Genomic DNA, 72,089 nt, shown 5'->3' with positions numbered 1-72,089 from the left:
CCTGGATATCCATGACACAGCACCTCCTGTGAATGTAAACACATAACCGGTAGTAGACTTCCGGTTATCTGGATGACCGGCATAATCCGAATCCGTGTAACCATGCACTAATGCATCCTGTTTGCCAAAACATATGCACATATCCTGTGTGCCCTTCAGGTATCTCATGACACCTTTCACTACTTCTCAATGCTTCTTGCCAGGGTTGGCCATGTATCTAGAAACCACTCCCACTGCAAATGCAATGTCCGGCCTAGTAGCAACCATGGGATACATGAGACTGCCACAAGCTGAAGCATACGGAATCTTGGCCATATCAGCCTTGCCACTATCTGACTGTGGGCTGTCCATAGCACTGAGTTTCACATATGGAGGCAAAGGAGTACTAGTCTTCTTCCCCCCGTCCATATTGAACCTCTGCAAAACTTTGCCAATGTATTCCTTCTGAGACAAATACAACACATGCTGATTTCTGTCCCGAAGTATCCGCATACCCAAAATGTGATTTGCATCACCCAAATCCTTCATATCAAAGGTTTGATGCAGCCTCTGCTTCAAGGTATCCATCTCCTTACGAGACTTCCCGGCAATCAACATATCATCAACATACAAGATGAGGATCAATAGACTGCCATCCAAAGCTTTCTTGGTGTACAAGCAGTGATCTATGTCACTTCTCCTGAATTTCTGAGATTTCATGAATGTATCAAACTTATGTTTGAGCCCATAAAGACTCTTTTTCAGCTTGCATACAAGCTTCTCCTTTCCACTTACTGCATAACCCTCTGGCTGTTGCATATATATCTCCTCATGGAGATCACCGTGAAGAAAAGCAGTCTTCACATCCATCTGAATCAAATCCAGATCATCATGTGCAACCAAAGCTAATACAGCTCTAAGTGTGGTCATTTTGACCACTGGAGAGAGATCTCCTCAAAGTCCACACCATATTCCTGCTTGAAGCCCTTAGCCACTAACCTGGCTTTGTATCTTGGCTTTGCATCTAGTGCAACTTTGAGCCTGTAAACCCACTTGCATGGCAAAACCTTCTTGCGTGTAGGCAAATGCACCAACTTCCATGTTCCATTTTTGTGCAAAGAATCCATCTCTGACTTCATGGCACGCTCCCATAGAGCCTTGTCTGCCCTCTGTAAAGCCTCCTTATAACATGAGGGCTCCCCACAGTCAGTAAGCATCAAGTAGTCAACCCTTGGAACAAACCTGTCAGGGGCTCTGGAGGGTCTAGTGGACCTTCGTACCCAATGACCATCATTTGCAGGTTGCTGTCCAGCCTGCATATCACCCATTGGTGGCTCCTGTTCCATGCCATAAGGCTCAAATATCGTGCCCGGTATCTCCTCTAACTGTGGTATATCCATAGGGATATCTTCTGCCATCTCTGGCTGTCCATTTGGACCATTTTCAGCACCATTTAAGGGCTGGTTTTCCTGCTGTAATGGCTGATTTACAGCCCTTTGTTGTTGTCCATGATGTCCATCATCATCAAAGATGACTCTGCCAGGCTCCTGTTGCCTTGCAGGCTCCTTATACATGCATGTTTCATCAAAAATGACATCATTGCTGCGTATAATCTTTCTATTCATGGGATCCCAAAGTCTATACCCCATTTCACCTCTGTCACCATATCCTAGGAATATGCATTTGTGAGACTTAGGATCAAGTTTAGTTCGCATTTCCCTGCGTATGTGCACGTACGCAACGCAACCAAACACTCTCAAGTGCTTGTATGACGGAGGCTTCCCTGTCCATACTTCCTCTGGCACTTTCCCACCAAGCCTCGTGTTAGGTGACCTATTTATAAGGTGAACGGCTGTCATAACAGCTTCAGCCCAAAAACCATGAGGTAATGGAGCATGTGACAACATAGAACGGACCTTCTCCTGAATGGTCCTGTTCATCCTCTCTGCTGTCCCGTTTTGTGGAGGATCATAAGGAGTAGAGAGCTCCCTCTTGATGCCTTTAGCATCACAAAAGTCCTGAAACTGTTTGGACATATACTCTCCACCATTGTCGGAACGCAAAGCCTTCAGTGTTTTGCCAGTTTGATTCTCAACAAGAGCAACAAACTTCTCAAACACTGAGAATGTATCACTCTTCAAACGAAGAGGATAGACCCACACCTTGCGTGTGGCATCATCAATAAAAGACACAAAATATTTTGCCCCTCCCAAAGAAAGCTGAGGCATCGCTCATACATCTGTATGCACAAGCTCTAACTAAGCATCTTTCTGTCCAAGAGCTTTCTTGTGGGGGCACTGTAGTTGCCTACCATATATACAATGCTCACAAAACTGAAAACTTGAAAACTTTAGAGAAGGCAAGTAACCCAAACGAGACAATTGCTCCATTCCCTTGACACTCATGTGTCCCAACCGGCTATGCCACATAGAAATTTCCGGCAGCTCGGTTGCATTTACATTAGCATGGTGACAAACACCTGCATGCATGATATAAAGAGTGTCCACCTTAGAGCCTCTGGCAACAACCAGTGAGCCCTTACTAATCTTCCACTTTCCACGACCAAATGTGGTAACATAATCAGCATCATCAAGCTGTCCAGTAGAAAGCAGGTTCTTCTTGATCTCAGGCACATGCCTGACATCATGGAGCATAAGCTGTGAGCCATCTGAAAACACAAGCCTCACATCACCCCTGCCAAGAATCTTGCTTGCATGGTTATCACCCAAATAAACCACTCCTTCATTGCCAGCAGTATACCTGACAAACAAGTCTCTACAACCTGTGACATAAAAGGAGGCACCTGAATCAATGATCCATGAGTGCATACCATGACCACTTGTAAGAAGTGAATGGGCATCAAGTGAAGACGTAAATAGGACCTCATCCTCAATGTCACCTGCATGTGACACATTGATTTCTTCAATCTTGACTCCACTTTTGCTCTTTGGCTTTACATCTTTGGCTTCATCTTTGTCTTTGTCTTTGCCTTTTTCCTTTTCCTTTTGATCATTTTTCCATTTGTAGCATTGCTTTTTAATGTGTCCCTTCTTGCTACAATAATGGCATTCCAAGTCCTTTTTGGAGCGAGACTTGCTCCTTCGCCGTTCTTGGCTTTTTCCCCTTTGCTGGGATCTCCCATGTGCATTCATTGCATTGGACTTTCCAACAGAGTTGTTTTTCCTGTTCATCTCTTCTTGAAGAAGAGCACCCTCAACACCTGCATATGACAGCATAGCATGCGAATTGCTAGTGGCTGTCCTGAATGTGTCCCAACTCTCTGGCAAAGTGCATAACAGAAAAGTGGCTTTGAACTCATCGTCCATTGCCAACTTTTGATTAATGACTTGGCTGACAATACCATTAAACTCATTTAAATGGGCTGTCATAGACGCCCCTTCCTTCATCTGAAGACCTATGAGTTTCTTCAACCAATACACTTTGCTTGAGGCACTTTGTTGGGCATACAAGTCCTGCAATCTCTGCCACATTCCCCAAGCTGTCTTCTCTTCACGAATGCTGAAAAGTAACTAGTCTGACACAGACAACATGATAGTAGATCTTGCCAGCTCATCCATATCTTCCCACTCTTCAGCAGTAAGAGAAGCGGGCATTACACCCCTTTCTTTGATAGGCTTGTGCTGCTTTTTTTGGAGCAACACATTGTAGCACTGGGTTTGCCAAATATCATAATTATGCGAGCCTTTAAGCTTCTTGATGTGAAGCAATGAAGAGCTCTCACCTGTGGTTGCCATAGCAAAATGCAACCTGTCAATGCCTGACTCCCTGCAAAAATGTGCAAACACTGCACCAAAAGCACACAAAGTGCTCACAGTTGTTCTCCCAAGTTTTATCTCCCACTGCGGAAGCACAAATGCAAAGGTGTGCCAAATCTGTACCAGCAGGTACAGTAGCAATAAATGCTCTCCTGGCTGTCCAAATGAGTGAAAATAAGACTTTTACAGTCCCGAACACTGCATACAACAGTCCCGAACAGAAATTGAGCAAAAGCCCCTTGATTGCAAGCTGATTTTTGAGGATTCAAGGCATAAATGTCTTGCCTGCTGCTTTGCCAAGCTCAACAAGCATACGAACTTGAAAAACCCCTTGATTTAAGATCAATTTCTGATCATACATGGTACATTGACGCACATGAAGGCATCCAAAGTCTTCGCGATGCTTCCCCCTGGCCACATATACATCCAGTACATAAAAGCCCCTTGATTTACAGGCACATTGAGTGCTTGTAAGGCATCAACACATTATCGACAGCATCAAATGCGATTGCCTGCATGCAAATCAACCAAATCGGCACAAAAGCCCCTTGATTTGCACTGCAATTTGCTGCAAATTTTGCCCAAATGTGCAATTTCTCACATCATACAGCATGTATGACTGCTTAATTGCACAAATACATCAAAATCTCCAAATTTCGACATCCAATTTCCTGCAAATTGATCCTGATTGTGACCAATTTCTTGCAAATTGATCCTGATTGTGACCAATGTCACCCAATTTTGCCAATTTTGCTCAAAAATTGAGCAATTTGGCACCTGCACCTGCTCAATTGATTATTGTACCTGCTCAATTGCAAGTCCCAAAAAAAATGAAGCAAGATACCTTGTAATTTCTGAATTTTCGTTGCAGGAAAGAGGGGTTTGCTGATGCTGCTGCAGTATTAGTGCAGCATGAAGGACTCCTTTGCAGCAGCTCGTGCGGCTATTGAAGCAGCACCACACTATTGGGAAGCACGCAGGTTGATGCTGATGCGCCTGCAGATTGCTGTGCGTGTACGGATGCTAGGCTGCATAGCTCTCCTCGTGGGCAACACAGTAGACGTCTCCTCGTTGGCCTCCTCGCTACCTCTGCCTGGCTGTTGACTACGCGGCGAAGTGATACCAGGAGAAGGTGACGTGGAGTATATCAACTATGTCACGGCGCTCACGTATTGCTGGCGGCGTTTAGCTCCTCACCTGCTGTGAGCGCTGTTGCGTTTGCCTTCGCCTACGCTCACTCACGCCCAGTTGTTGGTGCGCTGAAGTGCGCCTGCTGGGCGAAGGCAGCCTAGTTGTATTGACGCCCAGCCGACGCTTGCTCGCAAACGCCTTCGCCCAACGCTTCTTCGCTCGCCTGCCCTTGGCTTACGTGGCCTGTTATATTGACGCCTTGTAGCGCTACGAGCTCGCCTTTACCTATCCGCGTTGTGGACCAGCCGACGACTAACGCCCAGCGCTTCTACACACTCAGTCAGATAGTTGAAGGCGTTGAAGTGCGCTGAAGTGCGCCTGCTGGGCAGCGCTGCTAGCTTGGCTATGGCGAACAACAGTGAGCTCACTGCCCTCCGTCCTGAGTGGCCAGCGCTTCTACCATGTGCACCACGCCTGTTGGCTCCTGTTGGATGGGCAGAGAAAAGCGACCAAATCAGGGTATGACCATCACCTTCAGAATTCAGCACGACAGCACGAGTTAGGCTTATGGCTCTGATACCAGTTGAATGGGAGAATTAGGGTTAGAGTAATTCATGTGGGAGACATACACAGAGAGAACAAGGGGGTGAGAGAGAGAGTTGTGGGGATAAGTCAACTCATGATGATATGAGTGTGTGACTCCCCTATCACACATGTATATTGCACTAGTACACATAGTGCACTTAGTACATTAAAAGTACTAAGTGTACTATGTACTATAACTTATGGGCTTGTACACACTATAAGGGTGGGCATAACGCCTTTACCCCAACAGTTGTTTCAGTTTCAATTAGTAGTTTAGTTGTTTTTAGCTTTTCTTACACAGACATTGTATCAGATCCACCAATTGTTGTAACCTTTTTGGTCTCATAGGTCAATTTGGCCTTCTGAAGACGTTAATATATCATTTTATTTCATTTTCTCGCCTGGGCTGGCCTGTCCCTCTGCCCCTCTTGGTGTTCACCCCTGCTCGACGCCCCCCCTCTCTCCCTTTGTTCGCTTCCGCCGCCCCCCCCTCTCTCTCTCTCTCTCTCTCTCTTCACTATTTGCCCGCCTCTCTCCCGCCTGGGCTGGCCCGTCCCTCTACCCCCCCCCCCCTCTCTCTCTCTCTCTCTCTCCCTCTTCGCTGTTTGCCCGCCCCTCTCTCGCCTGGGCTGGCCCGTCCCTCTGCCCCCCTCGCTGTTCGCCCCTGCTCGACGCCCCCCTCTCTCCCTTTGTTCGCTTCCGCCGCCCCCCCCCCCTCTCTCTCTCTCTCTCTCTCTCTCTCTCTCTCTCTCTCCTAGTAATAGAGCTCCATCCCCTGCACACCCAGATTCAGCTTTTTTATTCAGTACTTTTTCATTTTGTTGGGATGACAGAGGATACCCCATACAGGTACTCCGATTTGTCTCATAGGCCGAGTTCGGTCTTTTGGAAGACGTTAATAAAATCTTTCTTTCTTTCTTTCTTTCTTTCTCTCTCTCTCTCCCTCTTCGCTATTTGCCCGCCTTTCTCCCGCCTGGGCTGGCCCGTCCCTTTGCCCCCCTCTTCCCACCCACCCTTCCTCAGGCCCCCAAGGCAGCAACATAACTCTCTTTCTGCTGAATCTCTTCTCTCTTTCTCTTTTCCCTACATGGCTTGAACACCCCCCCCCTCTCCCCGCTGCTGCTGTTTTGTGCTGCGCGCAGGTGTCATGGATTACTTTCCAAGCCATTGGCTGTGGGAAGTTCTGCAAAAAGTCATGGCCAACACCGGAGTTAAGAGGAGCTCGTGAAGGTGGAGGACAAGCTCAGCACAATTATCAAAGAAAACAAGAAGATGGTCGACTCTTCCGTTACCGCAATCATAAACCGCCTCTCCAAACTCGAGAAGGGACTTGAAAAAATCCAAGAGCTCGAAGAGAGAACATCCAAGCAAGAGGCTGAGATGTCAGCCGTAAAGGAGGAACTAGTGGAGGCCAAATTGCATGCTAAAAGTGAAGCGGCTGAAATCTCAGCCCTGAAAAAGGAGTTGGAAGCCACTTCAAAAGGCAAGCTTGAGGATGGAAAATTTCAGCCCTCCTTTATTGAAGAGCTGAATACCATCAAGGAACAAATGAGGATCATTCGAGAGGAGGAGGAGCAACATAAAGAGAAGATATCTTCATGGGTGGAGGTGATCACAAAGACACAAAAGAAGATGGACGAGGGAACCCAAGAAGTGGCTAAGCTATCTGCACCTAGTCGAATTCGCCTACAATGCCTCTTATCACCGAAGTATCGGGATGAGCCCTTTCAAAGCTCTGTATGGACAAGACTGCCTAACACCATTAACTTGGTCCGACCCATTGATTAGGGTCGAGATGTCCAGATAGATGCTTGACGACATGGAGTTGGTGATGTAGTCAATCCGCAAAGATATAAAAGCTGGCCAGGATAGACAAAAACAGTATGCAGATAAGAAGAGGTCGGACAGAAAATTCGAAGAAGTAGATATGGTCTTCATTCGAGTACGCCCCAAAAGAAGTTCTCTATCTCTTGGGAAGTACAAGAAGTTATCCCCCCCCCCCCCCCCCCCCCAGATAGTGTGGGCCATATCTGATTACAAAGAAAGTAGGTGGTTCAGCCTATGAACTTCTTCTGCGTCCTCATCTCAAAGTACATAATGTATTTCATGTTAGCCTACTTAAAAAGTATGTACCGAGCCCGAATCATGTGCTTAATGATGAACTCTTAACTTCTTCAATCCACACAGTAGCTTGGCAATGAGGCTGCAGCATTGACAGCTGGGCTGCACATAGTAGCAAGGTAGTGCTGAGGTGTATCTACGTTAGGTCGGGCAGTTGTGGCGGGCAGCATAGAGGCAACGGGCGAATAGAGAAGCAGTGCTGCACTGTTGAGAGTTTGTAGCACACGGTAGTGGGCTACAGTTGTAAGTCGATGTGTAGCAACGCACGTAGCAGATGCATACCAAGCAAGTGAAGAGAGCAGTGGCTATGGGCCAGGCAAAGGTCCCGCTAATGATACCATGTTAGTTTTCATGGTAGGTTGCAGGTTCAATGCTCAACTGTGGAGGTTGAAAGATCTTCATGAGATGGGAGTGTGAATTCAAAAAGATAGAGAAAGAATCAAGAGAGAAGACAAATGCTAGAGCGAGAGTCAAGAACCCGACTCAATGAAGTACATGCACCTTTATAGGTTACAAAGGTTGCCCCAATGCCATCACTGCTTATGTCAGGCACACAAATATCTAGGTATTATTGATACCCTTTAAGAGTGGGTTCACACAAGCAAGACACTTACACACTACCACTCTCTAGGAGGTGGTTCACATACACACACAAGCAATACCTTGATCCCAATAGTTGCTACGAGCAAGCTCAAGGCAATGAGTATTGGCGAAAAGCCATGAAGGATGAGTATAGTTCCATTCGAAATGTAATCACCTTGAAAGGGGTTGAGTACAATCTTGCATAGAACCAAACAAGATAGCAATGTTTAAATTTAAATGACACCGCAGTAGGGCTGACTCCTCTTGTAATATTATTGTATTACCAAGCATTCCTCAAGATACAAGCTTCATAGGCATCACATGCCAGATTCCAATGACATTCATGCAGTGAAACACTTTGCAAATATGATTTGTCAAACCGACCCCCCCTTGTAATATGATTGTATTACCAAGGATTCCTCGAGACAAGCTCACATGCCAGCAGCCAGAATTATTTTTTAAAATGGGAAAAAGATCCTTCAATTAGTTAAAGAAAAAACAGCCACTAAGGGCTATATACAAACTCGCCTCATTTAAGGGCGGGAATCAAATGATCATGAGGGGAAGTGACGCTTCTCCTCCTTTTTGGGGTTTTCAGCTTTTTCGGCAAGCTTCGGCCTTTTCTGGTCTTCACCCTTAGGAGGACTCCATGGCAGCCGCTCCATCATCGTGATCCAGTGGACGGCCAGCGGCAGACGGTTGGACTAGCCCAGGTCGCCAGACGACCAACAAAATCGAGCACTGTCGCCGTGTGTGCCAGGCTGGCAGATCTCAAGAGGATTCGATTGTCGAAGGAGAGACGGTATTCGCAGGTTGCGTGGCCATGATGGAGCTATTGTTTCAGATCCCCCCTAGGTTAGTGCCATTGCCACAAACTTTTTTCGATCCTTCCTCATTGGGGCCCCAACATCTCCACAGGTAGTGGAAGCATGCGAGAGGGTACGGCGGCAAACAAGGGAGGAGGTTCCCCTTTCTCTTTGGTCTTTCTTATTGACACCATTGAGTGCTGAGGAGTTGAGAAAGGAGGTTCCCCTTTCTCTTTGGTCTTTCTTATTGACACCATTCAGTGCTGAGAGGAGTTGAGGGAGGCATTGATGGCACTACCCATGGGAAAATGCGCAGGGGCGGACGGGCTTCCTGTCTCCTTTTTTCTTCACCATTGGGACCTCATGGAAGCTGGCCTTTGAGCTCACTTCAATGAGATTATGATCATAGGTGCCATGCCAAAGAGGCTCTTAGAGGGCTTGATTCACTTGATTCCCAAGGAAGGTGGTGACAGATTGGAGATCTGGTAGTGGAGACCCATCACTCCTCTAGGGATAGCCTATAAGATCTTGGCCAAGGCTATCAGGAGGAGACTTCAGCTGTTTCTCCTAGACTTGATCCATGACACTCCGACCAGCTTTGTTCTGGACAACATCTTTACCTTCTGGGAGGCGACAGCTTCAGCCAGGATGCGGTAGCAGGACCTCATTGTGCTACTCCTAGACTTTGAGAAAGCTTATGATAGGGTGGATTGGAGCTTTCTGGAGTAGCAGGACCTCATTGTGCTACTCCTAGACTTTGAGAAAGCTTATGATAGGGTGGATTGGAGCTTTCTGGAGGGTACTATGTGCTGGATGGGATTCCCCATGGAGTGCATTCGTGGAGTCTCAGGACTTTACTAGCCTCACACAGCCATGTTCTCATTCAGGGAGCCTGTGGTCGATAGATTCCCCCTCCCGTTTGGTTAGACAAGGCTGTCCTTTGGCACCTTACCTCTTCCGTTTCGTCACTGAGGCCATGAGTAGTTTTCTCTCCGCCCAGCAGACCGGGCTTCAAGGATTGCGTCTTCCCCTCCGCATGTAGGAGGAGCTTCTGGACTCAGAGTTTGCAGACGACAAAGCAGCTTTCCTAGTAGGAGATATGGGGAATCTACAGAGATTTGCGGAGGCGATTGAGGTTTTTTGCCGCGCATGAGGAGCACAAATCAAGTGGCACAAGTCGTGTGGTTTTGGGTAGGCTCAACACCCGCCCCGACTTGGCGACTAGTTGAGGATTTCCAGTGGATCGTGAGGGGCATTCCAGTTTGAGATCTCGGCTGCCAGGTTGGCATTATTCTCTCTCCCGAGCAGCAGCTCGCCCTGCTTCTTTTGAGTATTCGGAAGAAGCTTCTTTATTGGAGCTCGATGAGGCTATCCCTAGCAGGTAGGGTGGTGGTGGCGAACCAGGTACTTCTGGCCACCATGTGGTACAACACTTCGTGGTCAGCCTTTTCTCGGGCTTGTATTGGCCAGGTACAACCATTGATCCGGAATTTCTTATGTGCCAGAAGTGATGGGAGACCAGCCAGCGCTAAGGGGGCATGGAGAGTGATTATTCGGCCTCATCGTAGAGGGGGGCTAGGCCTTATTGACCCGGCTATTCAAAGCCAGATGCCCTACTGGGCAAGTTGATTGTTAGAGGCCTCCTCCTCGGTGGTGAGCCGTAGAAGGATTTTTTGTTGGCCCGGATTTCAGCCCGCACTCCGAGTCTTGGGGGCCCTTGGCCACAAAGTACCCGATGGATCTTCACAGAGATGCGAGCCCATGGTTTTAGCCTGGCCTTTGAGGACAGATTTGCAGCCAGCTTACTTCGTGCTTGGGAGCACCTTAGGCCCACCCTCAGATTGTTGTGGATCAAGTCTGGGAGAAAAGGCTGAAGTTTCCTACTGATGGCCTTGGCCAAGATCTTATAGGCTGTTCCCTAGAAGAGTGATCTGTCTCCACTGCCGGATCTCCAATCTCTCACCACCCTCCTTGGGAATCAAGTGAATCAAGCCCCTCTTAGATCCTCTTTGGCATGGCACCTGTGATCATAATCTCATTGAAGTGAGCTCAAAGGCCACCTTCCATGAGGTCCCAATGGCGAAGAAAAAAGGAGACCAGAAGCCCGTCCGCCCTTGGGCATTTTGCCCTGGGTAGTGCCATCAATGCCTCCCCCAACTCCTCAGCAGTGAATGGTGTCAATAAGAAAGACTAAAGAGAAAGGGGAACCTCCTCCCTCGGTTGCTGCCTGACCCTCTCGCGTGCTGCCACCACTTGTGGAGATGCTGGGGCCCTAGTGAGGAAGGATCGAAAAAAAGCTCGTGGCGATGGCTCTCAACTAGGAGGGATCTGAAACAATAGCTCCTTTGGCATGGCATGTGTGATCATAATCTCATTGAAGGCAGCTCGAAGGCCACCTTCCATGAGGTCCGAATGGCGAAGAAAGAAGGAGACTGGAAGCTCGGGGCATTTGCCCCTGTGAAGTGTCGTCAGTGCCTCTGCCAACTTCTCAGTAGTAAATGGTGTCAATAAGATTGAATGAAGAGAAGGGGTAACCACCTCCCTTGTATGCCACCAGACCCTCTCGTGTGCTTCCAGCACCTGTGGAGATGCTGGGGCACCAGGGAGGAGGGATCAAAAAAAGTCCGTGGCAATGGCTCTCACCTGAGGAAGATCTTAAATAATAGCTCCATCCTAGCCATGCAACCTTTGCGAATACCGTCTCTCCTCTTGTGGGGGCCAGCTATCTCAAAGAAATCCCTGTGACTCTATTGCCTGCCTGAGTCCAGAAAGACGCCCTGGCATGATACCTGTACTCCACCCTCTTCTCCTCCATGCATTTAATCTCTGTGCGAGCGGCGGCAAGCTGACTCTCGATCCACTGGCTATTCCGGAACCTCTCTTGAAGCCGTTGTGAAGAGGCAAGACTCCCCTCAAACTCCTCTTCTGCTCTCAAAAACCCTCTAGTCGGCTTTGGGCTGCCTCCTAAAAGAAAAAGCTCATCTCCCCTAAGCCCTCATCCAATGTGCGTGCAACAGAGCCTAAAACAAAATGCAATCCCACCCGTATCTGCTCTATCCTGCTGCAAATCTCGGGGTCCTGAATGAGGCTGTCCGGAATCATTGAGCTCACATGCCTTTCATGCCTCCATGGGTCCTCTTAGGACAAAATAACTGGGGCATGGTCAGAAAATGAAGTACCTACCAAAATACCAATCATACCCCCTTGGCTGCAAGCCCACTCATCAACGTAAAATTTGTCAAGTCTAGAGAGATTGGGGCTGGTGCTCCTCCTATCCTGTCTCGAGAAGCAAAGGCTCCCAGGGCTACGCCCAAACTCTGGAAGATGCCGAGGGTCTTGTCCCATGACTGCAAAGTCATATACTCCCAGGCTGAGTACCAAACGTGGCTGTGCCACCTCCAAGTTTGTCCTCTGCTACTGCTACCGCTATCATGTTAAAGTCACCGCCCAAACACCAAAAGTCAGCGTGAGGGAGGGCGTGCTGTACTGAGCACCAAACGAGGGCTCTACCTATAGTAGCGTTCGGCGTGTAAACGTTGAGGAAGCCAACGCTATCCTCTCCAATAGTAATGGTAATCCACTGTGCATGCCCCGGGACAATGACCTGTGCATGCCCCGGGACAATGACTTGTGCATGCCCCGGGACAATGACTTGTGAGCTTGTCCTTGCCGGGAGCAACTTCTCACTAATAGATATACAAACCCCTCCCTTGTCCCTGAGGGGCCAAAGGATGGGGACCAAAAAGTGTGACTCCTGCCTGGAAGAATCTTCCTGCATCTATAGGTGCACCCCTCTGAGAGTTGATGTTCCTGGAGGAAAAGAATGTCTATGGGTGCACCCACTATGGCCCTCTGCAGCTCACCACGTAGGACACCTCGTCTATAAAAGCACTAAGGCCCCCCTAAACCCTAAATGTTGCATGAAACATTCCGCATATCAATCTCGGTGTGATGCGGCACTAGTGGAATTGCCCTCCACTTGAAGAGTCTCGGGAATAATCACAATCCGTGTAGGGGTGAGGGTCTGCCAGGTGCGCCTGACCTTGAATGGTTGCTGCCACCAACTCAGGATCCCACTTTGTCCCCGGGGCAGCACTGAAGGAGAAAGAGAAGATTATCGCGCCATTTATCTGGCGTAGAGGGCCTGGAGCGGTGATAAACCACACAAACCCAAACATGGGCTACTGTCTCCTCAAAATGTCAGTCCCTTCTGTCGGAAAACACCAGATGAAACTGTAGTCCACAGACTGTCCTAGGATCCTGGAGCCCCCACCTTGGGAGCCCTCATCGGGGAGGCCGCAATGGTCATCTCTACCGGCCATGAAAATCGGTGAATCAAGCGATGGACTGACCCCACCGGTTGCCTCCCAGGTCAAGGGCTGCTGGGGGGCGACAAGAGTGCTCTGGAGAGGCAGGGGAGGGGGGAGGGGAGGGCTCGGATGAAAAAGGCGGGGCAGAGTGCGTTGCGGCAAGTATAGTCGGTGTCGAGACTGGGGGAGGAGGAGAGGGAGGAGGTGGGGGAGTCGGCGAGAGGGCAGAGGGGCGTATAGCTTGAGGAGGGGTGTTGTTGTGAGGGATCCATCGGGGAGGAAAGCTGAGGGGAGGAACCCGCCGGGGGCTCAGAGAGGTCGGCTGGCCTCTCAAAACATTGGGGGTCGGGGGGGGGCGGGGGGGGGGGGGGGGGGATCTCGATGATGGATCGGAGGGGGCCGCTTCGAGACTGGAGAAGGCGTGTCACCAACGGGAAAATGCTGATTTGGCTCTATGATAGAACCAAATCTGAGATCTGCCAGCCTAGCGCGCACGGCGGCGACGCTCGGCTCTGGTGCGTCTGGCAGCCGCTGTCCGCTTGGTAACCTGAAGTCGGGCCCGGTGCTCTGCTGCTTAAGGGCCTTCCTCTTTTTACTCCCTGGTGAGGGTCAGCACAAGAACCAAGGGGGGGGGTGTCTCTTGGACTGCCACTGCGAGTAAGCTCTATCTAAATTACCCATCTGTTTGCAAATGAAGCATTGGCCTGGAAGGCCATAATACTCCACGCGCTGTTGTATGGGGTCACCTTGGAGGCTAGGAATAGATATACAATGTGGTACAGACTCCGGTGAGGCTACACAGATGTAGAGGGATGGAATCCCGGCTGCCCTTGCAGGGGCAAAGGCAACGGTGGGGGGGGGGGGGGGGGGACCCATCACTCCCCTGATGGCACCACTAATCAGCGGGAGAAGAGCAAGGTACTCCTTCCTAAGGGCTGGGAAGCAAACTATCACTCGGAAGCCCAAAATGCCAGCCAATGGGTAAGATGCTGGATTGAAGCCGTGTTGCCACCATGCAAAGAAGGCTTGCCCGGTACGCAGTGCAAGGGGACTAAGCTGCATGATTCGATCTGACGCTGATGGCGAGTTGAACTCCACTTGGTAGTATCCGTGCCCCAGAGGGTGAATATCGGTGATCTTTGCAAGTTCACCAATGAGGCTGGCTTGAAAAAGATCCATGAGCTTTCCGCGTGCAGGGCGGCTACCAACAATTTTGTAGACCAGGGTGGAGGCCTCGTGTGAGGCAACAGTTGTGGCAAGGACCTGTAGATCCACTTCGGGGAAGGCAATGCAAGCAACGGCGGCTTCAGTCGGGGATGACAGAGTGGCTGTTATGGAGAGTGAAGACCAGAGTAGGCCGAAGCTTGCGGATAAAGCTGAAAACCCCAGAAGCCAGAAAGCACCAAGCTGCACTGGATGATGGAGTTTGTGCGACTCTCTAGCAACCAGATTCCAATGATATTCATGCAATGAAAACACTTCGCAAACATGATTTGTCAAAGTGAGGGTTGATTCCACAGCTTTTGTTGCCAAGAACCTCACTTCCCAATCCCTAGTGACTTGCCACAAGCAACTATGCTCCACTCTCATCCATACACAAGCATGTGTGTGCCTGGCCGTTGTATAGAAGACCTTAATGGTCAAGCATGCGGATGTAGAATAGGTTAAAAGAATTTGGAGAAGCTCTCACTAATGAATTTGCTGAATTTGTAAGTAGAAATCAGTTTTTGGTCAAGTTGTCAGTTATAGAAATGCTCAAAAGCATTTTCAGTAGGTACATATCCAGAAGAAAGCAGCTGGAAATGACACCCAAGGGCTGGACAGCAGTGTAGCATTGCAAGCCTATTGCCAGTCTGGTTGAGACAGGTTTTAGGTTAGTAGCTTTGATGATACTGGTGAGCCATTTGGTGCTAGGCGGTTGGATGCCTTATCTATTTGTGCAACACACAGCTAGACATATCCTACACTGTTTTTCTGTTGAGTAAGTTCATGCAGAGGCCATGTACCTTCTGCATTGGCGAGCTGTGATATCTCCAGTGCACTTTAACTCGGTGCTCCTATCACATATGGCGGACTTGATGTAGTGAGGTTATCAAAGATTCCATTACCTTGTTGGTAGAGACAATCCACTTCATCTGGACGGACGCTGGAAGCATTTGAGAAGTGACTCACTTGCACTCTTACGCCCATGCGCACTTCTCATTGGAGGGACTTTGGCTTAGTTTGACAGTATAGGATCCCAATGTGAATCTCAGCCCCCTTTCAAACAAAAGGAGCAATGAGAACCTGCTCCCCTACAAAGTGCCACAATCCTATAATTACATCTAGACTAGAAGTCAATAGGGATGTTTTATTCGATGGGTTGAGATGCATAATTTGATCAAAGTAGAAGAAATCAATGTCTGATTAAAGGCCAGTTTGTGTAGCCCACACTCATCTCCGAAAGCGGGCTTTGCTGGCACGAGGGAATTTCTCACTCTTCCTCTTTAGTGCTATTAGTCTACACTTAATGATGCTCATGAATTAGCTTCAAAAGCTGCACAAGGAAGGTGTCATGAACCTGCTGTTGAATGTGGCTTTGATTTGGGAGATTGTCCATCTGGCTTCTTAGGAAGTGAGTAGACCACCTCAGTTGCCACTTATAGAGGGGCTCCATAATAGATGGTAAGCATTGAAAGTAAGCTCTATAGAATCAAACTGTTGTCCTGGGAGATCTTGCTTTCTTTAAGTGGAACCTTTGTTAACTTCTTCTCAATATTGAGTGTGTATTGTGTGCTGCTGTGTGCAAAGTCTCCTAAATGTTTCCTATTTACATATATCAACTTCTTATTGAAGTTTTTTTAAAACATTCTTTGAAATTGTTTGCTTCTCAATGGCTTTCTTGTTTACGATTGTCCAAGTTACATTGTTTTTTACATGCTTTTGCAGGGATTTGTCTTTCAATCGACTTGAGGGAAGCCAATTGCTTTGGACTCAAAAGGCCAACAATTTAGACCTGTATGTTAGTGGGTGTTTTTTCTTTCTTGTAAGTCAAAGTTGATGGGGCTATTTCTTTTTGCTTTTTTATTATTTTTCATGCATGCTTCAACATGTACCCAAAGTTTTGGAAACCATGCAGGAATCTCATTTGGAATTCATTTAATGGAAGCTTTCAAGACAATGAAAGCGAGTAAGTGCTAGTTTGGAAACATGAGTCCAAGTTTTAGAAGTTTGATTGGTTGAAGGTTTTTTCTTCTTCTTTTTTTTTGGAGGGGGGGGGATGTAAAAGTGGTTGAATGTTTGCACCTTTTTGTAATTTCTCTGGTGTATGAATGAGCAAGATGGGCTTCTTAATTAGGTTGAGGCATGTTGCTACATTATTTAAACAAGGCAAGGGTTTACTATAAAGCAAACTTGAAGGGAGTGAGAGACAACATGGTCACTCAAGATACACCGACAAGGTTCAAGGAAATATTTTCATCGAGTTTAACTGTTGGTGGACTTCATGGACTTAACAGGTTCTTCTGGTCCCGGGTCATGTATCTAGCCTTGGCTTCAAGTCTAGTCTTTACTTACATGTGGGCAGGTATTATGGGTTTTTTAAAACTGATATGGGATTCCACTGAGTACTTACATACAGGATTCCATTGAGTACTTACATTCATACATACATACCAACATACATTGTTAGGCAAAACCGAAAGCTATCGCTATAGCCAAAGGGCCTCACCCCCACGAAGAACACCTCAGATAGAGGCGAAGCACCAATGCCTGGACCCCAAGACAACCACCAACACAGTTTCCTGTCACGCAGCTTGGGTTAACAGCGCTAACCAGGCCACGCACACCACTTGCAAGAGCACCACAATTGATCACAACGCAACACTGAAGAAAATCTTGTGCCTGCACCTTCAGATCTGGACTGAAAGCCCCTCCCAGGCTGGCCAAAAACTACTCAAACACAAGCATCTCCCCTAAAGACCAAAGCATCTATAGTATCCACCAAAATATCAAGCACCTGCAAACTATTTCAGCGCACCACATACATGCAGAAATCTGAACTCTTTCACAAGAATATCAGCATCGTCTTCATAAGAACAACACCACCTTTTCTATCGTCGTCAGGCCTCTCAGTGGACGCAGCTTGGTGATAGAGTGACTGGTGAGTTTTTTGAGATCACTGGACCCCGCCATGCTCGGGCAGGAGTCCGTCAGCTTGGTAGACCGGATGGTTCGGTAGCTACTGAGCCCGGGGAGATCAGAGCCATTGCCACTGCATTTTATAGAGACCTGCTTTCAGCGGAGCCAGCCACTGAGGACAGAGATGCTTGCAGACAGACTGTGTGGGCCCATGTGAAGAGGAGGGTCACAGATCATATGCGTTCAGTTCTTGGTGTGCCTCTTTCTGAGATTGAGCTCGCCGAGGCCTTGAGGGTCCTGCCGCGACATAGTTGCCCAGGGGAGGACGGACTGACGCCGGCCTTTTTTATGCGCTATTGGGACCTTTTGGGGCCAGGCCTCCGCAGGGGCTTTCAGCATGTTTTGGACACTGGGGTGATGCCGCAGAGCTTTTCAGAGGGCTTGATCTATCTTATCTCCAAGGGGGAGGGAGTATCAGATGATTTTTGGCATTGGAGGCCTATTACGATCCTCAATACTGTCTACAAGGTCTTAGCAAAGGCCTTGAGTTTGAGGATCCAGCCCTTCCTTGATAACATCTTTACTTTCTGGGAGGCGACGGCCAGAGCTAGATTTCTTGGCGAGGACTTGGTCGTGATGCTTCTCGATTTTGAGAAGGCATACGATAGAGTTGATTGGGGTTTCTTAGAGGGCACTATGCTTCGCCTGGGCTTTGAGCCAGGATGGATCAGAGGGGTGGCGGCTCTGTATTCCACATCTCGCAACCAGGTGTTGATTGCAGGAGGACGGGGGCCGAGTTTTGAGCTGACCAGATCAGTCCGTCAGGGGTGTCCCCTCGCCCCTTTTCTTTTTCTCTTCTTTGCGGAGGCTATGAGCATGTATTTGACGGCAGAGGAGGTTGGTTTGAGAGGACTTCAGCTCCCAGTCCGGGGGGAGGACTTGCTTGATGCTGAGTTTGCAGACGACACAGGCTTATTTTTGCATGGCCAAGAGGCCAATCTTCTTCGGGCAGAGCAGTCGCTCCAGGTTTTTAGTGCAGCTTCGGGAGCATTGATCAATTGGCGCAAGACAGTGGCCTTTTGGATCAGTAGTGCTCCCACTCCGGCATGGTCTGTGGTCTGGGCGGGATGGTCAGCCAGCTCGGGCAAAGGTTGCATGGGCAGTTATTACACTTCCGCTGGCTCAGGGAGGTTTGGGCATTATCGATCCAGTCGATCAGAGCAGAGCCTTATTGGGGAAGCTTATTGTTCGGGGGTTGCTTCCAGGCGCTGAGCCTTGGAAAGAGCTCCTCTTGCAGCGGCTGCAGGCTCGGGCGCCCCTAGCAGGGGGCACTTGGGCACCAGAGATTCGCTGGATCTTCATAGAGATGAGGAGGACAGGCCTCAGTAGAGGATGGGAGGACAGATTTGCTTTGAGTATCCTGAGAGCTTGGGAGCTGCTGAGACCGGGGCTCTCTCAGCGACCTCCTCCTTGTGTTGAGGAGCGGGCCAGACAGCCGCTCATCTAGAGCCCAGCGGTTCGCACAGAGCAAGGTCATATGCTGGGTTCTCGGCCTCGTTTGGCCTGGGGGCCTTTAGCGGCAGGCCCAGCTCATAGTTTTGGAGACTGGCAGGCCTTCTGCAGTCTCCCAGAGGAGATCCAGGTGGAGAGGCTGAGTCACTTCAGAGGGGGGTTGATTATGAGAGATGATATTCAGGAGGCACTCACAGAGGAGTAGTTCACGCCTCTCGAGCCAGTGACCCCACGGTGGATGGGAGCCTTTACACAGTTGGAGATCCTGATTGTTGTCAGAGCTTGCACTGAGGATGGCAGTTGCCTCTACTATGAGATTCAGGATGAGGGCAGACTCCAGCGAGTGGAGGTGGAGTCGCCTTTGGTTGCAGAGTGCACCTTTCAGAGGATTCGGGTAGTGGCCGCCGCTTCTCGGAAGTGGCATATAGACCCCGATCCTGCTGATGTGCTCCCGGATTGGCGCATATGGGCATATGCAGCGCGCCCCTTGGCCCGGCTACAGTGGGACCCCGGGGAGTACGAGTGGCACGATCCTTATGCATCCCTTGAGGCCACAAAGATTACCTTTTTCCAGTATACTGTTCGGCTGGGGCGGCATATTTTGACGGCGAGGAGGACGGTCTCTCCAGCGGCAGCGGGGCATTGGCGGCTACAGGGACTTTCACAGGAGTTCCTGGAGGATTTTTGGGCTCGGCTCTGGGCTAGTCGACAGGCCCGCAGGATCTTGACTTTTCAGTGTGGCTGGTCGCCCACAGGGGCTCAGCAGTTGGCACTTGGCTTGTTTACAACGGTCTTCCGGCGGCCTGCGTCCGATGCGGCCACCCTATGGAGACACAGAGACACTACCTTTAGGATTGCCCTCAGGCGCAGCAGATTTGGCTGCGGATGCTGCGTATTCTGGCTCCCCTCTCTCCAGAGGGTATGTTTACGTGGGGTGCCGCTGCTTGGTCGACTTCGTCAGGGCCTGCTATGGGCTATGAGATGGAGCAGGGCAGTCAGGCCATCAGATTTATTAGGGGCCAACCTCGCCTGGTTCCGGCACCGGATTTCTCGTCCGCCAGCTGGACACAGGAGCGGGATTTACGATGGGAGCTCCTCAGTAGCCTCACCATCTGGTGCACCTGGAGGGCCCGGTGCTTTACGGCGTTTGAGGGGAGATTGGAGCCACGAGCAGAGACTGTACGGGGGATTTGGTAGGAGTTGATCCACACCCTGCGAGGATAGTACGACCGCATCCGGGGAGACTCGGATGAGGCGATCTTGCGGCGCCAGGCCTTTCACACCACTTGGCGTTGTGGCCCCTTTTACACCTTACACACGGGATCCCCCCGTTGGCACTACAGGCCACCTGTTTGGCTCTTCCCCCCCCCTATTGTATGATTTAGCCTCTTAGTCCCCTGTACTGATGCTTGTATTTTGCAGCACCTAGGGAGAGTCTCCCGGGCTGCCATGCTGTATTCACTGCTCTGTTTCTCTTATGAGTAGGAGAGTTCTTTTGTAGCCCTACGGGCGTTCTTATATAACTAATGAAAGGATCTTTTCTCGGGAAAAAAAAAAAGAACAACACCACCTTCCATATAGCAACCATATACATGAACGATCACCTCAAGTAGTAGCTCTACGCCTCAAAAATGGCCACCACCATATATTCTGCCTCAGGGCAACTACACCATACAGTCAATCTCCTCAGCGCACCTCTTCCCTAATATCAGCCACGCACACACCCTCTTAGAAACACCATGATACAGACCAAAAGTACTCCTGAAAAAACACAACTAACCCCTTTTAGGCCTCAGCTGATGTAAGTCAACTTCCTCCTGACCCGACACAATCTAACTAGCACCTAGGCCACTAGCTATGCTCAACTTTCCAGACTGACTTTTGACTGCTTTTGTTTGTTAGCCCAAACCTCACAAGTGTTAACCAAGACCAAACTAAAACTTTAACAACCTTAGCTGACCTATGCTGACACACAACTGATCAAGCTGCCTCTTTTAGAACTTGTATACTCAAACATAAACTGACTGATGCAGAACTGATTCAACACAAGTTAGCTTTTCATTCACTGTTGTTTCTCCTCATCAAACTCCATCAAAACAACATAACTAAAACCAAAACATAAGATTTCATCAAACCAACACAATTAGTCTTCTCTATGTATATATATACGAGTGAGCATATCTCAACACCCCTGAGATTCGGGGATAAAAGTGGAAAAAGAAAACACGACAAAATCAAGAACTTCTTCACAATTATCTTAGCAAAACCTTGTATTCCCAACTTCACAAAGAACCAGAAATAACCAACATGACTCCAGTAGCACACTGCAACATACATAGCACATGATTGTTAATGAAGGCTTTGAGCTGTCCAAGTTCTAACAGAATTGCAGCCTGAGAGGTCTTAGGGAACCCACCTCTTACAAGACCCTCTCACCCTTGCAACTTTTGCTCTGGGAAAAACTCAAGTCGACTCAAACAAAGCGTGCGTCTTCTTATGCTCAAACAGTGGCAACAAACTTCTTTAGAATTGAACTCCCAAGCGTCTCTCTACCACCTTCTGCACAAAAAATTATCCCATCTGTCTCCCCTCAACTCTTTTTCCTTCTCTGCGTGCTTCGACCTTCTTCTCGATTTCTCTCCTTGGAGATGCCTTGGATTGTTTCTACTTAAGCTCAAGAGACATAGAGAGACCCTCTTGGCAGACGAGGCGGAGCCATGATGTACCTAGACAGAGGACCCTGACAGATTTCTTCAGCACCAGCACCAGCAACCCAGCCCACACACCTCCTGATACCTCCTCCATTGGGCCATCAGGGCACCGACCACGCTCCGAGGGAGTCACCATTGATAGAGCAGTTATCTTATGTCGTGCTCGTCGGCCACGCTCACCAGGATCCCGACCACACGGCATCCTCACCATCGCCAGATCAGAGCCATTATTGCTCGGCATCGGAGGCGCCTACCTCGCTTCTACCACCTCTCCATTCTAGACAGCCCCATGGCGGAGATACTTGATCTAAGGAGAGGGCAACACTTCAATTGATCAGCATACATGGATCTACCTGATATACATTTTTAGTATTTTCCAGTATTTTCTACTCAGTATCATCTCGGAGTCTTACAATTTTGTTCTCATAACTGTAGGACAATCAATTTATTGTACTTTTTAGTCTCATTTAGTTGTTCTCTTTGATGAGACGATGTACTCTCAGTTTTGGTCTCATAGGCCACTATGGCCTCTTAGAGATGTTAATATATCATTTTATTTCATTTCATTTCATTTCTCCTCTACTCTCTTCTCGACGTCCAGCTCACAGGCAATCCAATCTTCATTGTCTAGAGACTTTTTCTTCCAAGTGTCTCCCATTCCAAGCTTCTCTCCACAACTTCCCGCAATTATTGCCCTTCTTTCGCACTCTCCCCTCTCTACTACATACAAGTGTACTTTTTCCATTGTTGGCTAAGGTGGCAACGGCTATTTTCAATTTTTGGAAAGTGATCACGTAGCAATTATTTTCTCTAAGGTTTTCTACCATATATCAAAGATTTATTTTATTTTCTTGGGGTGGGATGGTCATATTATTTGGGCATTTTCACTGGATACAAAAAAAGCCTATCAACGGCATGGTGGAGGCGTATAGTGCATTGAAATCTTTTAATTTATAAATATGGCAACCTGGGCATGTTATCCTTGTTTTCTTATTATGTAGTAGTTTTAAGAGAACATAACACAGGCTGCAAATTGTTCCACTATCTCATAAAAAGCAATGAAGACATTGATAGAGCATTTGGAAGTGTGTTTAAGTGGCTTTTAAAATCCATTGTAGAAGAAACCCATCTATCCGTGTCTGTTGTGAACTGGCTCAAAGAGCAACTGTGTTACCGTTGCATGCATCCTAGGGGGTGCCTATCATTTTGGAATGTCATCACATGGCTTAGTTGTGGAGTTCCTATCATGGGGAAGAATATGGAAGGGTTAACATATGATGTTGGGAGGGATAAGAAAACGGTATTCTTTGCTCAAAGCTCTTCTTCGTACTTACTAGTTTTCTAATCGAAGTGCTCTTGAAGGCACACGAGATGAAGACTATTTCAAAATGACAATATTAAATTGGGTATGTTGTCTGTTCCTTACAGGTCAGTATTACCATTATTGGATTGTGCTCAAAATAATAAATGCACTGGTCTCGCAGATGGAAGTAAGCTCTAATCCACCAATCTTTTTTTGTCTTTTCATTCATAGTTTTGTGTAGTCTATTTGATTTTTTTTCTTTAGAAAAGAGACTTCTATTAAATCAGATAAAATCATACAAAGGAGGGGGTATTGCAGGATGTGATCCATGATATGTAGAATGGGTTTCTTCAAGGAAGAAGCATCTTTGATAATATCTTCTCTTTTTGGGAGGTGGTTGAATGGACTAAGAAGCACAACCAGCCCCTAGCCATCTTATTGGCTAGACTTTGAGTAGGCATATGATAGAGTTGATTGGGATTTCCTTGAAGGAACTCTTAGATGTATGGGATTATCTTAGAACTGGATCAGAGGTGTTTCATGCTTGTATGGGGATTCTCACAATAGTGTGCTGGAATATGGTGGTAGAGGTGATCACTTCCAGATCTCTCGTTCTGTACAACCAGAGATGCATCTTCTTAGCCCCCCTTGGTATATCTCATTGTTGCCGAGGCTATGAGCATCTTTCTTCACTCCACTGTTGGAGATTCTGGTTTGATCCTACCTTTGCGCAGTGAGGATGAGCTTTTGGACTCTAAGCTTGCTGATGATACTGCTATGTTCCTCAAGGCCTCACACATATGTTTATGATGCTTTCAGATTGCATCGGATGAGTTTTGCCTATGGGGATCTCATTAATTGGCATAAGTCGGTTGGTTTTTTGATCAGTGACTTGTAGAGAGTCAATTGGGGTGCAAAGCTCAGGTTTACTTGGATTGACAAAGGTTGTACAGCTAGATAGTTTGGGTGTCAAGTTGGGGTTGATATATTGCCGGCACAGGAGTTTGCACCCGAACTTACGAGCATTAGGAAGAAACTTCTTCATTGGAGTTCTAGGAGAATGGATCTAACTCCAGAGCCTTGGTGGTTAACCAAATACTACTTGCCTCAGCTTGGTTGATTGCCTCTTGTTGGTGCTTCTCTCATGGATGCAGTGGCCAGTTGTTGCGGAGATTAGGTTTCGATGGTACACTAGACACCTAGGCTAGAATGGCTTGGGAGACTGTTAGAAGGCCTAGACATGAGGGGGGTAAAAATATTGTAGATCCGGATATATATTAAAGAGAAGTTAAATTAAATAAAGTAGGATTAAGCAAAAATCTTGCATGGAAAATGGTCAAGCCCCAGGGGGAGTCATGGGTCCAGACCTTGGAAAACATTTGGTGTCCAACGGGTACCCCAATCACCAAAAAAGAGCTCAAAACTAGGTGTGTTTACACCTTACATTAGTTTGAGAAACTCCTAAAAGGGTTGAAAGCTAAGGTTCAAAGGTTGGAATTTTATGTGCCTTAAAAATTAAATAGGAAAAGAGGATAATGCTTGAACTCCCTCCTATTGTGGAAGGAGGTCGGTAAGTTTACCAAAAAAAAAATCTAGTAAAAATATGTGGCAGCCATGTTGTAGTTGGGAAGAGCAGTCAGATTATTATATAAAGGCCCCCTCCTCGCTATGCTTTTTTGGTTGCTCCCTTTTTGCTTCTTTTTTCATTAGTAATTACCCTTCAAAAAGTTGGGAGAAAGAAAAAAAGTTTTATTTAAGGTCTTACAAAACGGCGGATGGGCCTATGAGACAAAAGATTATTACAAGTATCCATGGAATATCATCATCATGAAAAACTAAAATTGAAACTAGAAACCTAGTAATTGAAGCTGATTCCAAGGTAAATGCAAAGAACAAACGGGGGAGCATGCTGTAAAGTACACAAGAATGATCATAATGCACTCTATCTATGGAGGAGATAGTAAACCGGTTCGGAGGAGGTGAGCAACCAAAGCAGCCATCAAATCAAGCAATAGGGAGCCCGTTCAAACCCCAAGGAGGGCAGTCCAATACTCAAGAAGCCCACGCCTAGAAGAAGCCAAGAGGTAAGCCCTCAAGCTCTCTCTCCCAAGAGGAGTTCTAAGTAACGAGGCTCCCTTCTATCCTTTATAGGAGGGAAAAGGGGCCCATTCACCTCATGTGGGGTAAATCCCTCCCCTCTCCTCAAGCCCTCATATTTCTCTTGAATGTACATTGTTTTGCGTGCCTCTTCTACATGTGATTTTCAAGAGGCTATCTTACAAATGAAATCGAGTTTTTTCATGCTTCTTTTTGAGATGAAAAATGTGTAATTAAACTTGAAAAGCCATATTTTATTTTCAGTTTTGGGTTAGAGTAAACACCTTAGAGATGGGGAAACTTGAGGTAAAAATTTGAGAAAATCCCCTACTAGTCTTCTAGTGCATGTGAATTTAGAGGCCCATAATTTAAAAGATATATAGTTTCAATTGATGGGAGACATTAGAGAACCGTTTCTTTTGGTGATGAAATGTGTATGTTTCAGCTATGATACTCAGGTTTAATCTTTGCCTTGGGGTAGTTAAAGTGTCCCAATGATTGGGTGAAATTTATCTTGAAATTCCTAGCAAATATTGTCGAACCTTACGAGTAGTGTGCACATAAAGGGTTATAACTTCCAAATGGGTTTAGGTATTGAGAAACCGATTCTTGGAGGTTGATTAGTATGATAAAGTGAAGATTTAGGACCAGAAATTTGCAGCGGCTTTAGTTCTGAAAATTCACTGTTTATGGTCTAGATTCAAGATAAGTTACAAAGAGTTATTAATAAGGCTTGTTGGTATGACATCCCTAAATAATGGGTTAAAAAAGAGACATTTTGATGACCCAAAATAGACAGTTTGACTCTTGAATCTACTTAACGACATAACCACATGGCCAGGATGTGTGTGAAATCTTCTTGGTGTGTAGCTCATCATTTTTAAGTTAGAGAATATTGTGGCATAAAAATAAGGGAAGAAGGCCAATGAGGTGATAGCTCAAGTGGTAGAGATGTTTGACTAGGACCAAGAGGTCCTGGGTTCAAAACGCCACATGGTACTTCCTTGGCGGCATCACCTATGGGCAGATAAAAAAGTGCCTATGGGCGGGCACCCATAGACAGTGAAAAATAGTAACTACGAAGGGATCTTGGGCCTAAGGCCAGTCGGGAAAAAAAAGAAAAAGAGCAAAGAAGTAGAACCGTCCTTGCTCATTTGTATGGTGTAATTAGTGCTTTACGAGTTCATTAAAGGGACGAGGTAGTGGCGGGTAGTCATGCAAAAATACTAAGAGGCATTAGGTTCCGAAATGACCGTGAATATTGTCATTAATCATTGGAGGTCCAGCTCTGAGATCTTGGTAACAACTTGAAAATCATAACAAGAGTAGTCAAACGGACCATATGCTCTTAGTATCAATTGAGGTGGTTACATTGTCTATATAAGAGTGTTAAAGAGCTTGATAGTCAAAGCTGTATGTTAGTACAAGAGTAAAGAAAGAGCTCAACTTGTATGAGTATATGAAAAGCTATTGAAAAGCGATCGGAAGACAAGTGAGAACTTGTTTCAATTTGTCTTTCCAAAAGGATGACTTGGGAAGGAATCTTGTCTAGAATCCTTGAGTGGAATGACATTTGGTTAAAAAGGAATGTGAAAAGAACCATGGGAAGCATGGTCAAGATTCATCTAAAAAGACTGAATTATCTTGTCTAAATTGCAATGGTTTACTTACCATACTTGTTTGAAATTGTGCTACGGGCAGCATGTTTTCAATTGTGTTATGTACTGTTTTGTGATATGTGAGTTATACTGTGGATCTTGGATAAAGAGCCTAAGATCATGATTGATTTATGATGAATTTTATGTTAGAATATATGCTAGAATTGTGTACAAATTGAACTTGAATATATTATGATACTTGTTCAAAGATTTGTTTTTGGAGGAGTGTGTGCTGTAGCCACCAAGGGTGCCATCAATGTACTGTTCCGGCCAGACCATCTCAGGGCATCGCATCCTCACACCACCACACCGTTACACTGCCACAGTGGATCAACCCGGGGAACCATTTCGGAGCATTCAGTGGACTATTCAGAAATGGAGGCGCACCGCATTGACACTCCAACGGGAACGTGCCGAAGATATGAGATGCCACCGACTACCTTGGCTTGCAGGAATCATTTAAATGGCCTTTCGACTCATCCTAGTGGACATCCTTCATGCCTCAGCCTCTGTACTACATCCTATCCTTAACTTTGAGTGCTGTAGTCACTTGTCTATTTCATGCTTCATCCTTCGTACTACATCCTATCCTTTGATTCATTCTAGAGGACATCCTTCATGCTTCATCCTTCGTACTACATCCTATCCTTAACTCTGAGTATTGTAGTCACCTGTCTATTTCAGCCTGTGTGTTATCCTAGTCACTGTGACCACTTCTGGGTGCGCACGGTACAGTGAAGGACATGTAACAATGTCTTGGAGTAATACAAGTGTTGTCCAGTATTCTCGTCACTCTTGCCCGTATTGTCATTTATCTTATGGTTCATTCTAATTTGTCTATTCTTATGTATGCTACACTATGAGCATTGAGGACTTCGGACATATTGTCCATAGGAGAACCAGCATCTTAGTGTGCCAGGTAACCAACCTTGCTACATGTGCTTACGTGTTTTCAGAGTTGTGCGTGAGTGAAAGTGAATTGTGTTTAATCAATGGATAACCAAGGCGATACTTTGGCTAGTCTTCTATTTAGAGAATGGAAAGTGGGTTCCCAAGGATGTATTGGGAAAGGTTAACTTTTAGCTGTTAACTAAACTTTCTTTCTGGCGGCTATGGATATGGGAGTGCCGACCTCTCACTTGCCTTCAGTGGGATTCAAGAGAGTGAACTTGGCATGATCCAATGGATCGGGAGGAGACTCTGGATGCCCCCTTCTTTGGATATTCTACGTGGCTAGGCCGCAGGATCCAAATGCCCGAGATAGATGGCACACCGGCAGCAACAGCACATTGGCAGTCTCAGGGCCTCTCACAACGTTTCCTTTCAGATTTCTGGAAGAGACTGTGGGACAGCTTTCGGCCAAGAAAGATCACCCTCTTTCTTTGGTTGATGGCACATAGGAGTTTAGCGGTCGGTACTTGGCTGGCAGTTGGTGGTCGACTAGTGGCTTGCCCGCAGTAGTGTAGCCACCCCCAGGAGACTCAAAGACATTGCCTTTGGGATTGCCTCAAGGCTCAGCAGATTTGGCAGGATTCTGCGCATCTTTGCTATGGACAGGGCATTGACCCGGATCATCTCATGGAGCACTGTTGCTTGGGCCACAGAGGCTGGGGTGGTTAGGGCTTATGAGGAGGATGGGGGAGGGCTAGGCCTTCAGATCTCTCACTATCGTATTGCAGCAGTACCAGTCACAGCCCCACCTATAGGCGATTGGCGGCCAGGCTCATGCCAGAGATGGGAGATTTGCAGTAGCATAGCAGCTTGGCACATTTGGCGTTCTAGATGCAGCGAGGCCATCGAGGGTACCCACACTCCGCTGGCGGAGACCATCACGAGCATATGGCTTGATATCATTCACACCCTCCGCAGTTAGTGGGGGAAGTTACAAGGAGGTTCAGACCGCATGCGGAAGCGGTGGGAAGCTTTCTTGCGACTTTGGAGGCCTAGCCCTTTCTTCACAGATAGAGGATGTGACCCCATTTGGCATTACCGAGCTTTCTTGCGACTTTGGAGGCCTAGCCCTTTCTTCACAGATAGAGGATGTGACCCCAGATTTTTGGGTCTTAGTGCATTAGTACTATATGGGGTGATATTATCCATACTCTTATGGCTACTTGGGCTCGTATTCAGGGGTCCTCTTGTTCTGCGTAGGCAAAGCGCGTTATATTTATGCGGGAGTGGAACCATGGAATTTTCTTTTCCTCTAGTCCCACACGTCTTTCATGGCATCATGATGCTCCTTAGTGGCTGAAATCACCTTACATATTGGGGTGATTCTAAAAAATCTGACTATGATCTAGCATATGGCTATTCTCATAGCATGTGTCTTCAGGTACTCTATTCATTGAATGACCGTTGAATGAAACCATTTACTAGCTTTTTTTTGGAAATGATACTTGTAGAACTGCATCTTTGCTCCTTTCAAATGTGAAATGTGTTTAATCAATGGATAATCAGGCGATACTTTGGCTAGTCTATTATTTAGAGAGGATGAAAATTGGGTTCCCAAGGATGTATCGGGAAAGGTTAACTTTTAGCTGGGTTAACTAAACTTACTTTTTTTCTTTCTTGGTCCTTTCTTACCATCAATTCTTCAGGCTGGGCTTACAAATTCAAACTCCAAGATTTTACAGGGATTATTTGGCTAGTCTTATATTTAGAGATTGAAAAATGGGTTCCTAAGGATGTATTGGGAAAGGTGAACTTTGTTTAACAAGATCTGAAGGGATGAAATCCATCTTTTGGTTCTGTCATACCACCAATTCGTTGGGCTGGGTTACAAATTCAAACTCCAAAATTTTAGAGCTCATAATTTCATGTGTGATCTTGATTATGAGCTCCAAAATTTTAGAGCTCATAATTTCATGTGTGATCTTGATTATTTGAAATGTAATTGCATCCACAAACTTAGGTTATGTATTTTTAAGAGGTTCCCCATCTTGGTTGTGTTCAGGAAGAGCATGCTTAGCTGGAAAGTTCCACACCTTGGCGTGTCAGTCTAAATCCTAAATAAATCAAGTTAGTTTTCCTTCAAACTAACTACTTCATGGAAAGCCCAAGCCTTGCACGTCATGAATTACTTCTTCAGAGATAGCTTGATATTATGCATCTTGGGAAAGGAAATTCCCAACACCCTCCTGTGACCACCAAACTTGTAGTACTAAGTAAGGTGAATCTCAGGAGCCACTTTCTCCCTAAATTGATGGGAACACACCATTGCCAGGGCTATGATCATCATTGGTCCACCAGTATCATACTAGGCGGCTAGTGAGTCTAAGTTATGGCATGCTACGTCAGCTATGAGCCCTCCAAATCTACCAAGCTGGCAAGCTCACAATGAGATTTGCACTGTCTGAGAGAGGCTGTCTTGTACTTGGATCTGCTGGTATGATGATTGCCCCAACAAAGTATATTAGATGGGCCCATTAGCTAAATCTGACCACCTTTCTTGATATTGAAGAAAGACCTGGTCCAGAAGGGTGTTCAAGGATCTAGCCAACCCCAGTCACCTGGTGTAAATCTGCATTAGAAATAGGCTGATCTATAATGTCGTTTGAAATCTGCATAGGCTGAATATTTGCCTCATTAGGACTTACATTTGAATTCCCACTTGTAAACAGAGGCAACAACGTATCAAATACATCCCGTGAGCTCACTCCTGTCTCTTTGTTGGTACATGATAACAAAGGCTCCACAACATCTTCCACAAAAACAACATCTCGACTAATCAAGATACGCTTTGACTGCGGATGATACAATCTGTAACCCTTGCTCTCAGCACTGTAACCAACAAAAATGCATTTGACAGCCTTATCATCCAATTTTCTAGTTGCACAGGCACCAAAGCATAGGGCAAGCAACCAAAGACACGCAAGTGACCAATAGAGAACACCAGATAAGTGTGGAACTTCCATCTGTAAAAATAATTTCTTTGATTAAAAATTCTTCATTAATGAAGCTCACGGAATGAAAATACAATATGTAAATGCTTTTTCTAAGTTCTTATTATCAATTTCTGATAAGAATTTATTTGTCCTTATTAGCCTTCAACAAAGCTCTGATACCAGCTGTGAGACCCCTACCCCCTTCGCGGTTCCCCAACGGCAGAAGCAACGTCGGCCTCTCCCATTGTAGGTCCTTGATGGGGCAGCCACTAAACATTTGGACTTCACAAGAGGACTTGTAAACTATGTGTGAAGTGTCCAAGGAAGACTCCTTACCAATATATGTTTCCTCATACCAATTCTTCAATCCTGCATCTGTGGAGTAACTTATTCAAACCATGATTGTAGATGCTCTTTGCTTTGATAATAGAGGCCAACTAGGGTGTAAGAGCATCCCGATTTTTGCCTCCATTAAAATCTACCTCAAGTTTCCACTCTGCACACTGCCAGGTGTTCGCTGTATAAGCCATGAAATAACCTTGCAAGGTTGATCAAGTAGACGGAGACCTCATCAATAAGTCGGATAACAGTGCTCTTCTCTGCATACAAGAATCAATGATCCCCAGAAACTGGACGATCTCCTTACACTTATAAAGTGCTGTACTTGTACTACTTCCATCACCTTGTATGAAATGTCTAATCAAAGAGATTTGCATGTTTCTTTGTGGGGAGTCGAGACATATAACAACATTACTTGTATAGTCCATTGATTATCTATACAAAGGGTAAAACAAGCAGTTCCTTAAGTATGGTGGTCCCTACCAGAGAGGGTATCATCAAAGGATTTTTAGAGTGTTGTATAGTCCATTGATTATCTATACAAAGGGTAAACCAAGCAGTTCCTTAAGTATGGTGGTCCCTACCAGAGAGGCTTTTTATCAAAGTTTTTTTTTCCCCGGGAATTATCAAAGTATTTTTAGAGTGCCACATATGAGATCATTGATCATGCGGAATTGGATGCTTAACTTCTTCAATGGTATGTCTGGGAAAATTTTGGTTCTTAACTTCTTGAATGGTTAAAGTTTATATCAAGGTATCACTGCCCTTGGTATCAGCCCTTGCTTCGTGGCTTCTACTGCTTGAGGATGCATATCACTAGAGCTCATAGGAAGCATAATGGACTACTGTATATGGAAGGCTTGAGGATTTAGGCACTGTCATCTTATGGTATTTTATCTGATGAAAAGAAAGCATGGAAAGGATTTAGGTTTACTAAGTTTTTACATGTGGATCCTTGCAGATTCCAATTTTGCCATCAATGTAGGTGGACTTGCTTACAATACAGGTTCTGTGAAGTACGACATGGACAATAGCAGTTTGGGATCAGCATCCATTTATACAAATCCAAGAAAAACCTGGTTAGAGAGCACAAGTGGTGTGACTAGTATTGTCACAGCTACAGGAGATATCAAGGAAACAAGTGATGCTTTTCTTTTCATGTCTGCACGCCAGTCTTTGAGCTCACTGAGATATTTTGGGCTAGGGATGACCAATGGCCCATACAATATTGAAGTCCAGTTTGCAGAGATAGGATTTTATGATGGTAGCTATGGAAGGAGATTATTTGATGTGTATATTCAGGTACTTTTGTTTTTTTGTAGTGGGTTATATATTATATCATAGGTGTTTGAATTTTGAACATGCCCCTCCTTGAGCGCATCATGATACGATAGCCACTTCGGCAAGCCATGTTACTCCTAAATGTTTTGTGCAGGGAAATATGGTCCTTAAAGATTTCAACATTCAAAAAGCTGCCAATGGATCTTATAGAGCTTTCACTCAAAGATTTGATGCGGATGTTTCAAACAATGTGCTGGACATTCATTTTTTCTGGGCTGGAAAGGGCACGTGTTGCATTCCAAATGATCAAGATTATGGACCTTTGGTATCCACTATACACGTTTATTCAGGTGCACACTCTAGAATCAAGTTGCCCTCAAAGAATGCAATGCATTTTAGAATCAAGCTGCGATATGTTACCCTCAAAGAATGGCCTTGAATTTTGCAAGGCCATTCTAGAATCAAGTTATTTTCAAAAAATGCACTGCATTTTTGCCTAGTTGCAATATGTTATATCAAGAAATGTTAAGATGGTTATATTATCGCCATCTTATCAAAAAACTTGTACACACCTCTGTTGCACCATGCAAAGAGATGAGGTCAGAACATAACTAATTTAGACTCTTGGATATGAACCAATAAGTAAGGGAATGATGATTAGTAGTCCTTTGAGAGACTTAAGAATTTTCATAATGAGTATAAAGTGAAAGAAATAATAGATCGGACAGGCAAAGAGGTAGAATGAAAACCCCCGGACAGGGTTCAACACAATCTTGCCACACACTTAAACTATTAATACTATTAAACAAGATGAACTGGCATAAAACTGAACAAGATAGCAATGTTGAAATTCAAATGACATTGGCAATAGGACCGGAAACTTGAAAGGGCCGAACCCCCTTGTAATATGATTGTATTACCAAGGATTTCTCAACATACAAGTTTGATTGCCATCACATGCGAGATTTCCAAGTTGAAGTCGGACTTGATTCCACAACTTTTGTCACTCCCCAATCCCCATTGTTTTGCCACATGCGGCTATGCTCCATTGGCATCCATACACAACCATGAGCATGCCAAGCGGAGACATAGGATACGCGAATGGTCAAGCACGTGTATGTAGAGTAGGCTAAAAGAAGGAGAAGCTCTTACCAATTTTCTGAAATTTGTAAGTAGAAAAATCAGCTTTAGGTTGAATTTGGCGACAGAAATACTCGAAATCAGTGTCAACAAGTAGATATTTAAGAGAGAACACTTGAGAAGGATATCTAGGGGCTGGACAATAGTGAGGTAATGATTTGGTGGCTGAATCAAAGGTGGTCTATAGTGCCAAGTGGCCTCACCACCAATGTCAAGGAGAAAGGGACCGTGATGCCAAATCCTCAGGAAGGCCTAGCTATTCTTCCGCATACAGTTTGAGCCTCTTAAAGTTTCCCCCATTGTCCATGGAGGGTATGAATGATATCAAGCCAGATGCTCCAGATGGACTCCATTGGCGGGGTGAGGGTGCCCTCGATGGTCTCACTACAGCGAGCTCTTCAAATGTGCCTCGCAACAATACTGCTGCAAATCTCCCATCTCTAGCTAGAATCAGGAGTCCAATGATCACTGGATGGATCATGGAGCTGGAACTGGCACCACAGAAATATAGAGGTGAGAGACCTGCATGGCAAGCTCCCCACCCTCCTCCTCATATGTTGTGGGGGCCTCAGCCTTAGTGGCCCAAGCAACTGTGCCCCAGGTAACTGTGCGGGTGGGGGTTCGGTCCATATTGAAAATGCAGAGAATCCACTGCCAAACCCGCTGAGGCTTCGGGATATCTCAAAGACAATGACACTGGGACTCCTGGAGATGGCCACACCTCGAACAGACTGTTGGCCTACGTCCTATGGCCAGCCAAGTGCCAATCGCCAAGCTGTGATGCGCCACCTGCCACAGAAACAGAGTGATCTTTCGTGGCCAAAAACTGTCCCACAGCCTCTTCCAGGAATCTGAGAGAACTTGAGGGAGGTCGTGAGATTGCCAATGCCTTGTTGCTGCTAGAGTGCCCTCGATCTGTGGCATCTGAATCCTACGGCCAGCCATGCGGTGTAAGCAAAGAAAAGCCTCATTGTCGTGGGGATCCTGCCATGTCCACTCCCCCGGGTCCCATTGGAGTCTTGGAGAGGGCGACACTCCCAAATCCATAACCGCCAAAACCTCTTTTTGGTCACCTTGGCCTGTGGAGGGTTTATGTGCCACTCATGTACATGGAAACCAATCACCCTCACCCTTTGCGAGGTGAATCCACTGAAATCCTCCAAAGGGAGCTTTGTTACTCAAGTCTGCTATGTTGTCCGGTAGAGAAGGTGAGTAAGGCGGAGCTCTCATCTCAGCGCCATGGATGGCCAAAGCGATGGCATGCCTGGTGAACACTCCCAACCACTTTGTTGCGGGGGGGGGGGGGGGATTGTGTATGTTGTGTGGGCCCGGCATCAGGGCCAACCACTCCAGGGGGATGGGAGAGTTGATGTCAGTCCTTATGCCGTATCCCAGTGAGGCTCCTCCCTTGGGCTTCCGGGGGCATTTGTCTGAAAATGAGCGACCGAGTGGGGCCCATACTCAAAGCTCCCCATGATATGTGCGGGCGAGCCCCGAACATGTGACCCCATCAAACACCCTTAGAGGAGGACGCATCAACAAAAAAGGAGCTAAATCAAAACAATATTGAGAAGTTCTGTGAGGCAAACTGGGGGGACCAAGCTATAAGAGACTGCCTAGAAGCCAATGCCAACATCTTGGACAGAGTTCAGATAATCTTCTGATTTGGTGAGCTGAATAATGTGCTGGCACAACTCTTCTTCGCTGAATAATATTTGTTCAATGCTATGACTTTCTGTTGAGATTCTGTGAATCAAATAGTTTTTGGTGTAGCAGTGGTAGATTTTACCCAGACAGTAAAGAAGATTTAAGAGATGATTCTTGATGCATACCTTTATTTGTATAACACACCTGGTTAATATACAACACGATAGGACATCGATTTATGTAAACAGAGAGAGAAAAAAAAAAGGACGTGCTGAAGTGATGTGAACCTGCGCTGCTGCCCCCGCCTGCCCTCTGTTGCCTCTGCCTGCTCCTTTGCTGCTCTCGCCTGCCTCTGCTGCCTTCGCCTGCCCTTCTGCAACCCCCCGCCTGTCCCTCTGCAGCCTTGCCAGCCCCTCTGCTGCCCCCCACCCGCCTTCGCCTGCCCCTTTTGCTGCCCCCGCCAGCCCCCCTTTTGCTGCCCCGCCTGCCCTTCAGCTGCCCCCGCCAGCCCCTCTGCTGCCCCCCACCTGCTTCGCCTGCCCCTTTTGCTGCCCCCACCAGCCCCCCTTTTGCTGCCCCGCCTCCCCCTTTGCTGCCCGCCCCCTGCCCTCTTCAGTCCCCGCCTGCCCCTTTGCCCTTGCTTCCCCAGCTGCTCCCCGCCTTTGGCCCCCTTCCTCTGCTCCCGTTTTCCCAGCAGCTATTTTATGTGGATTCAAGTCAGCCGCCCACTTTTCTTGATTGGTCTTATGGCTTTTCCTGCTGCAGCCAATCTCTCATCACCCCCACTGGCCAGGAGAATCATCAATTTTTCACAAGACGAGCTCACCTCTCTTCAGCACGACATTGACCTTGAGGTCCAGACTACCCTTGTTGCGAGAGTGTATGGTTCCCACCCCTCTCGTTCGCAGGTCCGTGAATGGCTTCTCGCAGCTCTCCCTTTGGAGCTGATTGTGCACTTTCAGGATACTCGTTTACTTGGTCAAGGCTTCTTCCAGGTGGACTTTCATTCTTCAGAAGCTACTTCTTAGGCTTTGGCTAGCAGCCCCTTTGCTCTTGGTCCTAGGAAGATTTTCTTCTTTCAGTACCAGGTGGGCTTTGATCCAGTGGTGGAGGATCAACGCCTTACCTCGGTCTCACTACGGTTCCTTGCTCTTCCTCGGTCCTATTGGAAGCTTTTATCTTTCATAGGGGCATCCTTTGGCCAGGTTCTAGAGGTACCAATCCTCCCGAGCTCTCCCGCCTCAGCTTCCGCGGCCGTTACCGCCACTCTTGATGGTGTACCCCGGGTCCTTGTGCTTGTTCCTGATCCATCGATTACTGATGATCATGTTATGCTTCAGAGACCTGACGGATCTCATTTCCGCCAGAGGATGGAGATTGTAGGCAGACCTGACCAGTGTCGGATTTGTCGTCGACGACAGGGTCACATTGCTAGAGATTGTCCCAGATCGAGGGGCCATGCTAGGAGGCGGTGTGGTCCTAGCCATTGGAGGCCTTCTGCAGATGCTGAGACTCCAGCTGCTCCTTTGCCACAGCAGACCACACAGCGTTGGGTTGTGGTTAGGGATGGTAGGCACCCTCGAACCCCCGTACCTGCCCCTTCACCCACACCCCCTGTGGAGCACCCTAACCCCTATGCAGCTCTTGCCTCACAGGATGTTGATCCTTTTTTGGAGGATGAGACCTTGCAGGCACATGATCTGGATCCCTCACAGGAGGATGCTGCATTACAGTTACAGGATGATTGCACCCTTGAGGATGATGTTGCACATTCGCATTGTCATGGTACCCCTCCAGTTCTGATGAGGACTAGCCCTGGCTTTTCCCCGGAGTGGGAGAGAGAGGTAAGGTTTACATCGTCAGATTTTCCCTCCCTTACCTATGCGAGACGTACTTCCGCCTCTAGAGGGGTCCTTCGTCGACCACGAGATCTGGTCATTCCTACTCTGAGTCTTTATGAGGATTGTCTCTTGGAACATTCAGGGTCTTGGGGTTTTTTTTCCGTGTTGACGGAAACAAATTGTAAAACCCAGCTTCATTTTGTGAAGTCACAAGTGGACCTATGGATATATTGCTCTTGCAAGAGCATAAACTGGATGCTAGTCATTCAGTGTGGTAGATCAGGCAAGCTTCTCTCGGGACACACTTTTTGGTCACTGGCTGTTGGTACCAAGGGTGATGTTTGTATCTCTGTTTTAGCTTTGATTTTGCCTTGCATGATTGGACATGGTGTCATTTTGCCTACCAGAGCGCAGTGGATCCTTCTTATGCAGGGTACTACACGCATTGGTATTCTCAACCTCTATGCTCCTAACCATAGAGGTGAGAGGATTGCCTTTTGGAAATCTCTCACTACATTGATGCCTCTTGCCGACCATTGGATTATTGGTGGGGATTTTAACATGGTTGAGATGCCAACAGATAAAAGAGGTGGACATGGGGGCTTGGTACCATTTCCATGCCCAGGAATCCTTTTGGACACAGATGGGTTGCAGATGTAACAAACATTTCTTTGCTTCTCACGGCCCATCTCATGCCAAAGATAGTGTCAGGCAGTTGGAGGTTTCACATGGCACTCTTCACTCAGATCCTCTTATGGTTAGACAGATTGCCACCGATTTCTATTGCTAGCTTCTTAGTGCTGAGCCGCATTCTGATTTGAGACACAGGGCACAGAGGAAGGTTTGGAATGCATTGCCACATTTGATCACTGAGGAGATGTGTGCCACTCTGGATGCCCCTCTTTGTATGCAGGAGTTCAGTCATGCTCTTCATTGCCTTACCTCATGGTGGTAAGTGTCCAGGGGAGGATGGCCTCTCCCCTGTTTTTTTCATTACTTTTTGGGATGAGATTGGGACTGAGATCACATCGGCTTTGCAGGAGATGTGGGACATAGGTTCTATGCCTTCTTCTCTCACTGAGGGGCTTATTTATCTTATTCCTAAGAGCGGGGATAAGACATTGATTGGCTAGTGGAGACCTATCACCTTACTTGGGATTGCCTATGAGATTCTTGCTAAGGCAGTGAGCATCAGGTTGCAGCCAATTTTGCAGGATGTTATTCATGATACCCAATATGGATTCTTACACGGCAGGAGCATCTTTGATAACATTTTCTCGTTTTGGGAGGCCGTCAAATGGGCTAAAGCGAGCAATCAGCCCTTAGCCATTCTGCTCTTGGATTTTGAGAAGGCCTATGATAGAGTGGATTGGGACTCCCTTGAGGGTACTCTTAGTCATATGGGCTTCTCTCAGAGATGTATCAAGGGATTTTCATGCATGTATCGTGATGTCCACAGTAGAGTTCTTGCTTGTGGTGACAGATTAGAGCGGTTTCAGATTTCTCGCTCAATACGACAGGGCTGCCCATTAGCCCCTTTATGATATATCATAGTTGCTGAGGCCATGAGCATCTTTCTCCGCTCCATTGTTGGTATTTCAGGATTGAGGTTGCCTCTTCATAGTCATGAGGAGTTGGTTGACTCTGAGTTAGCTGATGACACAGCCCTGTTTTTGGAGGCTTCACATATATGCTTATGTTCCTTCCGGGTAGCACTAGAGGAGTTCTGTTTGGCTGCAGGGGCACTCATTAAGTGGCACAAATCTGTTGGTTTTTGGGTTAGTGATTCACCGAGAGTTGATTGGGGTGCAGAGCTTGGTTTTACTTGGATCAGCAGAGGATGCACTGCTAGATATTTGGGATGCCAAGTTGGGATTGATATTTCTCTTGCACAGCAGTTTGGTCCGGAAGAAGCTCCTCCATTGGAGCTCCAAGAGATTAGATTTAGCCTCCAGAGCTTTGGTGGTTAATTTTGCCTCAGCTTGGTTTATTGCCTCTTATTGGTGCTTCTCTCGTGCGTGCGTTGGCCAATTGTGGAGATTGATCCGCAATTTTCTCTGGTCGGGCTTGGATGGCACCTCAAACACTCGTGCCAAGGTAGCTTGGCTCACTGTTATTCAGCCCAAAAGAGAGGGGAGCTTGAATATTATTGATCCGGGTGTTCATTGCAGGGCGTTGCTTTGCAAACTTGTGGTCAGAGGTTTCCTACGAGGCATTGAACCTTGGAAGGATTTTTTCTTGTTTCAGATTTCCAGATGTACACCCAGGGTTGGGAGAGACTGGATGCCCAGCACACGTTTTTTGTTCACAGAGGTTGATATCAGGGGACCATCTTCCCCTCTTATTGTAGCCATTATCAGAGCATGGAGAAGCATGAGATATTTTTTGCGACAAAGGTTTCCTAGGTCTTTGGTCGAGGTTGACCGACAACCTATTATGTGGAACGAGTTCATTAGGGATGAGGCTGGTCGGCCACTTGGTGCGTCTCGTTATATGCAATGGTCTGGATTGGAGAGATGCGCATACACAGTTCTTGCTTGGAAGACCTTTAAGAGTCTTCCGGAGGATCGGAGAGTTGCATCCACTCAGCATCTTAGGGGCTCTCGCATTCGTATTGATTAGATTGATGTAGCTATTCTGCATGAGTGGCTTTCTGGGACCTTTCACGGAGACTATCATCCGAATTTGCTGGAGTTTTTTCGAGGATAGGCATACCTCTGTAGGTCGTTGCTCTCCCGGGCCAGGAGGATACAGATTGCCTCATTTATTCTATCATGCTTGGTGGGAGATTGCGGAGATGTAGTATGGAGGAGATCATCCCAAATACTAGGCTTAGTCCAGTGAGGATTGTTGGTCGCTCGAGGAAGCACTGGTTCATTGACTCTTCTCCTCAGATAGTGACTCATGGCTCTTGGTGTTTGTGGCTATATGGTGGTAGTCCTATCAGATATCTTCAGTGGGATCCAGGAGAGTGGGAGTGGATTGATGCCTTCGATCCTTTGAAAAACCTTCCTTTTTTCAGTTTCAGTGTTCGGAATGCCAGGCTTCTCCTCACTCGATAGATGCATAGGATCCCTACTATCAGGCCTCGTTGCGAGAGCTATGATATTTCTCCAGTGATACACCGCAGATAGTGGCATAGACTTTGGCACTCATACAGAAGGAGCCAGATCTCTCATTTCTTTTGGTTATTCTTACATGGTGGTCTCCCCACCAATCAGTGGAGATCAGTTTTCGGTGTAGCACCTTCTTGTCCTAGATGTGCGGCAGATTCTGAGTCCGTACAACATTGTCTATGGGGATGCAGCATTGCACAACAGATTTGGGGTCCTGTAGCCCAACTTATGGGCAAACTGAGCAACGGTTCCATGCATGTGACTTGGGGAGCAGTTGCTTGGCTCTCTCAGTCCGGTCCGCAGCTTTTTTATGAGGTCAGTGGTACAAATTCTGCTTTTTTCATTTGTAGAGGCATTGCCCAGCATGGTTTATTGCACGATGTTCCTCACTCTGATTATACACCCCCTAGACAGAGGATTGACACCAATTGGGAGATTATTGCCAGTATTACAGCATGGCAGATGTGGAGAGCTAGATGCACGAAGGCTATTGAGGGTGTCCAGATATTTGGGTCTCAGTGCATTAGTACCATATGGGGTGATATCATCCACACTCTTATGGCTACTTGGGCTCGCATTCAGGGGCCCTCTCGTTCTGTGCAGGCGAAGTGTGTGACATTTTTGCGGGAATGGGACCATGGCATCTTCTTTATCTCTAGTACCATAGGTCTTACATGGCATCATGATGCTCCTGAGTGGTTGAAATCACCTTACATATTGGGTTTATTCTATTCTTTTCCGGCTCTTAGCTGTGATTATTGTATGTTTTTCTCATACTTAATAGAAGTCTCTTTTTGGGAAAAATAAAAAATAAAATTATGCAAACAGCTGATATTGCAGACACAACCTGCTTTCTTTGCTATCAAGTTTCATTGAGAGTTCTAGATTAGGAATCGACAATATCACGATGCAAATACACGATCTTGTTTTAGTTGTAATAAACCATACAGATACTAGGTTCTACTCTAACGCGTACAAAGAGGATTTTGTTAAGAGGCACTATATCTGTTTTGATGGAGGCTTTGAGATAGGAACCTTGAAGCTTCATGTTTCTTGGGGAGCGTTGAGCATTGGACCTGCCACATCCCTTGGAGATTGGCTTGCATTTAGACAGCTTCCCCTTGAGGCTCAGGAGAGAGGCCTGGCTTGGATTCGGGTTAGAGACAGGCTCAGCTTGGACATTGACTCTACTATTGCTCAGTAGTGGCTGACCCGCTATCCCAAATCCGACCCCCCTGCAATGGTTGGTCTTATTTACTCAGCATGATATTCTCTTGGCCGTTCATGGTATGGATGAGAGCTTTGCTTTGCTCACTTTTTCGATTGGAGCCCATGGCAGATTAGAGATCAAAGTCCACTTTGGATTACTTCAGTGGATGCACCTTACAGAGGGTGACGGTGATCAGATTTTAGGCACCTGAGTGGCACATTGACCCCCCTCCGGCCAAGGTGGTCAGGAAGAGTCTTTGGCATTTATGGATTTGGGAGAGCTGGCCCCTCACGTGCCTTGAGTGGGACTTGGGGAGTGGACTTGGCGTGATCTTGCTGACAAGGAGGAGACATTGGGTACCCCGTTCTTCGCATACACCGCATGGCTAGGCCACAGGATGTAGATGCTCGAGGTTGAGGGCACCCTGGCAGCAGCAGTACACTGGTAGTCACAAGGCCTTTCACAGCGGTTCCTCTCAGATTTTTAGAGGAGGCTTTGGGACAGTTTTCGCCCTTAAAAGAGCACCCTCTTTCTTTGGTTGCTGGCACATAGAAGTTTGGCTATTGGCACGTGGTTGGCCATTTAGTGGTCGACCAGCAGCTTGTCCAAGGTGCACCCACCCTCAGGAGTCTCAGCGACATTGTCGCTAACAATCAACTTGCCTAGCAGGGCACGGGTCTGACTGACGGGGTCAATGTTGCCTAGACCCCCTCTGTGTCGCAGTTGAATGATCACTCTCCAGGCCACCTTGGCCCGGGCAGGCCTACCATCGCTGCCGGCCCGCAAAAAGTTGTGGATCGACCGTTGTACCTGGCCAATGTAGGTCAGAAGTAATAACCACATGGTGGCAAGGAGGACCTGGTTCGTTGCCACCACTCGGCCCGCTAAGGAAAGCCTCGTAGAACTCTAATACAAAAGCTTCTTCCGAATGCTCGGAAGAAGAGGGGCTAGCTACTGCTCCGGGGAGATATTGATGCCCACCTGGCATCCAAGATAGTGGACTCGAGTGCCCCTCAAGATCCAGCGGAAAGCCTCAATTGGAAGCCAAGTCGGGGAGGGTGGAGAGCCTACCCAAAAAAACCACACAACTTGTGCGAGTTGATCTGCGCTCTTGATGCGCGATAGAAGATCTCTATCGGCTCTGTGAATCTCTGGAGATTCCCACATCTCTAGATAATATGCTGCTGTGTCATCTGCAAACTTTGAGTCCAGCAGCTCCTCCTGAGTACGGATGGGGAGACGCAATCCCTGGAGCCCTGTCTCTTGGGTTGAGAGAAAACTTCTCATGGCCTCCACGACAAATAGGAAGAGGTATGGTGCCAATGGACAGGCGTGCAGGGCTTATATGTTGACCAATGATAATCTCTAATCAACATCCTTGCTTCCCCACCATGCCAAAAGATCCCTCCTTTCTCTTCGTCCGTCTATGGCATTTTTTCATATCTTTCTTGAATAAAGAGCACATCTTGTAAAAATAGTGTGATCTGAATTGTTGTTTCTCAAAGAAGGTGGGAAGCCTAGAACAAGTCATTAAAATAAAATTCTTCATATTTTTTATGGTTGATGTAAAATGTTTGAATTTGGATCTAAATTCTGCAATGTTTGCCTGCCTGAATTCTTCTTTCTTTTTTTTCTTTTTTTTTGCCACCACTTAACCCTTTTGAATATTGTACTAATGGCTATGTTGATATCAGGTTCTTCATGGACTGAAGTTGTGAATGCTCATTCTTACAAAAAATCAGGTTCTCGTCCTTGTTATTCCTGCATTTGTTTGAAAGATACTCTTATCAATGTAGGGGGTTGGAAAACTTTTTTGTTCTTTGTAGATGTGGCTAATTATCTTATCCACAGGTAAATTAACATCCACAATTGCTGGCATATGTGTCGGAGCTTCCATCGTTCTTGTGCTTGGTATCTTTCTTTTTGCAAGGAGAAAATGGAGACACAAATCCAAGCATCACACTCGAGATGTAAACACTCAAGGTATGGCGCTGTGACTCCTACCATGTAAAACAAGAAAAATATAAAAAACCTTATAAATATACACAGTTGATGTGTTGGTGAAGCAAGTTATGCATATGATGGAAAGAACAACAAAGCCAATCCATAAACCAATGTGCTGAGATACCATAGAGAACCACAATTGCCACTTTTTTTCTTGAAAGTCGTATTTATAACTGTAAACTAAGTACAAAGACTTGACGGGAGAAGGGGGGGTGGGGGGAGTGGGGTGGGATCATTGTTCATTTAGGGTTGCAGGATCAGAAAGGATTATCTTCTGTGGAAGATGTCCAAGGTGTGTGTAAAGAGACAGAAGTCAATGTCCTGAGATATCATAGCAAACCAAAATTGCCATTTGTTTCTTGAAAGTCGTATTTATAAGCGTAAAATTAAGTACAAAGACTTGGCATTTTTTTTTTTTTTGGGGGGGGGGGGGGGGGGGGATGGGGGGATGGATCGTTGTTGGTTGAGGGCTGCATTATCAGGAAGGATTATCTTCGGTGGAAGATGTCCACAATGTGTTTAGGGAAGAAGAAGAAGAAGATATATATTAACGTCTTACACAGGGTTGTTAGAGGCGTCAGAGGCATTTGGTACGAGGTGGGTATGGTACGCGCCTCGAAAGACACATTTTTTAGAGACGTTAGAGGCGTGTTAGAGGCATCTGCTATATTATATATATATATAGATAGATAGATAGTGATAGATATATATATTATTAGAGAGAAAGAGAGAGGGTGTCACCTGGGTGTGTATGAGAGAGGGAGTGTGTGTGTGAGAGAGAGTGAGAGAGAGTTGGTGAGAGGGGTTGCCTTGAGCAAGGTATAAGCCTTAAGGAAGGGAGAAAGAAAGAAAGAAAGAAAGCTGTATTAACGTCTACTAGAGGTCGAACTCGACCTATGAGACAAATCAATGTACAACTGTCAATGTCTTCTGGATGTCCAGAAAAAAAAGGACAAAATGAACATGAAATAAACTATGAAAGTACTGAGCTAGTGGGGGGGTGTGATGGATGGAGCACTACTGCTAGAGGCTCAGTATGCAACCTATATGCGTAGGGTATGCAATGCAGATTTGTCTAGCTCCAACCAGTACCATAATGGGGGTGTAATATGTGATACATAGGCAATGGCGAGGCAAAAATACCTCGGAGCATGATCTCCGGGTGTGAGTGTAATTGAGCTAGCTGCTCCTGGATATGGTGCTGATGTCGAGCCCGTATCTTTGTGATCTCCCTCTGATGTAGTCTGGGAGTCTGGTAGCCTGGTGCTCTCAGTCTCCGCCTGGCTTGGAGGTCCGCAGCGCGTTGAAGTGTAACCCCCTCCTGTGTCAGGGTAGGCACTGGGATAGATCTCTGGAAGAAATTAGTGAGCTGGAGCTATCGCCCACCTCTCCCTGTGGTATGAGTCTGTATCAGTGTCTCTCTGTGGCGCTGTCTCTAACAAGAACTGGCCAAATCCGCGTTGGTCTGCGGACTCCATGATCTGGCGGAGTGAGGGATGTCCACTGAAGATGGTGGTGTATCTCTCTCTAATGACACTATATGCTCTACATCTGCATACATAATGTTCCTCACTCTCAACCTCCTCCTGGCATAGTCTGCATATCCTCTCTGCTCTGGGGATCCATGCTGCCCTACCTGCCTCAATCTCAAGTTGGTGTGATGACACTCTGAGCTGGCCAATCGCCACTCGGGCACTGTGACGCATGTACACATCCATGTATCCAGGTCTCTGTATGAATCTATCCGCTGAGATACGCATAAACTGATCTCTGTAGTATAGCACCTTCGGCGGTAGAGGCTAACTGGGTGTAATCCAAGTCTCTTCAGTGTATCGCTGCCATAAATTCTGCCGAAGGACTCTGTTCCTCTCACTGTGAAAGAGCTGGATGTGTGGTGCATGTATATCATACTGGAAAGGTGGCAGGATCTATGTCGAGACCATGCTGAGTGAGCCACTGTATCATCTGTGAATACCATGATCTCCTATCTCCACTCTCTGCGAGCTGCCTAGATGCCTCAAAATCTCTATGTGAGAGTCGATCTGATGGCATATCTTTGATCCTCTGTATGAAGCAGATCGTCTGGAAGAGGGCCTCTACTAGCATAGGAGGTGCAACAAACTCCGTCCGGACAATGTCGGATGGAGGGTTTGCTGCGGATCATCCGTGAGAGCATGAGAATCTGAGGCCTCTCTATCTGAGACCATGTGGAGGTGGCGAGCCCAGGTGCCCATACTGTTGCAGCATACATAAAAGTAGGGGTGATTAATGTGTCAAACAACCACCCCTTCGTGCGGGGCTCCTGGAAGTGTGCTTGGTGACACTGTCTCTCTAGCATGGCCAGAGCTGCATACCCTCGTGTGAGTCTATCCCTGGCTGCCTGTGCCATAGTAAATCTTCTTGGCGGAGTCGTAAATGTAATCTCTAGGTACACATATGAGTTTACCACCACTACATGTCCTCCTGCTAGTGTGAAGATGGCTTGTCGTCGAACCGGCCCTGAGGTGTGGAAAATCATGGCCTTGGTTTTCCCAAGGTTCACTGTAAGCCCCCTCTGTGTGCAGAAGTCATCAAGTGCATGGAGATGGTGCTGTAGTCCCATCGGCGACTCAGAGACCAGAATAATATCATCTGCATATAGCATAATGTGGACTGTGGTACCTGAGATGTCTACCTCGTCCCCACCACCGTGACCAATGAAGTCAGCCACCTCATCGATGTATAGCCCAAATAGTGTGGGAGAGAGTGGGCATCCTTGCTTCACACCTATGGTGCTAGCAATAACATCAGATAGCCCCCCGGGGCATCGTATGCGCCTGAGGACCTACTCATATAAAGCATAGATGCCCCAAACCATCTCTGATGGGATCCTTCAATGACTGCAGGCGCTGGAAGAGTCTCTCTCGTGGCACCGTGTCAAATGCTTTGCGGAAATCCACAAAGCAGCTATATAATCTCTTCTCCCGCGCCCTAGCCTATTCAATCAGACACCTTAGAGTGAATATATGGTCAATAGTGGAGAAAGCTCGTCGGAATCCAGCCTGCCTTGGTGCTCGCAGTCCCTCCTTCTTTGCATATGAGCTCAACTCTGCCTCGAGCACTGCGCCATAAGGTTTGGCCAATGTATGACCAATCATGATAGTCCTATAGTTGCTGGGGTCTAGCATGTCTCCCGCTTTGTGGAGAGGCACGACGGTGTGCATAGTCCACTCAGCTGGTAGGCCCTCCACCAGTGCCCTATTAAAGAGGTGAGCAACAAAGGGTCCGAGTGTGTCAGCTGCATAAATAAGATGCTCACTCTGTATACCTGTGTGGTCAGCCGATCTCCCATGCTGCAACCGGCGGATAGCTCTCTCTACCATCGAGGCGGTAAAGAAAATAGAGGTGGTAGGGCGGGACTCCTGGCTGTGGTATGGGCGGCTGTTGATGTCACCAGCCTGGACATTTCCCAGTCTAAAAGGGGTCTGGTGGACTCCAGGATGTTTAAATATTTGGAAAGTACAAGCTTTGGGAATGGGGGATTATCCTAGAATACAAAGGACCACACTCCTAAAATTTAGGAGAGTTGCTATTTTTGGCCCGACTCTGATGGAAATTCTGTTCGCGTCATTACATCTGGAATTGAGCAGATACCAAGAGTTGGCAAAGTCCCTATGGCAGAATGTCTACCAGTTGGGATATTTTTAGAGGTAAAGATTATGGAAGGACCCATCTCTTAGATTGGGACATGTGGCAAGAAAGTGGACCAAAGTGAGACAAGTGGCCTGACACTTGTTAGAAAAAGGATCAAAGTGAGACAAGTGGCCTCACACTTGTCACTTCAGCTATTGTGTGGCTCTCCACTTGTCATCATAGCCTTCTCTTGCCATTTTAGCTCATGGGAGGCCCAAATCTATAAATTGGAGCCCTCTCTCTTCATTAATGGAGGCTCTCTTGCTGCACACTAGCCTCTACCACCGTTGAAGGCTTCCCTAATGATGGCTCTCTCTTTCTCTCTCTCTTGAAGGCTGCCCATGAAGAATACCGGCTGTTGGGGACTGTTTTGGAGTCTTCCATCGCGAAGAAAGACTTAAGGCAAGGGTATTCAATCATTTATTATGATTTCTAGCCATTGTATGTGTTGTACCAGCATTTGTACTTGCTGTACTTGTTGTACCAGCCACCGTACCGGCTGTACCAGCCACTGTACTTGCTGTACCAGCCTCTGTACCAGCCACCGTACCAGCTGTACCAGCCACCGTACCAGTTGTACCAGCCACTATACTTGTACCAGCTGTACCAGCCACTGTACTTGCTGTACCAGCTGTACTAGCCACCGTACCGGCTGTACCAGCAATTGTACCTGCTGTACCGGCTGAATGGAGAGTTGTACTTGCTGTACCCTTTCTATTGCATGAAGACCCGTGGTTTTTGGGGAAGAATCAGTACCCACACGGAGGTATATGGATTATATTATTGGCTCGGCATTTCTACAGCCTATGTTCCGGCTCAGTTGCCTTGTGTTGGGCTGTGTTATGGCATTTGTATATGGATAATCCGGCATCTCCCGTGGGGAGAGTAAGGCCCTCAAAGCTTGTACATGATATTATTCTCCTTGGGTAATAAAATACTCCAAGGGGGAGGGGTCGGCCCATTCCGGCCTCTATGTGGTGTCACATGTGCAAGATCCATTTTCAGCATTTGTGGATGTTTTGTCCAGCTTTATATTTTATGCAAAGTGATGATGGATATGTGTTAAGGCTGTGGCCATGTTTAAATGTTTTAATATGCATTGATGGTATCAACAAGTGTGTCAAAGGCCCTAGTCCCCCGGGCACCGCCGCTGCGAGTTTCATTGGTATCAGAGCATAGGCTTCTTGGAAGCGGAGGCTTCCTTCTATCAATAAGGAAGAGAAAAGATCTCAAGTGGGGACCACACTTACCATCATTGCTGTTAAGCATGGCTAGCCGCTTCATAGCTTATGAAGCAAGAGCATGAGCAGTAGACAGCTTGTTGATCTAAGGATTTATGAATTCACAAAATTTATCTTGGAAGTATGGAGTTGGCTTTATGTGCACACGTTTAGCACTCTTTCCATATGGATATTGCGGATTATATTATCAAGCTTAAAGGCAAGCTATATGGAGATATATCTCGGGATATCTTAAGGATATGGTGAGGAGATATTTCTTTTGGCTTCATGACCAACCTGGCAAAGAAAAGCTAAGTATACTTTGAGTTTGCAAAGTTGGTGCTTTGGCTATTTACTATGAAGTGTTTTTGATGTTCACTAACCCTTGTATAGCTATGCAAGGAGAAAGGTGTTGTTGTTTGCCTTGAGATGGTTTCAGGGAAACATTGTTTATGGCTCCCTTTAATGGGATGAATTCTTTTCATGGCTCCCTTTATTGGGATGAAATATATCTATGGAGATTTCTTTCTTGGACGAGATTTATATAGATATTGGGCTTCACAAGCAATTTTTATGGACGAATCTATCCGAGTTTATAGAGAAGAAATCTTTGGATATCTCATGGATATGATGCTTTTATGGATAAAGTCCACCTCTACTCCGAGGTGTGTGGTTAGCACGGAGTATGTGGTAAGAGTTATGGTATACAAGGATTATGGTATACAGGTGTATGGATTCCTGGACTTCTTTTCTAGGAATTTGGATCCATCCTCAGGTTTATGGATTATGTTTATGGCTCCCTTTTACTGGGATGGATTATTCTTTTTGGCTCCCTTTATTTGGGATTGCATTGGACTTATGGAACTCATGATTCACATACCCTGTGTAGTGTTCTCTTGTCCTACGTGCTCTCTTGAAGATTGTTTCTACCATGTGAGGGTGGAACAATAGAGAGTAGATGGAAGGGAACATGGGCACTTCAAAGGGTAGTGACAAGCACAACATACCCTGTGTAGTGTTCTCTTGTCCTACGTGCTCTCTTGAAGATTGTTTCTACCATGTGTGGTTGGAACAATAGAGAGCAGATGGAAGGGAACATGGGCACTTGAGAGGGTAGTGTGAGTTGGTGGCCGAAATGCCTATAAACTATGTGTAGCAGAAATGCGTATGGAACACCAGGTTATCTATGCCTGCGAGTGATTGTTTTCAGGACTCCTTGTTTAGCCGCCCTGTGTAGTATTTCTCTTGTCCTAAGTGCTCTTCAAGATGTTGCTACCTTGCTTGGTAGAACATAGAGCCAATGGTAGAGAATATGGGCACTGAAGTCGGGCCGGGCGTCAAGGCAGCTCCTTGGTGATCTACATCGACATACCATTGTTTTCTAAATGCTGAATTTCATATGCATTGGCATGGAGGATTTGGCAATGGATGCCCGTGAAGCTATGTATTGAATTTCTCCAATAGTAATACAATTTACTCAAGGGAGGGGTCGGCCGTTCCGGCTCATTGTGTGTCTCTTGTAAGCCCACCTCTCATCCAAGGTGTGTGGTCAGAGTACCAACACGGAGTGCAAGTGGTAAAGTGGACATGACGGAACTTATGTCTATGCCAAGGGTCATGTGGACCGATGTCTTGTTGGCAGGAGACTTATTTTGTCTCGCCCATTTACTTGGGACATGGATTATGATATCTGGACTTATGGGACTGTTTTGTCTCGCCCATTTACTTGGGACATGGATTATGATATCTGGACTTATGGGACTGTTTTGTCTCGTCCATTTACTTGGGACATGGATTATGATATCTGGACTTATGGGACTGATTTGTCTCGCCCATTTATCTTGGGACATGATTATGATATCTGGACTTATGGGACTGTTTTTGTTTCGCCCATTTATCTTGGGACATGATTTTAATATTGGTATTATGGAGACTTATTTAGTCTCGCCCATTTCTTTGGGACATGGATTCTTCAGTTATATTGGATTTTTGAGACTGTCTCGTCTCGCCCAATCGATGGGACATGATTATATCTTGAATATATGGCTTAAAGCTTAAAGTTGCGGACAACTTTTAAGAAGTTGGGGAGGATGTCACCAGCCTGGACATTTCCCAGTCTGAAAGGGGTCTGGTGGACTCCAGGATGTTTAAATATTTGGAAATTACAAGCTTTGGGAATGGGGGATTATCCTAGAATACAAAGGACCACACTCCTAAAATTTAGGAGAGTTGCTATTTTTGGCCCGACTCTGATGGAAATTCTGTTCGCGTCATTACATCTGGAATTGAGCAGATACCAAGAGTTGGCAAAGTGCCTATGACAGAATGTCTACTAGTTGGGATATTTTTAGAGGTAAAGATTATGGAAGGACCCATCTCTTAGATTGGGACATGTGGCAAGAAAGTGGACCAAAGTGAGACAAGTGGCCTCACACTTGTCACTTCAGCTATTGTGTGGCTCTCCACTTGTCATCGTAGCCTTCTCTTGCCATTTTAGCTCATGGGAGGCCCAAATCTATAAATTGGAGCCCTCTCTCTTCATTAATGGAGGCTCTCTTGCTGCACACTAGCCTCTACCACCGTTGAAGGCTTCCCTAATGATGGCTACTCTCTTTCTCTCTCTCTTGAAGGCTGCCCATGAAGAATACCGGCTGTTGGGGACTGTTTTGGAGGCTTCCATCGCGAAGAAAGACTTAAGGCAAGGGTATTCAATCATTTATTATGATTTCTAGCCATTGTATGTGTTGTACCAGCATTTGTACTTGTTGTACCTGCTGTACCAGCCACCGTACCGGCTGTACCAGCCACTGTACTTGCTGTACCAGCCTCTGTACTTGCTGTACCTACTGTACCAGCCACCATACTAGCTGTACCAGCCACTATACTTGCTGTACCAACCACTGTACTTGCTGTACCAGCTTCTGTACTTGCTGTACCAGCTGTACCAGCCACCGTACCGGCTGTACCAGCCACTGTACCAGCTGTACCAGCCATTGTACCTGCTGTACCGGCTGAATGGAGAGTTGTACTTGCTGTACCCTTTCTATTGCATGAAGACCCGTGGTTTTTGGGGAAGAATCAGTACCCACACAGAGGTATATGGATTATATTGTTGGCTCGGCATTTCTACAGCCTATGTTCCGGCTCAGTTGCCTTGTGTTGGGCTGTGTTATGGCATTTGTATATGGATAATCCGGCATCTCCCGTGGGGAGAGGAAGGCCCTCAAAGCTTGTACATGATATTATTCTCCTTGGGTAATAAAATACTCCAAGGGGGGGGGTCGGCCCATTCCGGCCTCTATGTGGTGTCACATGTGCAAGATCCATTTTCAGCATTTGTGGATGTTTTGTCCAGCTTTATATTTTATGCAAAGTGATGATGGATATGTGTTAAGGCTGTGGCCATGTTTAAATGTTTTAATATGCATTGATGGTATCAACAAGTGTGTCAAAGGCCCTAGTCCCCCGGGCACCGCCGCTGCGAGTTTCAGTTGAGGGATATGGTAGAGGCTCTTTGCATATGTGTGCCATGTGTGTGGATCCTCAATCGGGGTACGAGGGCGAGGCTCTCTCATCCTATGCCATGCAGTGGCTGCATCTCTACTCATGAGTAGGTGGTATATATCCCAGTACTGTGCCTCCTCATATGCACGCCTCTTATGGCTTGTGAGGATCCTCATCTGTCGGCTCGCCTGTCTCTGTGTAATGGTCTCCAGTGCTCTCTGGGCACGGAGGTGTCTATATAGCTCTCTGCACTCATCATCATACTACCGATTTTGGGGCATGCTCCTAGATCTATCTGTGTGTGTAATGTTTGTATGATGGGGGAAGCTGCAGGTGGCAGCCGTATATAGTAGAGATGACTGCATCCCGTCCCTCCATGACCTCCTCCTTCCTCACAAGATGTGTCCAAAGTGCTCCATTGCAGTTCCAAACTGCTGTGTGTATCTGTGAATCTGGATCCTCCATAGCCGATGTCCCATAGGCCGCCTAGCACTAATCAGTGGCCTTGCCATCGATGATGACACGGCCATCGCGATAGAATGCTCTCTTAACCCTCTTTCCGGGCCTGTAGGACTCTCGGCATGCATGTATGAGAGAGGGAGAGACTCCAGAGACTCGAGAGTGTGTGTGAGTCTTGAGAGCTTAGAGGGGCCCTTATAGCCCCCATCTAGAGACTCAAACGGGCAGAAACGGGAAAATCCCGAACGGGCAGAATTCAAAAACGGTAAAAAAAAATCAACTATGCCCAGATGCCTTGAACGAAGCCTTGAATGCCTCAGAAGACTCGCACGCCTCGAACGCCTCTAATGGTTAGAGGCACGCCTTGTAACAACTATGGTCTTACAAAGACCCAACGGGTCTATGAGACAAAAGGTGTACAATGGGTCCATGGAATCCCATAGACAACATAACAAAGAAAACTAACACTAATCCCTAGTTAAATGTAGATATGTATGGATCATCCTTGTCACCCTCATCATGGAGGATCACCATCCTCATCATTGTGGATACAAAGTGGGTATTGAGAATATGGGGGTGTCAGTGCGGAGAGGGAGCCATCCATCTATGTGTGGTAGGGTTCCATAAAGGATGTCCACCATCGGCGAGGGGATGAGGAGGTTCCCTAGATATGCAGGACCGAGGAGAAGCTGGGACGAGGTAGCAGCTATAGATGCCTCGTGGCGGGCGAGGATTTCATCAATTTGGGGGCTGGTGAGCCTGAGGTGCCCGAGGTTCAGCTGGGTGATGCCCTTTGGCTCTCTGAAGTGCAGTGGCACGAGGCAGGGTAACTCCAGTCGAGGGGCTAGATGGTGGGCCCCTCTTCACCACTACTATGGTGGCCTCATCCGTTTGAGTGTCCTCTTGTGGGTGGAAAAACTGGTGATGGTAGACTGAGATGGGTGCCGGGGTCGAGGATCCTTGAATAGTAACTCTCTGTGAATTTGGATCTCCAACAAGAAGAGTCCGAGACAGCGCTGATCTGGATACTCCATAACCCGAGATACTGGCCCAAAGTTCAAACCCCTCTCTGAATAGGCAGTGGAATCTCCCTCAGATGTCATAATACACCAGGCATTGATAAATATAATGCCCCTTACAATCTACTCCTCCATGGCATAATCTACAGAGTCTGCTCTCTTTAGGCCTCCCTGCTGCTCTGCCAACCTCAATCTCGAGCCTATGGGATGAGACCGTGAGCTAACCAAGTGCTATCCTCATGGCATGTGACATGAAAACATCCAGGTATCATGGCCTTTGTATGAATCCATCCTCTGTAAGCCTCAAAAAATGGTCACTGTGGTACTGCATCTTGGGTGGTAGCGGCTCCCCTGGGGTAATCCATGACACATGTATCTTGAATGTGTAATTGTAGCAAGTCATATCAAATTACCCGTTTTTTATCGACATGTGTAAGCATGGTGTAGGGGGTCATACTGAAATGCGGGGTAGTTGGCTCACCTACTGTGCGTGTGTGGTGAACTATGTGCATGTGTGGTGAACCATGTGAGAACAGAAGCATACCAGGACAGATGCATTCCTCTCTCCGCTATCGCCCGAGAAGACTATCGTGCGAGGTATGGTAACCGTGACGGATCCATCACCAGTATCCTCTTGTATGTGGCCTCTGTGTGAATCTATCCTCTGTAAGCCTTAGAAAATGGTCATTGTAGTACTGCGTCTTATTCTGCTGGGGTAATTCATGTATCTCAAATGTGTAACTGTAGCAAGTCATATCTAATTACCCGGTTCCTATCCACATGTGTGAGCCTGGTGTAGGGGGAGTCTGGTCATACTGAAATGGGGATAGTCGGTTCATCTGTAGCCCATGTGTGGGGAACCATGTGAAGACAGAAGCATACCAGGATGGATGCATCCCTCTTTCCGCTATCGCCCGAGAAGACTAGTGTGCGAGGTATGGTTACCATGAACGAATCCATCGCCAGTATCCTCTATATGTACGTGATAGTTTGGAATATGGCCTCGACCACCATTGGTGCTGTAGCAAACTCTGCTCAAATGATATGGTGAGGGACAGATGGTTTGCTGCATATCAATCTGGATAGACCATGACCGTGGTCTTCCCAAGGTTAACTAACAAGCCCCTTTGCAAACAAAAGCCCTGTAGGGCATCCATGTGTTTCTGTAGTCCCTCTTGTGAGTCTGAGATAAGCACTATATCATCAGATATAAGAGAATAGACACAAGTATGCCTGCTAGGGATGCCCCTCCCCCTCCCACTCTATCAATAAAGTCTGAGATCTCGTCAATGTATAGCCTGAAGAGGGTGGGGGAAAGCGGGCAGCCTTGTTTAACCCCAATAGTACTAGATATCTCTTGTGACAGTCCTCCAGGGCATCTAACCCTCCCAACCACTGACTCATATAAAGCAATAATCCCCCAAATCATGTCTGATGGAACCCCAAGGATCTGTAGGCACTGTAGTAGGTGAAATCGACAAAGCAACTGTAGAGGTGTTGGCAATCAGCCTTGGCCTGCTTAGCGAGGCTCTTGAGTGTGAAGATGTGATCCTGGGTGGAGAAGGTCCAGCTAACCTTGCCTAGCCTGCTCTATGCCCCCCTCTCTCTGCCAATGAGCTGAGCTGTGTCTAGAACGGTTCCATATAGCTTGGCTAGGATATGGCCGATCATGATGGTCCTGTAGTTATTGGGCTCCATAGTGTCCTCAGCTTTGTGTATGGGTGGGATGATGTGTGATGACCAAGTGTGAGGAAAGCCTTCTACCAGTGCCCTGTTAAACATGTAAGCAAGAGGGGTGCAAGGGTGTCGGCTGCATGTTAGGTACTCCAGTCTAATCCCCTCATGATCTTGGGAACGGCTGTTCTGTAGTTTCCAGATGGCCTTTTCTACCATGGTGTATGTGAAGAAAGTGGATGTAGTCGGGCGAAGTTCGGGTGGGTGTGGGAGTGGAGGTTGATTGGGAATATTGGTAAAGTGAGTGTGCATAAGTGTGCCAGATGTGAGGATCTGTGAAGGGTGTGGGTGGGCGTCGTTCCCTCAACCTATGCCAAGCCTCCTGAGAGTTGCCGCTCAAGAAGACATGGTATATCTCCCAGTATTAACTTATCACATATGCTCGTTTCTTGCGGACGAGTGAGAGAGGTTAACCCATTGAGCATCATGCTTGAGGATTTGACCAATCGCTACCACCGTTGGCTTGAGACGAGAACGTGCGGTGCGGCACTCATCCTCATACCAACCATTTTGGGACATGGTACCCATCCGAGGCTTAGCATTGGAGTGGGGTGTGAATGGAAAGCTGGATATGGCTGCAGAATGTATGGTGTCAATGAGTTGGAAGGTGAGGGTGGCAAGGGGAACTGATGGGTCCATATCTACCCAACCACGGTCAATGTCGTTGGCATATATGTGGTCACATTCATGTGTAAAATGAATTTGGTATAGTGTGAGGTGGGTGGGGGTAGCAGTGGCTGGGTGGTGTACAGGCGATAGAGGAGAGGTAGGTGTGGTCGGTTCAAGAGGGCATGTGGGGATGGTGAACTTGCAGATGAGTGAAGCAAGCTCCGGGGGTCCCACAATATAATCCACTGTGCTTGATCCTCCACGATATGGAAAGCTTGTGAGTCCGCTGGATAGGGGCCACTGTGCCATCCTGTTATAAATAACGAGACCATGCTGGGAACCCAACTCCAGGAGGTGCCTTCCAACCACAGAAGCTGTCGAAGCAAGAGTGGTGGGTCTGTGTAGGGGTCTTCTTAGGGCATGTATGTCCTTTTGTATGACAAAACAAACATCGCCCCTCCTCCTTATACTATCTAGTGATAGCTCCAAGGTCCTGAGAAGCCCTCCCGCTGCAATCGTATGCCCTCTTGGTGAAGTGCCTGTAGTCTTATAGGTTTCTCAAAGCTGTGTAACTAAGACTGCTTACTTTTGGTACTAGCGTTGAAGTCCCCAATGAGGAGAACGTTAAGACAATGACGCATAAGGGGACTCCTTCCTCTGCTCTGCCTGAGTGATTAGGCTATCGTGACTATCCTGTATAGCATATCTCGAAGTATCTGGTGCAAAGTAGCAAACCGCCACATGTACGTATCTGGGGGTGTAAGCTATAGTCTAACCCACATGTATCCTTATCCCGCCTGACCATGCTGGTGCAAAGCATCGCTTCTACATCAGCCTGGGGTCCAAGTACGCTGGGTGGGTCTGCCCTAGAAGCTTGAGTCTGGAAGAAATCAGTGAGAGATCTCTGCACTGGTCCTTGGGTAGTTGTTGGTGGTCTGGGTTTCAAGAGTGACTCTTTGTGTTTGTGAAGCTCGAGAAGGAAGAGCCCTAGGCATCTCTGATTTGGGAAGTCCATGATCCTGGAGAGTGGTCCAAACCCGTCTCGGAAGAGGCAGTGGAACCTGATGATGAGAATGTTCCAGACAGTGAAGGAGTCGGTGGCCGTGGTCTGAAGTCGCTGTGTACACGTGTCATCGGGTGGACCTATAAATAGGTCATGCCGGAATCATGTGTAACTTTTTATCATTGTACCTTTTGGTCATACTTGTAAGCCTTGTAACATCAAGACTTGAGAGTCGTTGAAAGCTATATATTGAATCCTTTCATTGTAATTCCTTGAGTATATTTCATACAACTTTGTTGAGAAACATACTTCATTGTCTCTTGTGTCTTTACTGTAATTGTGTAAATGTTTGAGAGAGTATTCCCTGGTATTAACTGCACCGTGCGCTTCCGATCCCGATAAATGATCGAACCATTGCAAGTGGGAACAGTACCAGACCCAACCTTCACACTCCACTCCGGGTGTAAATTAGATTGAGTAGGGTTTACCTGGGTGATACTTCTTTAAAACAATGTATCCATTTATGGCACAACAATACAAATACTAAGGGCCTTTTTCATGCACAGAGTTTATTAGCTTTGAGGGGGCTCCAATGCTTTATTCCTACAATGATGTGCGAATTGCCACAAATGACTTCCATCCAGACAATAAGCTTGGAGAAGGTGGATTTGGAGCTGTTTATAAGGTATTGTAACATCTTGTAAATCTTTCATGTTCTTGGTGCGTTTTGAATATCAGGTCTTGTAGAGAATTGCTCTGGTTTACAATAATGAAACCATAAAATCAAATCAGAAAGGAAATATTAGTTTTGACCATCATACCGTGTTTTCTTGAATCATTCTATTTGATCAGTGTTGCTTATCTTTTCTCAACAGGGGGTCCTGCAAGATGGTTCCATTGTTGCAATCAAGGAGCTTTCTGCCGGCTCAAAGCAGGGGGAGCGGGAATTCATGAATGAAGTAACTCTGATCACAGGGGTGCAACACAGAAACCTTGTAAAGTTGAAAGGTTGCTGCTTGGAAGGGGATCAACCAGTTTTAGTGTATGAATATCTAGAAAACAAAAGTTTAGACAAGATTCTTTTTGGTAAGAAATTTTTTTGGTTTCTCTATGGTATTTTTGCATGCATTTGAAGAGTTGGTCGTGAAGGTGGAGAGTGTACACTTCATTCTCAATTTTTGTTTAATTAGATTTTTGATCATGAAGAAGAGTCTCACAGCCCGAATGAAACTAACCGATCTGGAGCTTCCTGTGTTTCTGTACCCAACTCCCCCTCCCTGGTCCATGCTTTTGTGAACAGTTTTTATCCTGCCCCTGTGCACTGTTCCCTACCTTCTGCCCATTCCCAGCATGCAGTCTGCCATTTTGTTTTTCCCAGAAAAATCCAAAAAGTGAAGATGATGTCCAGAATGCTCCGATCCTAAACAAAGCGTGTCTGAGTATCATGAATCAAGTCGGGGAGGAAGGGCTGAAGTCTCCAGCTGATGGCCTTGGCCAAAGTCTTGTAGGCGGTCCCAAGGGGGGTGATGGGTCTCCACTGCCGAATCTCCAATCTTTCAGCACCCTCCTTAGGAATCAAGTGAATCAAACCCTCTGACAGCCTCTCTGGCATTACACTTGTGGTCATAGTCTCATTGAAGGCTGCTCGAAGGCCGTGCTGGGAGCCCTTCCGCTCCTGGGCATTTGCCCCTAGGTAGAGCCATGAAGGCCACCACCAACTTCTCAGCTATGAAGGGAGTCAATAGGAAAGTTTGGAGAGCGAGGAAAACCGGATCTCTCATGTGCCGCTAGATCCTCTCTCTCGCATCCATTACTTGTGAGGATAATGGGGCACCTGTGAGAAGGGATTTGAAAAAATCTATGGCTATGGCTCTCACATGGGGGGGGGGGGGGGGGGGGGGGGGTGTGTGTCAAAAACGATAGATCCATTCTGGCCTCGCAATGTGCATATACCATCTCTCTGTCTGTGGGGGCTTGCAATCTCAAAAAAATCCCCAGTGACTCTATCTCCGGTCTAGTTCCAAAAAAGGAAGCTCTGTCATGGTATCTGTACTCCACCCTCCGCACCTCTATGGACCTGAGCTCTGTACAGGAGGCAGCCAGTTGACCCTCAATCCACGGACTATCTGGGGAGCTCTCCTGAAGTCGTTGAAGAGAAGCAAGACCGCAACGAATGCTTCTCTCCTTCTCACGGAATCTAGCCAATCTGCTCTGAGCTGCCTTCTCCAGTAAACTACTAATTGCCCAAGAAATATGTTTTTCCTACCATACACTAGCTATTTCGACCCTGTTAAAGAAGAACAGAACCGTTTTCCTCTTAACACTCAAGACTCCATGTCTTCAACACACGTACTGGCCGATGTTGGAGGCCATTGAGTCAGCTTTTGGGGTGGTCCTCCAGGTGCCCCCTATCCCTGCCTGGCCGACCTCTGTCACCAAGGTGGTCATTCCCTCAGCGAACACTATTCCAAGGGTTATGGTGCTTGCTTGTGACAAAGTAGGCTTGATAAATGTTGGGTTTGTCAGCAACGTGGGCACTTTGCTAAGGATTTCCCTAGGTCCAGGGGACGCAGGAGACGGTGCAAACACGCTTCTCAAGCGACACCATAAGGCTCTCTCTCGGCCTGCGTTCCGCCAGGAGTGGCAAGTCGTTCTCTTGTGGCCGCTCTCGTGGTGAGAATTCTGAGACACAGGCGCATGCATCACCCACACACCATTTTTTGCAGAATGATGATGTATTGGGGCAAAGTGATGAAGTTGCTGAGTCATCTTCACAGAAGGATGGTGCATCAAGCTAGAATGATTTTTTTAAAAGTCCCTACTGTTGGGGTTGGATAGTACGCATTGATGTACATGGCATGGGGGATTATTAGGATGCACACTATGACATATTACCCCTCAAGACGCTTTACAGGATGTATAGCATGATGTATCTGGATTCTGATCACGATGCCTTGCAAGGGGCTCATGTATTGCACACGTTTGCAAAGACACTTGCAGAGTGACTTCCCCCTCCTTCAACATTAGGAGAGGCAGGCACAGACACTGGCTAAGCGTTTGCTTAGGGCCAGGGTCAAAACCACATCTTTACCACGAAGATTGTCTCATGGAATGGTCTTGGGTTCCCACCCAGAGTAGGAAGCACCTCATGAAGGATCAATAGGTGGAACTATGGATGTGCCCTTGTTGCAAGAGCACTATTTAGATAGGCACCAGTGTAGAAAAACTGGTAAGATCCTTTTTGGCTACACTAATTAGTCCTAGGTAGATGGGACCAATGGGGTGTATGCATTTCTGTTGCAGTGTCCCTTATGCCTCATGTTATTCGATATGGTGTTACCATACTTGCTAGGGCGCAGTGGATTATGGTCATGCATGAGGGTTAGAAATTGGGCATCTTGATCGACAACCTATTATGTGGAACGAGTTCATTAGGGATGAGGCCGGTCGGCCACTTGGTGCATCTCGTTACATGCAGTGATCAGGATGGGAGAGATGTGCATACACAGTTCTTACTTGGAAGACCTTTAAGAGTCTTCTGGAGGATTGGAGAGCTGCATCCATTCAGCATCTTGAGGACTCTCGCATTCGTATTGATTAGATTGATGCAGCTATTCCACACGAGTGGCTCTCTGGGACCTTTCATGGAGACTATCATCCGAGTTGGCTGGGAGTCTTTTCGAGGATAGGCATACCTCTGTAGGTCGTTGCTCTCCCGGGCCAGGAGGCTACAGATTGCATCATTTACTATATCATACCTGGAGGGAGATTGAGGAGATGTAGCATCGAGGAGATCATCCGAGATACTAGGCTTAGTCTAGTGAGGATTGTTGGTTGTTCGGGGAAGCATTGGTTCATTGACCCTTCTCCTCAGATAGTGACTCATGGCTCTTGGTGTTTATGGTTATATGGTGGCAGTCCTATGAGATATCTTCAGTGGGATCAAGGAGAGTGGGAGTGGATTGATGTCTTCGATCCATTGAAAAGCCTTCCCTTTTTCAGTTTCACAGTTCGGAATGCCAGGCTTCTCCTCTCTCGACAAATGCATAGGATCCCTACTCTCAGGCCTCATTGGGAGAGCTATGATATTTCTCCAGTAATGCAGCGCAAATATTGGCATAGGCTTTGGCATTCATACAGAAGGAGCCAGATCTCTCATTTCTTTTGGTTATTCTTACATAGTGGTCTCTCCACCATTTAGTGGAGATTGGTTTTCGGTGTAGCACCTACCTGCCCTAGGTGTGCGGAAGATTCTGAGACTGTACAGCATTGTTATTGGGATGCAGCACTGCACAACAGATTTGGGGTTCTATAGCCCAACTTGTGGGCAAATTGAGTGGCCGCACCATGCATGTGACTTGGGGGGCAGTTGCTTGGCTCTCCCAGTCCGGTCCGCAGCTCTTTTACGAGGGCAGTGGTACGGACTCTACTATTTTCATTCGTAGAGGTATTGCGTGGCATGGTTTGTTGCAGGATGTCCCTCACTCTGATTATACACCCCCCAGACAGAGGATTGACACCAGTTGGGAGATTATTGCCAGTATTACAGCATGGCAGATTTGGAGAGCTAGATGCACGGTGGCTATTGAGAGTGTCCAGATTTTTGGGTCTTAGTGCATTAGTACTATATGGGGTGATATCATCCTTACTCTTATGGCTACTTGGGCTCGTATTCAGGGGTCCTCTCGTTCTGTGCACTGGCAAAGCGCGTTTTATTTATGCGGGAGTGGGACCATGGCATTTTCTTTTCCTCTAGTCCCACAGGTCTCTCGTGCCATCATGATGCTCCTTAGTGGTTGAAATCACCTTACATACTGGGCTGATTCTATTCTTTTCCGGCTTATAGCTGTGATTGTTGTATGCCTTTTTCATACTTAATAGAAGTCTCTTTCTTGAAAAAAAAAAAGAAAAATAGAAATTGGGCATCTCGAATATTTATGCGACGTGGGACACCATAACAAACCTCCTCCCAGAGGCAGATCATTGGGTAGTCAGAGGGGATTTCAACATGGTTGAGCAACCCTCTGACAAAAAGGGTGGTCGTGAGGGTAGAGCACACCCTTTGGAGAGAGCCTCATGGGAAAGATTCACGTCTCCTATGGTAGGGACTGTTGGACAGACGATGACTTCCAAAGGAGGCCTAACTCTTAATCTTACTCTTGGCATAACCGGAGAAGTGGGAATGGATGTATCCTTGCACAATTGGATAGGTTTTATGTGGATGATTGGATCGTGGATAGGGGAGGCACCATTGCTATCATGCTTGGCACCACCAATTCAGATCATTGTCCGATTGTTTTGTGCTGTAGGGTGTTGGGGCCTCAAATGGCACCCCCCCGTGTTCGTATTCCTAATGCTTTCTATTTGGATCCAGAGATTTCACAGGAGGTCTGAGATATTTGGAGGTCATGTGGTGACGATTGTGACCCTCAACACAGAGTTGCTTTAGCCCTTGAGAGGATGAGTCAGTATTATCATAGTGTTGCTTTGGCCAAGAAACATGAAGCCCTAGACAAGGTGAAACCGGCCTCTGGTAGAAACCAAAGTGCGGTAGACTAGCAGTCACCCTTCCGATTGTAGTCCAAATAAATAACAAATTAACAAGAGCTAGAATGCTCCAAAACTGAAAGGAAATCGACACCTGTTGGCCCCAAAGCTTGGCGCCCCTTTCGGTATTTCTTTATTCAAATTCAATGAAATGTATGACTGAGTACAACAAAGGCAGTCCAGGAGAGTAAACCTGCATGTCCAATCTGGCAGCCCTCAAGACCTCTTAGCACAGAGGATTCACACACAGATCTGTGTCCCACAAAAGCAACACACTGTGCTTCCCTGTAATCAACCAAGGCAATTCAACAGGGCAGCCTTGAGCACACATCTGGCTGTTCCATGAACATGGTTTCAAACTCAGTTCAAATATACATTCACTGTCCAATCTCTGTTTCCACCCTTCAAACTGCCATACCCGTCCTCTCACAAGGGGCCAGATGATACAACTCTGCAGCAGACATAAGCCAGTGGAAAGAAAGAAAGATTGATATGTTCAGAGCTTACCAATTTTAATGCGTGGTTCTGCACCAGAGGGACCGACCGTACCAGTCTGTACTTGCAACAGCCTGTCTGTACTTTTCTCCCTGCAGCCACCTAACTGATGCATCGACTGTACTCTGATGATGCGTTGCCTGCAAACTATTCAGGACTGAACAGGACGGTACCCGCCTGTACCTGTCCGTACAGGTCTGCAGTACCTGACTGTACCAGTTCATACAGTCCTGCGCCAGCAGCTGCCGCCTGTGTCAGCTGTCGTACAGCAGCCGCGGCCTGTACCAACAGTACGGAACTGTACCTACTGTCCGTACCCTGCCAGCGTCGCCTGAACCAGCCGCCAATAGGCCTGCAGCCGCTTGCTCTGTACGGCATGCAACCACCTGCTTTGTATGGCCTGCAGCCAACCTGCACAGTATTCGCCTGACCTTGCAGCACCCATACCACTGTACCTGTTGTCGTATAGCAGCCGCCAGCTGTACGGAACTGCAGCCACCTGTTCAGTACGACCTGAATTCTATACGGCTACTCTCCACGCAGCTATGGTTCCTCTTCTCCTCCACGCAGGTAACACTACTCCTCCAAAAGCAAGAGAGAGAGAGAAGAGAGAGGCGTGTATCTCCCAAAGTGGAGTTGCCCCTTTTCCCAAAAATATCCTAGTGGCCCCTTTCTAAAGTTTATTAAACTTACTAAGGGTCACTTATGCCTAGGGGCCACCCAAGGTTAAAACATTAAAAATTTTAAAGTCCTTCGTCCCCCTTCACATTTGAGGATGTCCACACATAATACCATTTGTCCGGGCACCCCAAATATGAATCATTAAATATTTATCTTGCTCACCAACCACCATGCCCACACTTGTGCTGTTCCACTTTCACAGGGTCATGACACAAGGAGAGAGCTATCAGGCATAGGATTGTTAGCACTTCCTTGGATCCCATACCTATTGTCTACAGTTAGAGCAGAGCTGCAGATGGCTATGGATAGGTGGGCTGAGTTTTCATTTCATGCTAACGAGGCCTTTTGGGCACAGATCAGTGGTAGATGCAACAACGAACACTTCTTCTTAGCACATGGGCCTGCCCCTATTAGGGAATGTGTGAGATACTTGCAAGACTCACAGGGAGAGATTGAAATTGAGCCAAATAAGGTGAGGAGAGTTGCATCAGAATTTTTTGGAGTTTTTCTTTCTGCACAATCCCCCTGTCCGCGCAGAGAGATGTTGTGCAGTAGAAAGGTTGGAAGTGCATGCCCTGACTTATCATAGATGATGTGTTTTTCATTGGATTCCCCTTTCTCGAAAGATGGGCTGAGACATGCATTCCAGGCTCTTTCAAAAGGAAAATGCCCAGGGGATGATGGTCTCTCCCCATCCTTTTTTATATAGTTTTGGGACCATGATTGGGGATGAGATCACTGTTGCTTTACATGCAATGTGGCATCCAGGTATGATGCCCCCCTTTCTTAGGGATGGTCTTATCCACCTTATCCCAAAAGGTGGGGATAAGACCAACATCAAGCGCAGTGGAGGCCCATCACTTTACTTGGATCTGCATATAAAATCTTAGCTAAGGCATTGAGTATGAGGTTACACGGTGTTCTTCAAAGGGTTATTAATGACACACAAAATGGGTTTCTCCAAGGAAGGAACATATTCAATAACATCTTCTTAATTTGGGAATCTATTGATCGGGCTAAATCTAGCCTACAACCCCTTGCCATCCTCTTGCTGGACTTTGAAAAAATATGTCAACTGATTCGCATGCTTCCCTCTAAAAAACTTACATTTCTTATGCTCCTTAAAATGCTCACCATTGGGACTTCTTGGAAGGCACAATGGCACGTATGGGGTTTTCCCAAGACACGATTAGAGGAGTCTCATGCGTGTATAGGGAGGCCCATAGCACAGTTTTAGTATGCGGGGGACATGGTGAGCATTTTCAAATATGCCTCTTGGTTCGGCCAGGATGCCCCCTAGCTCCTTGACCATACCTCATAGTAGTGGAGGCTATGACGAGGTTCATTCAAGCTACCCCAGGGGTCTCGGGCCTCAATTTGCCTCTACATACAGAGGAAGAGTTATTGGACTCGGAGCTAACAGATGACACCGTGATGTTTTTGAAGGCCTCACATGCATGTCTTTGTGCCTTCTGGAAAGCCTAGGAGGTGTTTTGTTTGGTAGCAAGAGCCACGATTAATTGGCACAAGACTGGGGGATTTTGGATCAGTGATTCTCTGCAGGCAGATTGGGGTTTGGATGTGGGGTTCACTTGGGTTGAGAGAGGATGAACTGCTAGATACCTTGGCTGCCAAGTTGGCATTGACATCTCCCCAACACAACAGTTTTGCGCCTACTCTCATGAGCACTAAAAGCAAACTTCAGCATTGGTGTAGCAAGAAGCTTGATTTGACATCTAGAGCCTTGGTCATTAACCAAGTGTGTTGCTGGCCAATGCTTCGTTTATCACTTCTTGTTGGGTTAGGGGATGCATTGGCGAGTTACATTGCATTCGGAATTTTCTTTGCTCAGGATTAGATGGGATGTAGATGATCTGATCATTACGGGGGACCATGATGCAGAGATCTTTGATGTAAAGATCTTGGCTAGACAGAAGTTTGAAAAGAAGGATCTGGGAGAACTCAGATATTTCTTGGGCATTGAGGTGATTAGGTCACCACATGGTATTGGATTACTGCAAAGACAGTATGGCTTGGACATGTTGTCCAAGTATGGTATGACAGGTTGTAAGCCTATCTCAGTGCCATTGGATCAGAATGGCAAGTTGAGTGCAAATTCAAGAGAGATTTTGGAGGATCCTACTATGTATAGGCGCATAGTAGGAAGCTTGATCTACATGACGATCACCAGGCCAGATTTGAGCTATGCTATTGGGTTGGTGAGTCAGTTTATCCAGCAATGCATATTAAGTGGGTTGGCTAGGAGACTCTCTTCCCCACAGTGCTGGATTGGAAGAGCCTTAAAAGCATCATTTGAGGGACACTAGTCAGAGGATTGTGCAGATTGATGTTGCCATACCCAACCATTGCATCATAGGGACCTTCTTGGAAGGCCTTCATCACTCGTGGTTTCGATTTTTCTCCGCGAGAGATGCACCTCTTCAGGTTATGGGCCTCCCCAGTCCGGGGAGGATGATGCACCAGTCTTTTTCTCTGTAGAGAATGGATGGTATTGCTCAGCAGTGCCATCTTCAAGACATGCCGGATTCAGGATACATCCCCCTAGCACAGAGGTTGGACAGTGCATGGGAGATTATTGCCAATACTGCAGCCAGGAACATTTGGAAGGCCAGATGCACTGAGTCCATTGAGGGCAATTTGGTTTCTGAGTCACAGTGCATTTTCTGGATTTGGAGTGATATCATCCACACACTCATGGCCTCTAGGGCCAAAATCCAGGATGTGAAGAGAAAGCACGGCCAATTTATGAGAGAGTGGGATTATGGCATCTTTTTCACTCCCACTCATATGGGACCTTGTTGCCAGCACAAGGTACTAGATTGGTGAGATTTCCACCTTGTTTGGTTTGAAATCACCCACTTGTATATTTTTTCGTACTTAATAGAAGTCTCTTTTCTGGGGAAAAAGGCATTTTTGTATGTTTTTTCGTAACTTTTTGGTTTTTTTTAATTGGGTGCAAGAGTCGAGACAAAACCTTACAAATTTTGAAATGAAAAAAGCCTCGTAATGTCTCTCGTGTCTATGGCTCCGCCACCTTTTGGCAGATGTGGCACCCTCAGGAGTTCCAGCAACATTGCCTTTGGGACTGCCTGAAGGCACAGCAGATTTGGTCGTGTATTCTTTGCCTTTTCACAATGGTCAAAGGTGCGGTTCGTTTTCCTAGTTGGTGCACAATAGCCTGGGCTGGATGCAGGGCCAGTGCTGCGCTTCGAGGAGGATGGTGGCATTGAGAGTTTCACACTACTGGATTACAGCCATCACTGCCACTGAGGTGCCAACGGCCTCATGGACTCTTTTGACCCCCACTGATCAGAGCAGCAAAGCAGCCTGTCATATATATAGCGCCTTGCAGATTGAGACTATAGAGAGCATGGTTAAACCCTTGGCAGAGGCCATCCGCTCAATTTGGACAGATCCACCACACCATCCAGGCTGGTGGGAACACTGATAGGGAGATTCAGAGATTATGCAACAGCGCTGCACAGCTCTCCTGGAGCCGAGGTGCTTTTTTTCCTGAGGCGCATGCAGGATGTTCTGGCACTGCAGACGCCAAGTTTGGCTCTCTTCCCCATCCTCATGGATGTGGTCTTTCTCCGAGACCTGGCAACCATGTAGGGTGGTGGGTCTTACCTCTATGGAGGCTTGTAATCTGTTCATGAGTGGATGTCTTCTTTTCTTACCAGCACAGCCTAGGCTTGCACTAGGTCGTGTTTCAATCTTTTCCATCTTTGCTCTTACTGCATGTCCATTTGAGTCATTGATTTTGACTTTTTAGCTCTGGAAGATTGGATGTGTGAGATGTTCACAAGTGGATAGCTGAAATCTTTGCCACTTGTAAGTGGACATAAACAACACATGAAGGGTGGAGATTATTAACAAGGATAAACTACAGGTATAAGACTCCGTATAATATAAATATTGGATGGGATAAAAATCAAGTGTGTGGATGAGATAAAAATTTCCTGGAGGACCAAGATGAAAAACAAGTGGATGAGGGTGGAAATTAAAACATGTGGAGGGTGGAGATTCAGTCTTGAGGAAAGAGGGGTTGAAACCTATCTACCTTTTTGAAAATCTGTCCTTGAAGCTTGTTTTGGTTGATGTTTGTGGATTTTATAGAGCCTTGTGAAAGCATGGTTCTTGACTGGCCAACTCGGTTCAATATCATTGTCGGAGTAGCTCGGGGTCTCGCCTATCTTCATGAAGAATCTCAAGCTCGAATAATTCATAGAGATATCAAAGCAAGCAATATTCTTCTTGACAACAAGTTCCAGCCTAAAATCGCCGACTTTGGACTAGCTAAACTTTTCGTTGAGGATACGAGTCATGTCACTACACGTGTTGCAGGAACTTGGTAAGCTCTTTGGCATGCATTATCATCACTGAGTCAATTGTAGGTTTATTTTGACTGGCTATAAGATTCTATGCAAACCTGTATTTGCAGGGGCTACATGGCACCGGAGTATGCATTTCGTGGACAGCTTACAGTAAAAGCTGATGTGTACAGCTTTGGCATGGTCGTCCTCGAGGTCGTTAGTGGAAGGAAAAACACAGATGGCAAAGCCATAGCAGAACAAGAATTTCTTTTGGATTGGGTACGAAATTTCCCTCTCCCAACTCCCACGGCCCCACCTCACCCCTTCCCTGGGTTTTTTCTGCCCTTCTCTGTCCCGCTAAGAACGTACATGGAGAGATCCTTGTGGTATTTTATTGAGATGAGAATCATAGTTTTTGATAAAATGGCAGGATGTATTCAATATGATGTCATTGCATACATTCAGCAACATAAAATAGGAGAAGTGATCCGGACACTTATTTGCTATGTCACATTGTCAAATTCTATCCAAAACCTTATCCTCACCTTACTCTTGAGCAAGTTTAGTTACTGAAATGCATACGTCACCATGAACATTTTGATCATCAATACAAGTAAAGATGCAACCATAACATAAAGAGCACTTTCTTTCTGCCAATGGGTGTGCAGCCTAGCGGTGGGGCTTTTTGACTGGGAAGAAGGGGGGGGGGCGGGGGGGGGGGGGAGTGGTTTGGGTTTTGCACCGCCTTCGGGTGAGAAACCAAGCCCCGCCTCTTGGGGTTGGCACTCAAGTCACTACTACAGAAGGATCTTGTCAAGGAAACAAAAGAGCACTTTCTTTCTTTAAGATGTTTTCTCCCCCTCCTTATGCCTCCACCACATTGAGGATAACTTGATCTTTTGTGTGCGCCCCTTTGTTTCTATGTGCAGACATGGAACCTTTACGAAAAGGGCAGTCTTCTGGACCTACCTGATCCACGGCTCAAGGGCGATTACGAAGAGAATGAGATGCTAAGAGTGATCCATGTGGCACTGTTATGTGTGCAACCAGCAGCACATATGCGGCCCATCATGAGTCGGACCGTAGCGATGCTTCAAGGAGATGTGGAGGTTGGTGCATTGCCTTCTAAACCAAGTTACCTTGGAGAGTTGGGGATGTCAAACAGGGAGCATAATGCCTTTAGCTCGGGGACATCAGCAGGAATGTCTAGCTCGTCAGTTGCCATGCAATCAAACTCATCAGCAAACCACTTGGTCTCCCCAACCTCTGTAAATACAGGACCATCTGTTGTAGGATCGAAGTAGAGAGAGAATTGTAGTAGGCTTGTTTGAATGCCGAGTCATGGCATGACATAGGCTATATATATTTTGTTTAGGGTTGGCATATTCTGTCTTATGAGGATCCAGCACTGTTACATGTGTACAACTGGCTGGTTGCAATAGTGAGGTTTGCTGGTGAGTGCATAGAAAGGTTCAAATTTATCCTTTCTCATGAACAAGGGACTTCGGTCACATATTTTCTAACGTGGACTGTAAAATTTGTTTATCATGTCGCTTGGCTGGTGAGTGCACAGAAAGGTTCAAAATTTATCCTTTCTCATGAACAAGGGAATTGGGTCACATATTTTATATCGTGGTTGTTTATCATGTCCCTTGTTTTTTTTTTTGAAGAAAGGGTTCTTTATTGAATATTATTCATAACGTTACTTGCATCTCAAATGTTAAGGGTCAATAATATGTGGTCCTAGATGCCTTACGTAGTGAACAACGCATATACCACTAGTTGTCTTGAATTAGATGGCCTTTATCTGGATCGCTTCCTTTGGAGTTGGGCTTCCTTTCTCGTTGCAGAAGAGCAACCACATCATCTGCCTGAATTTGACCTAGGTTTACACTAACCGTCCATAGGTTTTATGGCTTAAGTTGTCCCCAAAGTTCCAACTCCATAGATAATGTTTTTTCAGGGTCACTCATGTCCCACACAATGAGGATTGCCATTGGTGAGTTGAGAGTGTGGTCACATCACCTTCAAATTGAGAGGACAGTAGAGGGCATTACTTTGAGAGACAAGGACGTTTTGTTGTCACATCACCTTCATATTGAGAGAAGAGTAGAGGGCATTTCACAGGACGGACGGATTTGCAGACTATGTACCATGACGAGACAGGTGTGAAGGAGGATTGTGTGTTTACATGCCAAGTTAGGGACATTTTATTGCCTCTTTAGGAGGCAGCTGGAAGTTGTCACATGTGATGCACTACAGAGATGGTTGGGACTATGCTTACTAGAGTTGACTCATCGTAGAGATAGACTACACCGGGTTGTCACATGTAATACACTACAGAGATGGTTGGGACTATGCTTACTAGAGTTGAGTCATCATAGAGAGAGACTATTGAGGCGGCACGCCGGCAAGCCGATTTCATTGACTCTCACAAGAGGGCCCCTATCAATACTTTAGTCCTTGTGAGGAATGTTGGGACAAATAGACTAGAGAAGAGTTAGTGGATCCTAGAGAGGTGACTTGGACTCAAAGCTTGTTGACACCACACACGTTGAGTTCTCTTAGAGAACAGGTCCTTCAAAGCCCCAAATGCCTCCACCTTTATAGACCTGGACCCTTTACTTGTGAGCTCTAGATTTTTGAAGCATCTATTTGATCTGGTATCTATGTGTGCACATGCACATTATTCTAGGTATCATTAGGCCTTACGGTTTGATAATACATGAAGTTTAGGGCTGTTTCCCTTGGTAAAAAAAGCCAATTACTAAAGGGGAATTTAACCAAGGATATATCTAGATAGGTCTAGGTGGCATGCCCTTGACATCATCACTTATGTAATGGGAGAGCTCTTAGTGAGCCTATATAATCATTTACTTCTATTGATTGATTCATGAGAACTTTGTGATTGTTTTGTGGGATACTTGTCATCTATGCTTGTTTCGCTTTATTTATGCATGCTTAGATTTAATCCAATTTCTTTGTGTTTATGATTAGCATTGCTACGCATTACCTCTTCTTTGTGTTAAAGAGCTCTCATCCACTCCAATGGTAAGTATCTGGACTTTGTGTGTTAGATTTTAATATGGTATCAGATCTTCCCTTCCTTGGATGGAATTGTGAAATTTTTGGTTTTATAAACTCATTTGAGTGACACAAGTAAAGTTAAGCATTAGCATTCTTGGTGAGCTTGTTCATCAAATCGCTCTCGTTCTATTTATCCATTGGGTGGCATCATTTGGTATTATTGAGAGATGAGATAGATTGATTGTCGAGCAAAAATTAGAGTTCTCATCTATTTATTTATGTGCCATTGTGAGTAGAAGAGAGAGCTTTAATTGCAAGCTTTCTTTGTGTGAGAGAGCACTGTTGCTTTGCATTCCTCTTGTGAGGCATTTTATTTTGTGAATTCCAAGTGAGAAAGTGAGACGAGAGCGTGTGTGAGCTTTAATTGTGAACTCAATTGAAGAGGGGCATATGCAAATGAGAGAGGAAGAGGGAATGAAAGTGCTTTTTGAAACCAAACTAACTTTCATGTGGGCTGAATTTTTCACCTCTCCCTCTATGTACAAAGCCGATCCTATTGCTATTTGTGAGCTACTTCACTAAAGTGAAACACCACTTCTCTGGTCTTGAGTTGGGCAATGCTCAAGGATGCAACAACAAGCAATGCGAGAGCTTGACCCAATGATTGGAGAATTGCAAGAAGAAATGGAAGCCCTAAAGGCTACTACCAAAGACCATACAATGGAGGAAGGGGAAGTGAATATACAAGAGGGTCTTAGGACGGACCTTGAGCTACGAAAGTTGCGGCAAGAAATACATACCACCAAGTAGAGATTGGGTGGAGGTCGTGAAGAATCACGAACCCTCAAAGAGCATCATACATGAGACTCTTGAGGAGGAGAAATGCAGGAAGAATAGGGCTCTCCATGTGCGAGTGTGGGGGCTTCCCCTAAGGCAAATGCCATGACACTTTTCCAGATGCTGAAAGTGAACGGGACCGCCCCCACCTTTGCAGATACATGAAGGGCATTGAAGGGTATGACATGGGAGAAGCTCCTCATCATTAGATTTCCCGGTGCCACCAACAGACATGCCCTCTTAGACAGACGGGTTGCCCTCAAGGGCACACAGGTGTACAACCTAGTAGAGGTGGCACACCTAGGTGAGGCAATGGTGATAGTTCATGAAGCTAAAAACTATCGATAATACGAGAAAAATAATTAAATAGGGTTATGCATGTGCTTCAACTCAGGTGTCAATTGGATCCTCTTGCAAACTCCATCTTTTGCTCGAAGATCCTTTCAGTGTTATCCCTTGCTTGCCTAAGAGTATTCTCTAGCCATCCAAGTGAAATATCTATGGGAGCAAGCTCGGGTGGGAATGGAAGATATCTATGTCTTCTCTTGAAAAGTCTTCTAGCATTTGTTCTTTCTATGTGTCTCCTTATACCTATCAATCCACTTGCATTTCTAGACAATTCAAGATGCAATTTTTTTTCATTTTATGTCGTAAGGATTCAGTCATCAGAGACAGCAAGTGGGTTGTCTATAGAGATGGTAGGGTCATTATCACCGAGCACACCGTCACGAATAGGGACGTGGGGTCTATGAGACCAAACACCAGAAGTTAGCAGTATGGAATTGCAATGGTA

The 72,089-nt window shown here is 46.5% G+C and overlaps 1 protein-coding gene across 4 annotated transcripts; it reads left to right on the top strand.

Annotated features, from left to right (window-relative positions):
• The first annotated feature begins 16,085 nt into the window (after window positions 1-16,085).
• Window positions 16,086-69,076, top strand: LOC147616196 (putative LRR receptor-like serine/threonine-protein kinase At1g56140). Of its 4 annotated transcripts, none has more exons than XM_086778847.1 (12): window positions 16,086-16,287; window positions 16,409-16,459; window positions 23,061-23,122; window positions 31,875-32,215; window positions 32,349-32,544; window positions 42,843-42,890; window positions 43,000-43,131; window positions 56,939-57,057; window positions 57,248-57,458; window positions 67,236-67,470; window positions 67,561-67,711; window positions 68,362-69,076. In XM_086778847.1, the coding sequence occupies exons 1-12, from the start codon at window positions 16,163-16,165 to the stop codon at window positions 68,734-68,736; spliced, it is 2,046 nt and encodes a 681-aa protein (XP_086634973.1). In that variant the 5' UTR covers window positions 16,086-16,162; the 3' UTR covers window positions 68,737-69,076. The 4 variants fall into 4 exon arrangements, with proteins under 4 accessions (XP_086634973.1, XP_086634974.1, XP_086634975.1 ...); XM_086778848.1 differs by having other exon boundaries at window positions 16,086-16,315; XM_086778849.1 differs by lacking the exon at window positions 23,061-23,122.
• The last annotated feature ends 3,013 nt before the right edge of the window (window positions 69,077-72,089 follow it).

The sequence above is a fragment of the Cibotium barometz genome, chromosome 39, assembly GCF_041138505.1.
Source record: "Cibotium barometz isolate CiBa-2024 chromosome 39, ASM4113850v1, whole genome shotgun sequence".
Lineage (NCBI taxonomy): Eukaryota > Viridiplantae > Streptophyta > Polypodiopsida > Cyatheales > Cibotiaceae > Cibotium > Cibotium barometz.
Note: the sequence above shows the minus strand (reverse complement) of the source record. Positions and strands in the feature narration are given on the sequence as shown.

What these genes read in the sequence shown, in the direction of transcription:
- LOC147616196 (XM_086778847.1), top strand. Translation starts at nt 16,163, where the DNA reads ATGGCTTTCTTGTTTACGATTGTCCAAGTTACATTGTTTTTTACATGC. An exon ending in TTTCAAGACAATGAAAGCGA is followed by an intron (nt 16,460 to 23,060) that starts GTAAGTGCTAGT and finishes TGTTCCTTACAG; the next exon opens with GTCAGTATTACCATTATTGG. An exon ending in TCATTCTTACAAAAAATCAG is followed by an intron (nt 42,891 to 42,999) that starts GTTCTCGTCCTT and finishes TCTTATCCACAG; the next exon opens with GTAAATTAACATCCACAATT.